Source organism: Pygocentrus nattereri, chromosome 26 (assembly GCF_015220715.1).
Source record: "Pygocentrus nattereri isolate fPygNat1 chromosome 26, fPygNat1.pri, whole genome shotgun sequence".
NCBI lineage: Eukaryota > Metazoa > Chordata > Actinopteri > Characiformes > Serrasalmidae > Pygocentrus > Pygocentrus nattereri.
This window is the reverse complement of record NC_051236.1, coordinates 14,290,735-14,361,042: the sequence shown is the minus strand read 5'-3', so window position 1 is coordinate 14,361,042 and position 70,308 is coordinate 14,290,735. Positions and strand designations below refer to the sequence as shown.

The window sequence follows — 70,308 nt, the reverse complement described above, 5'->3', positions numbered from 1 at the left end:
ACTCTGCCATTTCTTCAGGCTGTACTCCAATCTGTTCATCGTTCTGTTTCTCTCTTCCTTCACACAAATGTCCTCAAAGAAGGCACAGTTCGATACGATACAGTTCTCTAATCTCACACAAAACACCATTTCATCAACTGACCCAATTTAAGAACAATGAAGTATAAAACATTTTAAACTAATATGATATTGAAATAATGTCAGGCCTATCTCCCATCCATTCTGAAATCATGGTAAGACTGCTGTGCTATTATTCACAATTTTCTGAGGGCTTATTACTAGAAAAGTATTATACACATACACTGTCACTGTTTTGCAATCCTTTGTACTGTATTATAATTTCATGATGACCAACAGACAGTGTGCAAAATTACTTGGAAAAAAATGTGTTACAGTAATTTCCACTACGGGTTAAGAATGTTTTTGTTCTAACAGTGACAAAATGTTTTGGCCATGTAAACAAAGTCATTCAGCGTGATGAGACGTGAAATTGTGTCATCCACACAGAGAAACTTTTTTGGATTGGATTTCTTTACAGTGGTGGTGAAAGGAACCAGGGGTTGCATTGTCTACACGAATATAACAGTGTGTTCTGAGTTTTACGTAAAATGTTGATAATGGTAAAAAAAAAAAAGTGGTAAATCTGGAAAAAAATATCTCAGCATTTAATTTGTTTGCCTTATAACAGCCTGGAAGTACCTTTCCGCCCTGCCTGTATTTGAGGCTAGGATATTCTATGTAAACTATTGGAAAGGCATCGTGTAATGTATTTATGACTGTTTTTTTGTAATATCATCTGCTTTCAGAGACGCTGCTGATGTCTGGTTCCTATCACTGGTGCTGTAACCTAATCTGACTCGATTTGTCTAGAACATCAAACCACTCTGAATGGCTTCGTTTACATCTTATTGACTGAAATACCAGGAATTGTAAATTTCCCTTTAACAGAATCACGTATCGTCCTGTTAACTTTATACTTGAAATTTAAGGTGGCCAGATGACCTTTTTGTGTGTTTTCTAACATGTATGTACAGTAAATGATTTCCCTCATTTCTCTCATCACACTTCTCAACATCACTCCATGTGATGCTCTGCTGTTGGTGCTGGTTAATATGGCTGAGCTGCTGCTGCTGCTGCCCTGTCCGTGGTGCTGACAGCGCCGCACATGCGCTACACCTTCAGCCTCGCCCGGTTTTATACGGTCTGCAGGGGCCAAATACTACAACTTAACACCTAAAAGGCGATATATTTTCCAAAAACTCCGTGTTTGCTTGTATGCTGCCTTTGTAACCGGTCGCGACCAGCCTGAACTGAGTACCAATAGTCTGTACGTGCATCACGTACGAAGGCCGTTTCTCGTCTATCGTTAGCATGCAGAGACTGAAAATAACGATTTAAATGAACACCTACGAGCATTATTGTCGCACATGGTCCGCATCTGCACATCCATTAGTCCTTTAACAGGCTAATACGACAGACAGGGCGCTAATAAGTCGATAGTTGAGCTTGTGTTATGCGTGCTCACACAGCTAACCGAGGTTCTGCTGCTATCTGGAGAAAAGCCTCGGCTGCGCTACGGCGGTGAACACCGGCTCTTCTCCGGAGCCGGAGATGTTTTCATTACTTGCTTTTTTGGTATCGAAGAATACACACGTAGACGAGCTTAAACCCAGATATAACTCAATTATTTAAAAAGGAAAGAAGAGGCGCAGACGCTAAGACATCAGATCAGGTAGGTTAGGTAGCTTAGCGTGCAGAGGAGACTGACAATTATCAGCCTCCGTTCATTCATTCGGCGACATTGAGGAGCTAGCAGACTGGCTAAGTGCTGAAAAGCCCCATACACGGCCTGTGTGACTGTACAACCCCACATACGGTTCGAAAGAACGGTTTTCCCCTAGCATAACTTGTGTTTTCGATATTCAAAACGATCTGACGTGTTTTAACCGCTTTAGTACTGAAATATTCCACATTCTCTCTTACCTCTGAGGATGACACCAGCCGTTTTTCAGGTTCGGTGAGGTAGGAGGAAATCTCGCTATAGGCCTGCTAAGAATGCGGGGTTTCTCGCGAGAATTAAGCCCACTCAGCCAACGCCACCTCACCATTTTCCTTCCAGTCTTTACTATGCTGAACAGGTCTCTGGTGGACTATGGGAAGGACTCCCGTTTGAGTCAGCATTTAAGTTTTTTTGTCCTTAATGTATGAACCTCAGCATTTAGTTGAATTTATTTGAGGTTCTGCACACACCTGCATGTATGAGCACAGAGGCAGGTATTATGGCCTTTCAGCGTTTTAAGTGCCTTCTTAGACAGAGGAATATGTTCAAATAAAATCACAATAAAGTGGTCTGAGTAAATGCTAATGAATGAGATTGATCTTTTTTATGCATTTTGCACTCATTAATTTAACTTATGGCAATGTTTAACTAATGAAGAAGAACAAGGTGCAAGAACCTAACTTGCTCTTACAGCCAGTAGGGACAAGAGGGATTAACCTCAGAACAGAAGAGAAAGACGGACACAAAGGAGGGTAGGAGGAAAAACAGCACACAAAGGGTAAGTGAAACAATGACAAAGGCTTGTCCAGTATGTAAATATGGTGCCAGGACATGTGATTGGTGTAGGTGTGAGTTTTACTTAACAAGTTTGCGTTGACCAACCAAACACTCAAGTAAAGCAGACAAGTTACTGCATTTCACACAGTTCATGCAGCTTCAGCCTAAGAGTCAGGCACCTTCGGAATAAAGAAATTCATTTGTACTGTCACTGTTAACCCTGGTACACATTTATTATAGTATAATCTTGTTCTGCTGCAAAATAACTTGTGTTAAATGAGCAGAGTACCCCATAGGAATACTAATTCAGTGTTGCGCTGTCACAAAAAGACAAACTATTTACAATGATGATTGTTGTAACAGCCAGTGGACTTTATTAACAATGGTAAATCAAGAGTGTTTAACTCCTGTCCACTACAGTTTGGGGAGTTACCTGCTCCAACACGCCTGATTCAGCTAATCTGTTAATTGCCAGTGTTAATGGACATGTTTGTCATGCTGAAAAAACCCACAGAAACTATTTAGTGGCTTTGTTGGTTCCTGGTGGTTTTATAAAATATTTTTTTTAAAATGGTTGATATCACAATGTAGAGGGCCCTAATGGTTTAACAGGTGACCAACGGCTGTTTCTGAATGTATTAGATGGTTTCCTCATTGGATCTGAAGATATTCTATTAAGCCAATTCCCATTAGACAGCAAAACCATTAGGTTTTAATCCTAATAGATTCTAATTTCTAATTCTAATTCCTTTTTCAGCCAGGTGAGTAAGGGAATTACCAAACCATCCTGGCCCTCCAGGATGCCTTTAATTGCTATTAGAAATAAATAAACAGTACATTTTTAATTAAAGTTTTATGTAACCAAGCAGATCAAGAACAAACAAATGAATTGCAAACAAGTTCTTATTTACAGCAGTAGCCTGGCTGGTACCACAGACATTTGAATACCCCTGATTTAAACTATGTAACTGAGTGATAGTATGTTGGTGTACATTGTGAAATCTCTGTTTGCTGGTAGGCTACTGTGAGTAAAGTTTTTATAAATTCGTCTAATTCCAGAGAAATAGTTTTCTGCTTTTAAATCAGCCATTCTCTACGATCACATTCTAGAGTCATATGCCAAAGTTTCAGTATCCCTCGTCAAATGACATATTTTGTCAAATTTCTAAGTGAAAATAAGTTAACACATTCTCTACAGGGAAAATAAACATGCGATTTTTGAAAATGTTTCTATTTAACTACTGAGTTTAACATATTGGGAAAAAAACAAATATAAAATATTGCATAGATTTTGCACAGGTCACTTTTTTCCTTTCAATTTGTTAAATACGGCAAATAAACAGTTAATTGTGTATTAAAATGTGTCCACCCTTGTGTGGTGTTCATGTGTTTGTTATTCAGTGGTCTGGTGGACACATCACATTATTGTTTTTTGTAATCAATACAGCCATATAAATGTATGTTTAAAATATCACATGTGGCCAGTGTAGGGCTCCCCTTTAGCAGCTGTAGCCAGTCAGCAGCATGTCCACATTGTCATAGAGTTTGTAAATATGTTGGTGCTAAAGAACAGAGACAAACAAATGCTTGAAACACACAAGAAAGAAATTAGAAAATGGCTCTGCGAGATCCTGAAATGAGTTAAAAACATAGGGCGTGTCTGAAGTGGTGTGTTAAATGACTCAGTGGCTTAGAAGGCAGAGTTTTTTTTAAGAATGTAACACTAAAGGAATCTTGTTTGAGACAGACTGCCAAGGCAAATAAGTCATGATATTGTTGCAGCTGTCGTGAGCTTTAATTACTGTTGTGCAAATGGTTGTGTAATGCTACTGTTCTTCATGTGACAAGCTGTGTTAAAATGATATTTGGCAAGTACCTCACCCCTTTGGGATGGTACTAGTAAAATAACATACTCTTATACACAAATGGGTCTTTATCCACTTCATCACTGCAGTTGTGTCTCCTTATGAATCACAAAACAAAGTCAAGTGACCTGATGCAGACGTAAAGGGGACTAGAGTTACTGGAACACTGGGACATGCAACCCTTCTGGATTGTTTAATGTAAATAAAAAAACACATATAACCATAATGTTACACATTTGAGCTGTAATAAAGTTATATATGCCCCGCAACCCTGAGGGAGAAGCGGCTTAGAAAATGTGTGTTTGTGTGTGTGTGTGTGTGTGTGTGTGTGTATATCGCTGTTGTCGGAAGTAAACCTCATATCTCCATTTTTGACGTTTTTCAGTTTTTGCCATAAGGTGAAAATGCCTGTTACTCTTTACATTGTGTGTAAATTTTATGATAAAGATACAAGGTTTTCTTCTGACAGCAGTGATATATATACACAACCCCAATTCCAATGAAGTTGGGACGTTGTGTAAAACATAAATAAAGTCATCAAATTCAAAATGAGTGAATATTTACAAAAAACAATAAAGTTTATCTGTTTGAACATGAAATATCTTGTCTTTGTAGTGTATTCAATTGAATATAGGTTGAAAAGGATTTGCAGATCATCGTATTCTGTTTTTATTTATGTTTTACACAACGTCCCAACTTCATTGGAATTGGGGTTGTATATATACATACATACATATATATACATATATATATATATATATATATATATATATACATACATACATACATATATATACATATATATATATATATAATTGATTTTTCCTTATGCTGAATGACTATGAAAAAAAATTCTTAATGTAATTTGACTGGAAACTAAGTAAATAATATAATATATAATATACCTGCCTATTCAGTCCATACAGAAACTCAGCTCAACCTGTTAGTGTTATTAGAACAGAGGCCATTTACATATGTCACACATATTTACATATATTAATGGCATAGTAGGTAATAGAAATACAAAAACACAACGAGCGAGAAATCCGACCAGCTCTGCGTTAAAGCTGGGTTAGATTAGGAGTCACAACCCATGTTCAGAAGAGACATTTTGTCCTTTCAACAAAGTCAAACCACATTGGGATTTAATTTAATGTCCAGTATGTCTCAGTGTGTAAATGTCCTAGTATAAGCTAAAAATATAAAAGAAAATGCGGATTTACTTTGCTCTGCTTCAAGCTTTAGCTAGCTCAGCTATAGTTTCCACCCATCTCCGCCAGAAAACCTTTCCTCAAAACTAGAACAGTTTCTTGTAAAATGTCTCTCATCGTTCGGCTGAAGTCGCTTCTCATTCAAATTTTCCTGTTCCATCTTAAATTCTACACGAGGCGCTGAAAGTAAGCGCTGCACCATTTAGTTAAGGTGGAACGGGAAAATTCGAAAGAGAAGTGACTTCATCTTCGCAACTTTTAGAGAGAGACAGTTTCTTGTTGCAGAGTTAACTTACTAGGAAACCAACTGTGCTTATAAATGCGAATAAGTCCATTCGTCTCCAAATGTACGTCTTTTTGTTCGCTGCTGGCTAGGTGAGACTTCGCTGCTATGTGACCTGCAGTCTGCTTCTCCATCGCTGAGAACCAGGGCTTTCGCGATGTACTGCACAATTTGGAGCCGAGGTTCAGCGTCCAGTCTCGAAGATACTTTACTGACTCAGCGACCCCCCAACTCTCTACAATGAGACCAAAACCGAAGTTATAAAATCACTAAAGTAAATGGGTAGGACGGCTGTGACATGTGCTGCGTGGACACCCGTTGTCACTGGATCTTATTTCACCCTAACAGTGCATTTTATAGCAGATGAGTGGCAGCAGCATCTCAGTAAATAAGAGAATTAAGCAAATGAGAGTTCACTTGCCACATCACTTCCATTTGATTTATTAATAAAAGATATTTTAGATATTTAAAGCAAAGTGTTTGCAATGATTCATAATGTATTTATATACAAGTCCTCAGACATTAGGAAAATAGAAGTCCTGTATAGAAAAAAGATCGTGAGGTGTCTAAAGATTCCCACCCTTAATAGGTAACATGGCTACTCCCTCCTCACACAGCATGACCAGGGTTTGATTCTCTGGTCAGGCATGCTGCACAAATAATAGGAGTCCTTGGGCAAGACTCCTAACTCTGCATTCACCTACTTCTATAAACATGATTAAAACCGCAAGTCGCTCTGGGTAAAAGCATTTGCCTAATGCCATGAACGTAAAATAATAGATTGTTACACCCATTTTGTATCTCCATTTTTGTCATTTTTACTATATTCGGAAATACCATCTATCAAATTTTCATGACAATTGGACAAATAGAAATAGTTCGAAAGAGCTTCTTTGCTTAAAATCTTGATATGTTGACTTACATTGCAAGTTCTGTAAAGTCATGCTTTCAGAGAAGCAGGGTTCGTTATCATGATCAATTTTAACCCACTGTACAATATACTTTTTGAGCATATCATGGACATCGTCCGTACTGATGCTGCGTGTTTCATTATAAGAGAAGCGTTATTGCTTCTGTTTAATTCTTTAGCAGTTTTTAAATGTTGCACTGCGAGTACATTGCTCAGGCGTGTCAAAATATTATGACACATATCATGTATTGTGAAAATGTTAAAGTATTGTGGTGTCTCTGTTGTGCCGAATTCGGCACCCCTGCCTCGAGATGCACCCCTTCATGGGAGCGCGCGGGCAAAAGGCTTTTGTTCGAAAGCGGAGGTAATACGGTTTTACTTTAGACATATCGATTTGAACAACTTGCAAAAACATCACTTTCATTTTGATGAGGGGATGCATCACCAATTTAGCCAAAACTGAGAGTTTTTACAAGTAACTGCCTTTAGAGTGTAACATCTAAAGAACCTGATTCAGACTGGTGAGAAACATGACACGATAAGCAGGTGAAATTCATGTGTATATTTTGTTGACAAATAGCACCGTATAAGTTTTGCTGCATACAAGCTCAATGCAGAATCCTATGTCTTATGTAGACTACACTATACTTTTGTATAACTATTTACGACTCACTGTACCTTAGAAGAACATTTGGGGTGTTTCTGTTCTGTAAAACAGCGATTTATTGTGTTGTTGATCAAAATGAAAGTGATGTTTTGCAAGTTGTTCAAATCGATATATGTAAAGTAAAAGCGGATCACCTCCGCTTTCGAGCCAAAGCCTTTGCGCGCGCGCTCCCGTGAGGGGGTGCATCTCGCGACAGGGGTGCCGAATTCGGCAGAACACCGCCACTAGACTTCAGGTTTGGACCAGGGCAGGGAAGGGCATGTAGAAGACACGTTCAATCAGTATAACACGTTCTCAGTTAATCTGAAGAACCTTTACAGTGCAAAGAAGTCTATGTCAAAGGTTCTCTAAGTGTTGGGTTATGTATAGAACCACTCACTTTACTAAAGAACTCTTGAACCACCATCTTTTTTAAAGTGCAGTTTCCATCTTTGTCTGCTGTTTTAGTAAAGAGTGTTTTCCTGAAAAGAAAACAGCAGAGTTTGGGTGATTCAGCGTCGTGCCACAGTATTTCTTTGCCATATTGCGCACCCCTAACAACATATATCAGTCTTAAAGGCACAGTAAACAAAACAGCCTCTTTAAGGAATGGTGGCATTTTAATATGCCCTGTTTGTGAAACACAAACCAACACAGACGTCGTAATCAGACCTCATGAGCAAAAATTGGAGCCGGGGAGAAAATAAGCGCTGAGGTGAAATAATGAGACGCTGCTTTGCCACCGCCATCTAGTGTCAGGAGTCGGAAGTTCACTTGTCTGTCACACGGCGGCCTGCGGAGACTTGTGGGATGCTGGCGGAACGTCTGAGGCGGAGACTCCGAGGATCCAGGTGTCGGGACAGAAATCTCAGCTCGACCGGCCCGTTATCACCCTGCTAGAGTAACACATCAGCCTTAACTGGCGTCGAGCCGTTTAGTATTTAAGCTGAGAGGGTGACCTGTGCACTCTGTGCGGTCTAGCTGTCGCCTTTCATTCACTCTCCGTCCTCTTTACGGAAGTTAGGCAGCTTCAGTAGTTTGCTTTTGTGGATTTTTCTTTTTTTTTAAATTAATAGATACAAAAATGAAGTTTCGGAGTGGGATTCTTATAGTCTTGCTAGCTGCGCTGACATTCTCTGCAGCTGAGGAAAGCGAGGCGGAGAAAACTGTGGAGGAGTTGGTGGTGGAAACCCTGGTGAGTTCTGAAGTTTTTCCCCTTCACTGACTTCTGCTCTGCACAGCTTCTCCAAGAGGACACGTAGCTCCAGCTCCGAGTGCCATTCTTTCTCCTTATTTCACTTCTGTAGCTTCCTGCACCGACATACACGCCCGCACAGTCACAGAGAGTGCAGTGCTCACAAATCTGCACATTTAACCACTTAACTAATTTGACAGTGATTTACAATGAAACACGTTCATGTATTCAAATGGACCATTTGTGTTCACCCTTGTTTAGGCAAAGCCAGAAACGTGTACAGTAACGTCAGAGATGGGAGACACGCTTCGTATCCATTACACGGTAAGGATAGCACGTTCTCAGCTTCTTTTTTATAGAAAACATTTCTGTTGTAAAACCAGGCACCGCCCTGGCAGGGCTGAAGTTGAAGTCTTATTCGAATTTTCAGTTCCACCTTCCGTGGTGCAGCTGTTACGTTCAAGCGCCCGCACCACTTAAAGATGGAAAGGAAAATGCGGATAAGACGCTGGCGAAAAAGTAGCCTCCTTCAGTTTCGTTCAGTCGTGTGTGAGCGACCACGTTAGCCCGTTCAGACGGACGTGTAACGCTAATCTTGTGAAATCCAGATGTTGACGATGTCCCTTCCAGCCAAACCCCATTGTGTCCACTGATTATGCATTATTAGCGGCGAAGGTTGTGCGCCGTACGTTATGAATGAGAGAGAGAGTAGGAGGGCTAGCCTTAGCCACGCTTAGGACTGAAGGGTGACGTGTGATTTTAGAGTTCAGAGACAGATTCACTGAACAGCAGACAAATGGTGATGTGTCAGCAGTATGGCAACGTGACTTGGCCAAAAAGCTACGTGTTTTTAAAGAAAGAAAGAAAAAAACGGTGACGGATTGACAGGCTTTCTTCTTGACCGCGCTAGAAGAGGAGGAGGAGCAACACGTCAGCATTCTGCTCTGGGCGGGCCGGAGTCCAGGCACCTCCAGAAACTCAGAGAGGAAGCCAAACATGACTTAAAACCAGTGCTATTGATTATTTGACTTGATTTTTCCCTCAGGAAAAGGATCTATAGGGACACTGTAGGAAACGGTAACATTTCTGTAGTGCTGTGTAACAAATAGTCAGTCTAGACTCTGTAATAGTCAGTCTAGATGATTTAGACTAATCATCTAGACTATATAATATTATAATGTATATCTATATAATATATCAAGTAGAGTGACAATATATCTAATTGTATAGTAACAATACACTCTTTAAAAAGATGGTTCTTCAAGGCTTCTTTAGTCAAAGGGAATGATTCTACAAAGAACCATGTACACAACAATTTGCATGATGAAAGGGCTCTTAAGAATATGCTGGAGATGGTTCTATATGGAACCTTTTTTTAAAAGGGTTATATATAGCTCCTAAAAGGTACCTCTATTGTTATGATCTTAAGCTTGTAACAGTAGAGCAACCCTTTTGGGTACTATGTAGAACCATTTCTATGTAGAACCTTACATCTTATTATGATGTATCATACAACTGTATAATATATGAAGTAGATCTATAATATATCTACTTGTGTAGTAATAGTACACTCTTTAAAAAGCTGGTTCTTTAAGGGTTCCAGTCTATATAGAATCTTCAAAAAAGGTTCTATATCAAACCTAACATAACATTATAACATCTACAGCACATTCTTCAAGTCTTCACATTCACAAGTCTGAACAACCATCTTTTTTTAAGAGTGTACTGAATTGTTTCATGGTTAAATGGCTCTTTGCATGGCTTATATCCATCTAAAAGTGACTCTGTGAAACTGTAACGGTTACTGTAATGGTTACTGTGGTGTGTAGGGGCGACTACTGGATGGGAAGGTGATAGACTCCTCTCTGTCCCGTGAGCCTCTGGTTGTAGAGCTGGGGAAGAGGACAGTCATCTCAGGTATGTCCTGTTCCATTGGGTAGGTAAGCAAAAATATGGAACGCTTCCATTCTTTTCACCAAACATCCTGCTTTTAGTCATATCCTTACATTTAACTAAGACTTACAGTGGTATTGAGGCTCAGTTTTAATGCCCAATACTAGTAGTAGTAGTAGTGGTGTTCCCCACAGTATAATGTTCAGTGCTCAAATATGTACAATGACTATTTCATGTCAGCTTCTCAAACAGCATTAACATGTCTTATTTATCTGACAGGCCTTGAGCAAGCCTTGCTTGGTGTCTGTGAAGGGTAAGTGTCAAACTGTCTGATTTTAATACTCTCAGTTTTAAGGAAAAATAAGTAATTTATTGCAGAAGCCCCAAAGCTTTTGGCATGCACCCACAAAGTCGTATTAACCCTGATGTATTTAAGCTTCTGGTAGAAGAACACAGTTTCTGAAGCAAGAACTTCCAAAAAACCCAAAGTACTTAGCTGGCCAGCCTATGATCCAGAATTTGTCCCAGGATCTCTGGATCATAGATACAGGCACTGGGCTCGATGTGGTGTTACTGCCTTGTGCAAGATTTTAAACAATTGGGAATTGAACAGCTTCCGGTCTCTGTGTCAGGGGTCTGGATTGGGTAAACAGGATTTCTATAGGTATTTGCAGCTGCACCACTACTTCGAAAAAGTGGTTAAAAGTTCAAACATAGAAGAACCTTCACTGTTTATTCAAATATTTATATCTGCATATGACTCAGGAAGTAGTAAAGGCCTTATAGGACGACTGTATTCAGCCATAAGATCTCTGAATAACAATTCAACTGATTATATAAAACAAGGATGGGAGAAAGAACTAGGCATATCTCTATCAGAGGAGACATGGATAAATGCCTGGAAGACCCAATCCAGTTCTACTAATTCCCTCGTCTGGAGGGACTTCTGCTGGAAGAATCAAATTTGTTTTTTTATAACGCCCAAACAAAAGACCAAACAAAAGGGTTCCATTTGTGAATGTGGTGTGGGGCCAGCAGACCATGCCCACATTTTTTGGTTGTGCCCTTGTGTCCAACCTTACTGGAAGGGGGTAAGAGAGATAATTTCAGAAACATTAGATTTGGTACTTGACACCTCCTTTGTCATGTCGTACCTTGGTATTATTCCAAAATCTGTAAATAAGTGTGATGCTTACCTGCTAAAGGTACATTTAGCAGCTGGGAAAAAAGCGATTACAAAGTGCTGGCTGAAAAGAACCCCTCCCACTATGGACCTCTTCATAGAGACTGTCAATTATCTACACCGGATGGAAATTATGACATTCTCTCTGAGACTACAGAAAGAAAAAGGATCTAGGTACTGGCGGAAGTGGGCTAATTACATAGCCAAATTATCTACAAGTGAAGAACAATGAACAATCTGTTTGTTCCCATCCTTTTCCTCCTATGAGTATATAAATAATGGTGTACTTAGAGATGTATGGTATTCTTTTCCTTTGCTGCTGCCCTACTTAACCTCTGTTTATGTCTATGTTCACATTTATGTTGTATCGTTTGTGTTTTTGTATTGTTTAAGAAAACTAAATAAAAAATAAAGTTAAATAAAAAACCCAAAGTACTGATAATATCAGATATCGCATAGTGTTGCTTTTGTAAGAAAAGTGAGTTACGGTTTAAAGTTTTCTTATGACTGTGACTTTATGCAAACATTATGCAAAAGCTTGGGCAAATTGGGCCCCATGTGATCTAATGATGTAATGTTTAATTCACCCCTTGTATTATATTTAAGTCTGTCCTTTCTGTCTCCTTAGACAAAAAATCAAGGCCACCATTCCAGCACATCTAGCATATGGAAAGAGAGGATACCCTCCAACTATTCCAGGTACCATAGCAATGTTCTTACCCTGCTACTCAAGCCTAATAGAAATATGACCACCTAATAAATAAAAATGAGTGGCATTAAAGACAGACCTTGGAAATTAAGTTGTTGGCTTTATTAGTGCATGCTACAAAGTTGTAAACAGGCCGTTTTTTTTTTTACCTGTTCAGTTGGAATTACCACAGACTTAGGTGCACTTGCAGCACAGCACCTGCATAGTTGCCCAAATTGTCACATTTGTGTCCAATTAAAGTCATTATTATCTACAAAACAGATAGCAGCTATAGATTTTTGGCAGCAGGGATTGGAACACCTGCTTGATGGTCCATCAGCGGCCGATATGTTTACTGACATTAGACATTTCTCAAAGTGAAGGCTGTAGCCCCAATAGAAGACCTTTCAAGCACTGGCATACAAAGCCTTTTCTTCAGTGCTCGTTGATGTACATTAAAGACAGACTTTGTAAGCAATGCGCCATGTTTAATTCTTACATATAAAATTTATATTAAAATGCTGCAACTCTGTTTTTCCGCTCGCAGCTGTTTATATCAATTTTGGAATGGTTTTGCTCTGCTCATGAATGTTTGAGTGACTGAAGACTTAAAGGATATACCAGTTTAGTCCTCCAATTTTTTTTAGAAATAATGGGTGCATTTGTCTGCTGCATTTGAATGAACCTACAAAACAGCACAGCTTTCAGTGGTGCAAAGTCTAACTCATCTGTATTCTTGACTTGGAGACACAACTACAGTTCCAGGACACATCATTGTTTATCCAGTAACCCTTTGTTAAGGGCCATTCATAGGGAGTAATGTGCAGAGCTGAAACAATAGCCATAGTGACTGTGGTTGTTTTCATGTTAAGATTAAGTGACCCTTATTAGTCCTACAATGGGGAAATTTCACCTCCGCATTTAAACCATCCGTGCAGTGAAACACATGCACACTAGTGAGCACATGCGCTAGGGGGCAGTGAGCACACTTGCCCGGAGCGGTGGACAGCCCTATCCGCAGCATCCAGAGAGCAGTTGGGGCTTAGGTCAGAGAACTTGTAGAGAGGATAATTACTACTCTGCAATGTCTTCTTGTTTTCTCAGACGCTAGACGGTGCTCCCGAGTGAGTCCAAAATAAATGGGTTGATATGGAGCATTTGAGCGAAATCATAGTTTATAAATGCTTAAACATTTTTAATGTAAAAGAATGCGATTATTTCCTGAACCCTGGATATCATAAAGCATTTTAACATCGCTATTATATTTTTAAGACCTTTTAAACTCGAGTTATAGGAATTTAAAATGGCACCTTATGTATGTCCATGACGTCAGTGAGTGTGAACAGCCAATGAGCTGCTCCACTTACCAACCAATCCTCACGCTCTAGCAGTAATGCCCACCTTCTGCTGCCCAAAACCATTTGCTTTAGAAAAAGAGAAATATATATAGGTGAGTTTTCTTTGCTTTTTTAGTGAAATACATCCTTCTACTTTCTAAAATTAAAGAAACTTTCTGGGCAAGTGATTAGGAACTGTTTTAACTTTTTTGTTTTTAGCCACTGAGCCCCATTCGCTCCCATTCTCGGAGAACTCATTCGTGGGCACCCTCTGCTGTTGGGCAGTCCTGTTTTTGATATAACGGGGGGGAATAGGAAGTGGCCAGGCTCTTCATAAACCAGCTCTGGTTAGGTGCCTTGCTGAAGGGCACTTCAGTCACATACTTTCAGCCCAGGGGATCGAACTGGTCACAGGGCCGGTTCCCTAACCATCAGCCCATGACTGCCCCCAACTGTTTCTACAAGTTTCTAAAAGTAAGCAGCGTTAACTAATTTCTTTAGCCACAGTTGAGTTTTATCCCATCAAACCAATGAGTTGTATCAGGTGACTTAAAGATGGAAACAATAAAACTGCAGTATTGTAACTCACTGGATCTCTGACTGTATTAAAATAGCCATAATAAAGATAAGGGCTGCCAACTGAACATTCAAATGGTAAAGAGTGTAGAATTACACCACTATATTTCTTTTATCTGTGACATGCTTGGACAAAAAAAGTTCTGATTGCGAATAAAACTTGACAATTACCAGCATTAGTGTGATAAATTCTACATCTTTCTTTCTGTAGGTGATGCTGCTCTGGAGTTTGAGGTGGAGGTGGTCTCCCTTGTGCAGCAGACTCCCTGGCAGAAGCTGGTCAATGACGTATTTCCTCTTGTGTGCCTAGCACTAGTGCCCACTTTACTGGGACTGGTTGGTCTCTACCTCTACAAGAAGTCCACTGCACAGCCCCAAGGCAAGAAGAAGAACAAGGACAAGAAGAGCAAAAAAAAATGAGAAGAACGCCAAAGGAAAAATAAACTATTTAAATAAAAAAATGAGAAAAATGTGATAAAAAGGTGTCTGGAGGTCCTTGTGGAAGAATTGCCTTTGTGTTTATTTGTTATTTACCTCATTTGTTTGATATCACTGAGTGTGATTACAGTACAATAAGGGTATATGTTTACATCTTATAGCTGAATAAGTGTTTTGAACAAGGACAAAGATGCTGATTAATTCAGTATTTAGGGAATGTAATGAGAGAGTGTATAACATCAGAAGTGTGCAGTATAATACCTAAACATTTTTAACTGTGTGTGGTGCTCATACGTGTGTTCTTTGTGTTCTGTGTGTTCTGTGTGTAAAGTTTTACTAACTCATTTGTTCAAAATTGTCTGTTTAAATGTTCTGTATGATACACATCAGCCAGCATTGTCTTTGGAACAATATTGATTTTATATTTATTTTTTGGTGTATATTCTCTACATCGTGTGTTGCACCACATGAGCTGCCTCTATAACTTTGTGCCGCTTTTGAGTTTGTGCCTCAGAAGTGGGAGTGGCTTGTAGTGATTGGCGGGACACCATGAGCAGTGGATTCCGCTGGCATAGGACTTCATCACTGACAGAGATTCCGTCCAGATACTGCTTGAGAAGAACCCTTAACTGCTGGTTCTCCCGACCTAGAACCATCTTCTCACGCTCCAGGCACAAACGTTCCAATAGAACCTTGTTGTAACGTTGCCAGAACTTTTCCAGAACAGTATAGTCTAGCATTGCCTATAAGTAAAAGAGATGTGAAAGATCTTAAAAGAGGAACTGAACTAATTGGTCCATTCAAGCAGCCTCATGTAGTAACTGCTCTTTTATAAATTCTAGTCTGTAAAATAAAATTGGTCAGTCGTGCTTTGGGAGTCAGTAGGATATAAATGGTGCTGTATGCTTTGTGAGCTACAATGGTCCAACAGTTAAGATTATATTGTGGAAATATGTATTTCACCTGTGCTAGTTCTTCAGACGGTGGCTCCATGACACGTTCTCTCTCTTGATCCAGCTCCTCAGCATTTAACGATGATGTATAGAATGGAAGAACTTTCTCCTTCTCTGTCTCAAGCTTGCGACACATTTCAGCCAGACATAGCAACTTCTCCCCCTGAAGTAGAGCAACCAAGGAGGATGAGAGTATAGTTGGTCAGCCAAATTGGCAATGTGTTTTAAGCGCTTAAAATGCCAGGATTATTCATACTAAGGCTTATTATTTAGTAACTACAGACTTACAGAAATGTGCAAAACTTTGGGCCTATCGGTGGGCACTATCCATTTAAAGGGTTAACTTCCTTTGAAACTTACAAGAGAGTCTTTGAAATGGGATTGCTGTACTTATTGGCCAGCTGTGCCAGTGAGTGTCATGAGTGTGCGAGTGTGTAATAAATGGGTGTACCTTTGCAATAATGTCCTGGAGTTTCTTGGTGGTGTTATTGCTGTGCATTGTGAGATTAGCTAGCTGTTTTCTCTCAGCTGCCCGGGCCAGACTGAGCTTAGCTTTGAGCTGTTGGACCTTCTGGGTGACCTCCTCACGAGCTGCACGAAGCCCTCGTGCAGACATCTCGCTTTCCTTCTGACTGGAGCTCAGCCGAGAACGGAGAGCGTTGATGGAGTCCTGCACACACACAAGCATATATATATATATATATATATATATATATATATATATATATATATATATACATGCAGACAGTGGTCACTCAAACCTGTTAGAAATTCACTTTATTTCTGAATGCTCTGTAGTCTGAATATATTTAACAATAAACTTTAACTTTCTGTAAAGTCCCGATGGCAGATTCAGTGTTCCACTCCTTCCTCTCATAAATGCGTATCTTACATATTAGTTTCAAGGTACTTACTAAAAAATTCACTATGGTTATTTCATATCAACCCTGAGGGAGAAGCGGCTTGGAAAATGTGTGTGTGTGTATTTCATATCAGGGGTGCAACAATGCATGTTGATATTGTGATACTGCAGTGCAAAAATGTTACAATGCACATCATGAAGATGTGACAGTGCATCATGAAAAAAGAGTGATCTTTTAATTTTAGCATTGAATATAGCTGAATTGTTTGAGCACCATAATAATAAGCTATGCAAAAAATGGGATAGAGTCGCAATTTTTCTTTATGAGAATTTTGCTCAAAATATTGTGAAACTATCATACTGTCATAGGCCAAAAGTATTGTTACACCCAGTAGTTACATAATAATAAGTCTGGGGTTTAATTGGATTAAGATATGAGATGCTGCAATAAACACAGTGACTGCAACGTGTTTACAGAACATGAATTTTGCAGAGATATTCATTCTCTTACCTGCATCTTCTGCAAGCGTCTCATCTGCAGATCTATCTCCTTAGCACTGCGCTGGTCTTTAGCACGGAGCGATTCAAAAGTGATGTGCCGGTCCTCTGTGGCTTTGTTGTAATTTTGCAGTGCTTGCTGGAACTGCTGCCAAAGCTCCTCCACTGTGCCTTCCAGTTGGATACGGAGTGCATGCTTTTCCTCAATGTTCTACACAAATCACAAAAGAAAACCCCGTCGATCTCTCAAAAAAATAATTCACACTGAAACTACTGTGGCTCATTTTTTAAGATGGCAAAGGCTACTGTGGTTGCCAAAGACTATGCTGTCATTTCCCTGTTTCTAATGTGATACTGTTCAACAATTGTTTTTTGATTAATTATTGATGATTTTTAATTACAAATGTTCTAATTCATGTTTCTTTCTATAACACATGGAAAGACACGGAAAAATTACCCGGTTTTTGAGTTCATCACGGGTGCTCTGATAATCCTGCCTTGCCTCGCTGTCTATTTCAGCATAGTGCTGGTCCATTGCAAAGGTGACATCCTCCAGATAGGCACTATCCTGTTGGTGCTGCATCAGAATCTGTTCCCTGAAAATGCAAGGCAATCAAAGCACTGACTCAGGTGGCTGTTTCCACACATGCCAAAGTACAGACTGGCATACTGAACATACTATCAAAACAACAAAAAAGATAAAAATCAAGCAAAAGTGCAAGAGTGAATGTGAATGCGTGTATACCTCTCAGTGTTGTACTCAGAGCTAAGTTCCTCAAGGCTGTTGTTCCAATGTAACTTCAGTGCAGCCAGTCGACCTTTCTGTAGCTCCAGCAGACGATCTAAACACTGAAGGTAAGCCCGGAGAGCCAGGGCGGACTGCTGTTCTGCTTCACTCAGATCTGACACCAACGACTGCAACAGAAACATACATATGTTCAGAGAAGCTGAGATGGAACAATGCTTTCATATGGTCATATGCAAATGTTTGGGGACCCCTGGTAAAATTGCATGCTTTACTGAAGTGAAAATAGATTCACATTCTCTATAGAAAAACACACTTCTGTACATTTACTGTTTGTTTTCTGAATTTAACATATTGGGGAAAAAACTAAAAATATGATGTGCAAAAGTTAAGACACATCTTTGCAAAGTAGTTATGGTATATTTTACATTAAACTTAGCAAATAAACATGAATTTGCAATTAAAATGGCAAAAAATGTAATACTTAAGTTTGTTCCCTGTAGAGGATGCGATAACATCTTTTCACTTAAAAAATCAACAAAATATTTAAATCAAACTTATGCATAAGACTGTACATGTTCTCATAGTCGGGTCAAATCAGGATTTGACAGAAAATCATATTTATCGTCACCCCAAATGAAGTGGGTTATGCAAGACGTTTGGCATAAAGTAGCTTCCTTGTTCAGTTTGCATTAGAGCTACAAGGCTAATCAAGCAAACTATTTGAAGCTCTTACCCACCAAATTAACATCATGCAAACTGGATTCCTTAGTCATCATACGCTCACCATAAACATAAGCATGAGGTTATGAAGTCCCAAACAAACTTTGTTTTGTGTGAGGAGAAGGTTGTGTAATTTAGATTTTTCACCGAAATATCACTTTAATCTTTCAGGAAAACATGCTCACAGTCATTAGAGCCACAAGTATCAGCCTACAGCCCTCATGCCCTTTGAACTACAACATCTAAACATGGTACATACACATGTTGACTAAAACACTTATGTGGATGTTGTAACAATCATTGAAGCAGGCCTTTGCACCTTAATGACGCTGTCCTTGCGGTCAAGTACTCTCTCAAAGGTCTGGCTGAGAATGGCAATGTCGCTGCGGAGCTCTGCTGCTCTTGTCTGCCGCAGGACTGCACGCCACTGTTGTGTCAACTTGTGCATATTTATTGTGCTGTTACGCTCTTCTTTCTCCAGCTTATCCTGCAAAGACACATAAAATAATGCCAAGTCTGATAACCATCAAAACAACAGGTACAGATGATGGACAGAATTCTGGAATATGAGTTTACACTGTTACCGTTAACTGTTAACTAGAGTTTTAACAAACAAGTTGAATTCATATTTAAGTTTCAGTATTTTTTGTGAGTGAGGAGATTTCATTTAAAGTAGAATTACTTCAGCTTTTCTAAATGTCTGTATAAATGAATCAATAAGATGCAAATAAAGTGATTCAGATTGGTCTGATGTGGAATGCACCCATTCTAGAGAAACGTATTGATTCAGAAGGGGTAGTAACAGGAACCAGAAGTCTGATTTTTTTCAGCTACCCCATACAAAAGTGACATATACACTGCCTGATGCCTGAGGCATTGTTTTACTGTAGTTTTGTGACGCAGTTTTGGACTAAAATGCACTTTTTAATACATGCAAGGTGGAGAGGTATGTGCAGGGTGTCATAAAGCAAAAAATGTTTACCATTATTAACATTACATACTAAATTTTAGAAGGGTATTCACTAGTTATTTTAGATAGTGAATAAAAGGCTATTATTTTTATTATCGTAATCCCTGGTTCCCATCACCACCATTGCAGAGAAATTTGAGTAAGTACAATGAACCATTTCACATCAACCTACTCTGAGCTTGTTTACATTTAAATGGCTTAATAAATACACATTTTTAAAAATACAGACACATCTGCACAGTCTCACCTTAAGGAACTGAGTAAGCATGTCTTCTTTTCTTCTGGCCATTTCTTCCTCAGCCTGAGCCTTCTGCTGCATGTACACCAGTCTCTCCTCCTCCGTCACCGCGGCCTGCCTCCCTCCTGCTCCCTTCTTTCCTCCTTTCTTCGGCATGACTGCTTCACTTAAACTCTCTTTTCCAGAGCACAAACCAACATCCACTTTACACTTATAATGGCACTTAGGCTGACATTTTAAATAGAGATAAAACAAGAAAAGTGGGACAAATCAATTAAAAAGTTCTGCTCGCAATGAACTTGAGTTTGTTGTGAAACAGATCCCAGTAACGTTGACGCAGGAACTGCATACTAAATAAACTAAATAAACATACTGAAAACAGTGAATATCTCGGTATTAAACTTACCAGACACAGTATCGATATTATTCAGAAATATGGGCCTACACGTCTGAGAACTATAGAGCAGTTTATCGCTTCACGGAGCTTTAGCTAATTTCTCCGAGCACAGAAGCCGCTCACCTCAACGCTGCTGTTGACCGTTTCCAAGCAACAGGACTCCACTGAACAGTCTCCGGCAGGTCCTAATGTCCCGCGGCTTTGGCTCCTGACATCCGTTATCAGTTCAGAACTGAGGTCTGCGGGTTACATTCTTTATATCTATTAGGTGAAATTAAAGGAAGTGAATATTCAAATGAAAAAAATATTATTATATTCTAATGCAGTACAGTTCTGCACAGAACGCTCTATGCTAGAAGCAACCTATGTGGCCACTCCCCAGCTATATTCATTTTAGGCAGCAACGAAAAAGAAATAATTCTTAATTCACCGTGATCAGTAAAAATAATAAGGTAAACAAAATAATTAATGAAAACATTAAATAAGTATTCATGTAACTGTGAAATGCATATATAAATGCATACCACGTTTCTCAAATAAGCAAAATGAAAGTTTTGGTTTAGGCAAACTACAGGTGTTAAAATTTGCCTAGACAAATTAAGCGTTCCTGCTCATAGATTAAACCATCTCAGTCAAAACTTCTCTCCACACATATATATATATATATATACACACATTTCATATGCATTTCTCTAACAAATAATTTGGCCCGCAGATTAATGCAAACAAAAGATGACAACATTATGAACAGATTTGTTCCAATGTAGTAATCTACTTGGATTTTTTGTTTTCATCACATGACACATGATAATGTTATTGTGTACATTTTGAAATACTGTCAGTGTGAGTTTACATTTTTTTAGATATGCAGAGCAGCTCAAGGGGAAAACAAAAGACAGGATAGTTATTAAGCAAAAGGAAAAGAAAAATTTCCAACAGGATTCCAAATACAGAAGTCCCCAAAGTGTGTGACCACCAACACATTATTGCTGTTATAAATGACATTTAGAATGCTAGACATATGTACAGTGCCGTATACAAAAGTATTTACCCCTTCCCAATATCTTCTATTTTTGCATATTTGTCACACTTTAATGTTTCAGGTCAGACTACTTTTAATATTAGACAAAGATAATGCGAGTAAACACACAATGCTGATTTTAAATGATGATTACATTTATTGAAGGAAAACTGCCGAAAATGCCCTACCTTGCCCTGTGTGAAAAAGTAACTGCTCCCTTTGCCAACCAGTTAACCCAATTCAGTTGACTATCGGGTTCAGTTTCACTCTTCAAACCCTGGCATGATTACTGCCAGACCTGTAAACATCATTTAAATAGAACCTCTCTGGCAATGTGAAGCTAAAACATCTTAAAAAGCAGCACATGATGCCACGTTCTGAAAAGATTCAAAAACACATGCAAAACAAAAACACTGAAATCCACCAGTCTGGTAGGGTTCAAAGCCATTGCCAAGGTTCTCCAGCGAACAACACTATCCATTATCCACAAATGGAGAAAACTTGGAATAGAGGTGAGCCTTCCCAGGAATATCCATTACATCTAAATGACCCCAAGACTTTTGGGATAATATTCTGTGAACTGATGACCCAAAGGTGGAACTTTTTGGATAAAGGTAAAAGCTACATTTCAACATGAGAAAATCACACCAACAGTCAAACACTGTGGTGATATTGTGATGTTCTGGGGCTGTTTTGCATCTACAGGGCCTGGATGATGTGTCATAATTAATGTAACCATAATTTCTGCTGACCGTCATAAAATCCTTAAGGAGAATGTTTGCATAATAGTTTGTGATCTAAAGCTCAAGCATAGTTGGATTGTGCATCAGGACAACAGGAAGCAAGCAAGTCCATTCTGTATGACTGAATGACTAGAATTCCATTGAGATGCTTCTTCCCTAAACATTCAGTTCTTTCTTAATAACACTCTAATGCACTTAACTAATTCAGTGGCATCTCTGACTGGTACAACACATTACCTGATAAACACCAAACACTATACTGAAAGTCTAACACAGTGGTGTATTTCCTGGAACATCGGATGAATGAAATCTCAGAATGAGAAACTTTTTAAAAATATATTTATATTATTATAATTTCTAATATTATTTATAAGTTCATAAAATGCTATCGAACATGAAAACAAAACTGCTGAATGCAGGTAGACAGTGCTGTGTGTCCATAAACTCAGCCTGAAATCCATTCCACAAAATTCTGTAGCAGTGTTCCCTACATTCCTGGCCCAATGATCACTGGGTGTTTAGGTAACTACAGTTTATTAAATCCCTTCATTCACAATGTCCTGCACTGTCATTAAAGAAGCACACAATTAACTATTTAGTGACAATTAAACTAATTAGTGACAAACTCTTATTCACTACTTTCTTAAATGGCATCCCCCCTCTCTACGCCTACAGTAATAAACTAAAATGAAAACACAGACATTTTTATTATAAGAACTGTAAAAGTAATGCAAATCAATAGCCTAAATTATATTACATTTAGTAAATTTACAGTAAATTTCTGGCTACTGATTTTCTTTACTTTTACAAATTAAAAATTCTGTTATTTTTTTTCCAGACTTACAAATGCTTCAATAATGAATATAGTATTTAATAAAATAATGAATATAGTATTATTAAAGTGGAACATTTGTCTTATATAATATATAACATTGTGTTATTATTATTATTATTGTTGTTGTTGTTGTTGTTGTTGCTTGAGGCCTTTACATTGTGCTGTGATGTTCTTGCAGGTTTCATGAACTATGGGACGACACAGAACAATCCCTCCGCGATAAGCTTCTTTTTAGAAATTAAGAGCTGCTGTTCAAATTCCAAAAGAAAGCGCAAATCTCTACACAATACTAATATAAATATGTTTTCCTGGTTATAAAACTTTTCTCAGAGACTTTTTTCTCTTTTGCTTTTGGCGGAGGAAGAACGTTACTCCGGCCCTGCTCCGCCTCTTCCGGTCCTCTTTCCTGCCTCCTATTCAACATGGTGAGTGCCGAAACGTGTCGGCTATGAGCACGAATGTACTTTATTGTACTATATTTCGGTTTAAAGTGAAGCAAAGTATACGTCAATAAAGCATGTTGTTGTGGTAATGTGTTGCGCAGCCTCGTGCCAGGAGTAACGACTGATTTATTCGGTTACATAGAATGAAAAATTGAGTGGTTGGCTAACAACCATGCGGCTCCCCTCAGGCTAACAGCAGCAGGCCGCGGTCTGTCCACAACGTCCCGAGATTTACAAGAAAATTAATAAATGTTCTAGTAATTATGATCCAGGGCGGTTTTATTGTTAATGGTTTTGCACATAAACGTTTCATTTGTATATTTGCCTGCCGTTAAGGGGAGCGATACGGTACCTGTGGGCCAATCTGAGACGGAGAAGCTGGCGTTGTTAGCGTTAGCTCAGGCAGTAGTTCTTAGCGATTCTGTCTCATGAAGCAACGTGTCTGAGTTAACCACATAAATCAAACGCACAAAAGCCGACCCGTGAGCCCTCGCCTTTCGTCTAACTCAAAACAATTACTCCCTTGTCTTATTTAACTTAAGTGTATATCCGTTTGTCAGGCACTGACACTGCCTGCAGGGTACACGGTGTATGCGCAGTGTTATTAAGGCATTTGTCGATGTCCAGTTATTTTTCTAGGAATGTTTACAAGTTATTATGTATTATTAAAATACATAGGTTGTGTCATTGTAAATTCTCTCAATATGGACATTTGCCACCCTGGTATCGCAGAAGCGTGCAATATGCAGATGAGCACTCTAATTGTAGTAGTCAGTTTTAGATGAGTGTTTCTGGGAGTGTTCCATTGGAACAATGTTAATTCAAACTAGCGTTATATTGCTCAAAGAAATACAGGCCAACCTTTAACTGTAGCACATTTTAATTCACCAGGGTGCCAAGGTTTTAACTCAGCAAAAAGTGTTAAAAACAGATTTTGTTAATTGTTGGCCGCTGCTGTTTTGAAAATAACTTTTTTTTAACCTAAGTGGGACACTCTTTATAAAGAAAAGTAAAAGATACTGGTTCAAGTCCTGCAGACACACGTTTGATCTCTGCACATTAATCCAGAAGTCATTGCAATGTAACATTATGTCCTAAAGACTCGCATGTAACCTATATATTTAACGTTTGCCTTCTTGATCTACATTAAATTTGTATATATTTTTTTAATTTTAATTTTTACATTTTTTTATGCCAGACTAAGAAGAGAAGGAACAACGGACGTGCCAAGAAGGGCCGTGGACATGTCCAGCCCATCCGCTGCACCAACTGTGCTCGGTGTGTGCCGAAAGACAAGGCCATCAAAAAATTCGTCATTAGGAACATCGTTGAGGCTGCAGCTGTGAGGGACATCTCGGAGGCTAGTGTATTTGACTGTAAGTTAAAACGCTAAGATTTTGTATTTTCCATTGCTTTTTGCTTAAGTTATTAGTGGTAGACCAAATTGGGTAATATGTACATAAGTCTTATTTTGTTGATGAATATAGGACTAAATATTGAGTTTTCTCACTGAATCCACTAAGTTAAAGGACTTTGTTAAATACATCCTATTTTGCTGTGTCTGTCAGTAGATATTTGATGTCTAACTGCTTATTTACTTCTCACATTCCCTTACATAGCCTATGTGTTGCCCAAGCTCTATGTTAAGCTACATTATTGCGTGAGCTGTGCCATCCACAGTAAAGTGGTGAGGAACCGTTCTCGCGAGGCGCGCAAGGACCGCACACCACCTCCACGCTTCAGGCCCAGTGTAAGTGTGCATTACCTCAAGCCTTCATATGCTTTGTGTGGACATACACTTTAAACCTGCATTGGAATTTATCACACCAGCATAGTGTAGTTGTATCTGAAAGGAATGTAGTTAAAGAGAAGCATCAAAACAGCAGAACCTTAGCATTCTATGCTTGGCTTGACATTTATTTCAACACGCACTGAAAAATCTGACAGTAATGTGAAACTGCTTGTCTTTGTCTGATTTTTATTCTGGTCCATTCTTTTTTTCCTCCTTTTCTTTACTACAGGGTGCTGCTCCCAGAGCTCCTCCTAAGCCTATGTGAAGAATTGGTCATAAACTGTACATTTCTGTACAGACAAATAAAACCTCACTTTAAAAACCGTTGTACGTGTAGTGCTTTGTAAAGATACTTTCTGAGTAACAGTCGAAAAATGGTCATGGATGTAGTGGCACGAGTTTGCATAGTAATGTTTTCTGTATTTTTTTTCTCAGTTAATGTAAAGCACTTTTACACCATTGCTAAAACTCTTTGAAGGGAAGAGTATGTTTAAAACTATAGGTGTATAAAAAGGATGGTAATGTATAGTTTTAAGAAAATACATGGATTAGTTCAACTATTGAGAATTGGATCAGTTTTAGCCTCGGTTTCATTTTCTTGATTAAAACTTAAAGTAATGGGATGTCACTGCTTAACATCGCTGTGATAGGCTTCACAAAGCGTAGTGCATTATGTGCTCATCCAGAACCAGGAAATTTGATCTGTTTATGGCAACAGTGGGGGCTGAGGGCCAGAGACCAGCACAGCATAGTTCTAAACCTGTCACTTGACTGAGCAAATTTGGGTATGTTTGAGCAGGGAAAAAAAAGATGCAGAAATGTGGGCCTTAGACTGAAGTTGCCCATCCCTGGTTTGTGCTTATGGTTAGCTACAAAAGAAGATCAGATTCTAGAGCTATCCTGTATAGAAGAATTTCCAATGAGTACGAATTGATTAATGCAATAAATGACCTACACTATAGTTTAATGACTTGGAATTCTATTGTTTTTCTCAAGGCATGTGTTATGAGGCAGTCTGCATAGTTAAATCATTGAGATGTAAAGTCAGTGACATAAGGAATAGTGCATTGCACAGAGCCTATGTGAATACTTCTGGGAACATTACAACAATGCATGCAAATATAGATCTAAATGTAATTGAGCTTTAATGTTGATGGTGGTAAAATAGTGGTATTTTACTTTATTAGAGGCCAAAAAATGAAATACATGGAAAAACGGAACGAAATTTATCTCACAACTAAATTAAAACTCTGACATCAGGCAACATGTCTGCAAACATTTAATGTAGTAATCGCTTTCTGTGAGATATTTAAGAGTAATTAAATGCCTCAGATCTCTGGTTTTTATTACCACCTCTTTGAATCAATTCTGATTCTGTGAGCTCTTCTATGGTTGCACATTGTAAATCATACCACTCTGAATGACCGTTTACATCTTGACCCAATTAAGAATACTTAAATGCTTGTATAATTCCCTTAAAACACCTTGCTGTGGTGTACAGGGATGAGGGCAGTATGCGAGTTATTCTTATGAAAGGTCTCGTCAAACTTGACTGTTTTTCCATAAGGAATACTATGGAGCCCTGCTGGTGACATTCTGTATAAATAAAAACAATGTGTGGTCACTACTTAGTAAGGTGTGGGAATGATATGATTAAATCATGGCCACAACTTAGTAAAACATGGGAACGAGATCCTAATGTGTGACCATGACTTAGTAAGCCGTGATCTCGTTCTTACCAAGTCATGGCCACGACTTAATCATCTCATTCCCACCCTTTACTAAGTCGTGGCCACACATAATTTTTATTTATACAGGACGTCACCAGCGGGGTTCCATAGAATAGTGTTTATAGCTTAACACTCTTAAAATATGGTGGTTCAAGAGTCTTTAGTAAAGAAAATACGATTCTATATAGAACCATGAACACTCCAACCCTTTGCATCATTAAAGGGTTCCTCGGTTTGATGGAGAATTTGTTGTAGATGGTTCTAGAGCTCTTAGGGTTCTAATGTTACAAGCCCTTTTACTGAATGTAGGTTATAGGGGTTTCAGATTGAGGAATGAAGTCATACTGGGTGCAAATGTTCTTTATACATCCATGGGTAACTGTTTCGTACGTTTACTGACCTCAGATCAGCAGACCATTGCTGTCTATCAGAACAGCCATCTGTTACAACCCAACAACATACATAAAGGCCTTGAAAATGCTGAGTGTCACTAAGTCCCAGTGATCCTCTTTGAGATGTGTCGGTTCCTAATCGCCACTCTCAGACAGATGCTCATTCTGCGTAGACTGAACATCATGACCGAGTACAACCTGCAGTTTCTGTCCAGAGCCGGTTTCTGTGTTTATTCAAACAAGGTGCTCTTCGAGTGAAGAGTAGGGTTTAGGTGGAAGGAGAACAGCACAGAAAAGAGAAAAGTTCAGTGTTCTAACAGACACTTGTGGGCTATCAGGTGAGGAGGAGCAACAGGACAAAGAGCCAAAACAGAAATCCTCATTTTACGTGTTGACTTGCACCTGTAATAGCTGAAGCTATTGAAGCTGGTTTTGTAGAGCTGGTTAAGATGGCTGGTGCTGATGGAGCCGGAGAGGAAAGGGAGATGGAGGAAGCGCAGGAATTTAACAGTGAAGAGGAGGCGCTGCTGCATTTTGGTCAGTACAGCGAGGCCCGAGCTGCTCTGCCCTGGGAGCAGCGCACACTGAAGGAGAAGGTGATGCATCACCTCGATCGGATGTTCCTGGTGTTCCTCGCCGTTTTCCTCGTGGTCGTGCTCTCAGAGGCTGTCTACAAGTTTTGGTACATCACCAGCTTGAAGACGATTATGGAGTTTGTGCTGGACTCTGTGTCCTACTTGTTCACGCAAGACAAGGAGGAGGTGTTGCTTGAACTGTAGGCCTAATAACCGTTTGCACGCTGTATAAATTCGCTGTATAGTCTAATGAATAAGATATAGAAGCTGGAGTTTTGCAATACATATTTTTCAAATCTCTGGTTCATGATAAAATTGTGACAGAGACAATGTGAGTTTTGTTGTTATTGCCATAACTGAATAAACTGTTATCATTACTCCTGTGCCTATATGTCATGTTCGTCTTCCAGTTTTTATATTCTGTATATCTGGATGGCGCTGTGCGCTAGCGGGCAAAAAAAGTGCACAACTACGCCATCTGCTCGATGCGACCAAAACATTTCGAATAGCCATTAATTTCGCCATAAAGAAAATGTTGATAACGAATTAAAAATCACTTAATGCTGGACCTTTTTTTGAAACAGCCATTCTGCGATCATCCAAGCATAGTAGCAACGAACACAGTTTAGGAGATCATACTGCGGACCCATAATGACGCAAATAGAATTGAACTACAAAACCCATAGTTCAGTGGCGGCGCGGCGTTGTGGAATAGGGGATAGTGACGGCATCCACGTGACAGACTTGTAGACCATTTTTTACCATCGTTCAATCATCTGCTACACTGAAATATAATCAAATATATAGGTGGCACGGCAATGTGTAGCACTTCCACTTCATCGATAAAGGGGGACTCAACCAAACTTAAGCCCCCCCCAAAAAAAACAACAACAAAAAAAAACAACAACAACGAGAACAACAAAAAACAAAACAAACAAACAAAAAACAACACACACACACATTTTCTGAGCCGCTTCTCCCTCAGGGTCCGGGGGGGGTTGGGGTATGGTGCTGTAGCCTATCCTAGCAGTCATCGAGCGGAAAGCAGGATACACCCTGGACAGGTCGCCAATCCATCGCAGGGCAAAAGAACAAACTTGTTTTAAATAAAACCCACGACACACGTGGCGCTTCTCTCGCGCAGCTATATTTGTGCTGTAGACATCGTGACCTTTGGTCCCTATCCCCACCACTGTAAAAAACTGTTTTCCTACGATGAGCCACTTCAGAGGACTGAATTCATTCAGAACTTTCGAGAAACATGGGGAGTTCATCTTTACCCAGTTTTAACGCAAACTGCAGGGGGCGATCTCTGCCCTGTATTTAAAAGGCTCCCTATGCAGGTCATATGACTCTTTGCTGCCCCCTACAGGGTCCGAATAAGATCTGCATTTTTTACTGTTTTCTGACACTGTCCAATCACAGTGTGCGATTTTGACGCGGCACTCTGGGCACCCAATCAGATCCCTGAATACTGCGTCACACCGCGGCTAATTTCACTCGGCCTCTCTCTTCCGTCCGGAAATCGCAGCGTGTCCGACGTTTCGTGTCTTTCGTAGACTTAAAGTAAGTTATTTTCACAGTTCTGCCCCAGAGTTTGGTAAATCATAGTGTATTAATACTAGTTAGTACACATGACGGGTATGGACGTTTAAATCGACCAGGAACGTGGTAAACACACGTTGGCCTTGCTGACAGCTCGTAGCGTGGTCGCGATACCAGAGTAGAGCGCGCTCCATTTTGTTTGGTTCTCGGCTGAATACCGAGAACATTGACGCCGCTCTGTCCAAGTAAAAACGCTGCACCTGTCCTGAATAAGCGTGTGGGGTGGTAGTGCTGTATTTACTGTCTAGTTCAGACGAGCTGTGTCAATAAATGGGCTGAAATAAACAACACAGGCTTATATGCCAACACAGAACTGCGCAGAGAAAGCAAACCTCCAAGAAGAAACAAACATCCACATTATCAAACATTTCTCCGGTTTAGTTAACTTGGTTATTTTTTTAAAGGGACGATAAATGACTCATTTCAGAGTAAAGTTTTAATGCAGCTGATAACACAACTCTAAACAGGCGCAGTCGTAGTTGGACTTCAGCAGGAGGAGGGGTGGTGATCAGTGGGGGAAAAGACAGTGGTGCCTCATAAAGTGCACTACACCCTCCCAAGATTGGGGGAAGTTTACGTTCTAAGAATGAAACGTACAGTAATGCATACAGTAATATGCAAAAAGTGTCAAGGGCATCCAAGTAATTAATGTGAAGAGTCATTTATCTCAATAGTGTTAATCAGAAAAACAGACCAAACATTAGGATAAATACAAATAAGTGAATTAATAAATACATTAATGGTGATTTTTATGTGTTAGAGTAGTGTAGCCGTTTTCAAAGCACTCTTTAGCAAGCCCAGTGTTTACAGTTAGCATCTGGTACCTAGCTCAGTTAATCAGTACTTCATTAAATTAATCCAGGTAAGTCACTGATGTAATACATTTGTCAAATCAGTGTGATGCTTGAATTCCACTGAGAAGTCAGTGACCAAACCAGTGTTGATTTAAAAATAAATAAATAAATAAAAAAAGTGTATATATATATATAATATGTGTGTGTGTGTGCATGTGTATTTATTATTAATGTATTTATTCTAATGATGGTGATTTTAGAGGTGAAAATGCTTACTGCCAAGTTTTAAACTTGGCTAACTTTCCCACAGTACTGCATGTGCAAATTTTAATAGCAAAACTGATTGAGCTTTTTTTTATTTTTAAAAACGGTGTCCTGCATTTTTCCTTCCAGAATGCGTTACGTGGCCGCTTACCTTTTGGCTGTGCTGGGTGGAAACACCAGCCCCTCTGCCAAGGATATCAAGAACATCCTGGGGAGTGTAGGAATTGAGGCTGATGATGAACGTCTTAATAAGGTATCTGTTTAAAACATCCACATTTAAAGCACCCAAGCATCTTATAAATGTTATCTCTTTGTGGGCCTCTTACTAGTGCTATGCAGGGCTGGTGAGTAAATGTAATGTCTTGTGCATCTCCACAGGTCATCAGTGAATTGAATGGCAAAGACATCAATGAAGTCATGAATTCCGGTATGTTTATATTGAATTTTGCTTTTTTGGTTGCTTATTGAGTGGAATGTCTCTTTGAATAAGGTAATTATAAGGTATTTTCTCTGTAGGCCTCGCTAAGTTAGCCTCCGTGCCAGCGGGTGGTGCTGTGGCAGTCTCTGCTGCTGGTCCTGGTGGAGGTGGTGGTGGGGCTCCAGCAGCTGGGGAAGCACCTGCAGGTAAGTGACTGACCTTCTGTTTAAACGATCTAAACCTCATTGTACTGCCCGTTTTTTTTTCTTTTTTTCTTCAGTTTTTTTTTTATAAACACCTCTTATTGACTTCAGTGGTGTTCCGTAGGGTCTCATTAAAATTGACTAATGAGAACTGTTACCTTTTTCTTCTAGCGGAAGAGAAAAAGGAGGAGAAGAAAGAAGAATCTGAAGAGTCAGATGAAGACATGGGCTTTGGCCTCTTTGATTAATCTTTCTTCTTTTCAAAACAATAAAAACGAAAACGTATTTGTGTTTGCTTTGAGTTTCATTAATGGTCAGTTTGCATTTTGACTCAAAAGATTACTTTTGAGGCATAAATTAGCATTTATGGCAAGCTTCAAGTCTTATTCCTCTAATTTGGTGAATACTATTTGTGCAGTTATGTGTGCAGTAATAAAGCAGAGTGTAATTGCTCTGTATATGTTTAATAATAGTCATAATGTAAACATAAATTGGGGTATGAAAATGTACTGTTTCTCTAACAGTTGCTTGGCCTTCTATGGTCAACTTAGGTTTATTGCTATTAGACTATAACTGAGGATGTGCACTGAAAAGAAGAGGGGGGCATCTATTAAAAACAACATTCAAATGCGTATCAGAGCCTAAAGGAACAGCTTTGTGTAGCCCTCTGTGTTGGTCCACACGGTACTTCAACATGACTTACAAGTTGTAATTCAAAGATTTACTAATGACATCAGTTCAGATTCAAATGACTTCAGGCTGCTGGGGAAAGTATTTCATTTGTCAAAGGCACTACAGAAGCATTCATTCATTCATTAGAGATGGAGCAAATGCATGGGGACCACACTGGTTATAGTGCCTTGATCAGTGGTTGCTAGCATGACTCATAAGTGCTGTCACAGCTGTGCTGGTATAAGTACCTTAACCAAAAAAAAAAACTACTGGTAAGCCTTACCAGTGAACAAGTCATGGTAAAGACTGATCTACATGTTTGAGTTACTTTATATTTACCATTGTTTTTAGCACAGCATTCATTCATAAATGAGTAATGGATATTTATTTAAGTATCGTAAACAATCCAAAAGTAGGAACACAATCATTTCTGTGCCTCTGAAGGGTCTCTCATATTCTCTCACTATGATCATCGCTGAAATTTAGATTAAAAGCATGTAAATTAGGATAGTGAATGGATTAAATGTAAAATATCAATCAAGTATTAACCCATTTAATCTCTTCAGTTGTTTGAGTACATGAACTTCGCTCCTTGGACAGCCTCGACACAAGCTACATGCCTTTTCAGCAGATATTTTGGTAAAGTTAAAATTATTATTCATGCGTTTAATCAATAAGACCCAAATACACAAGAAATGAAAAAATGAATTAATTAACAATTGACCAGGTAAACATGGATTCACTGGATTGTCATGTTCTAGCATGTTTGAAACAGGGAAATTTGAGATATGTGAAAAAATCGTTACGATAACAGCAAATACGAGCCACTGTTGTTATCCCATTGGTCATGATTTTGATTGTTTATGTGTTTACATCTCCTGTGACATCTCCTAAATGTGGTGGTACAGTCAATAATAAACCTTAAAATAATTATGTGCACCAAATATGGTAGTTTTAGCTGTATTCTAACATTTTACTGAGTTTCTTTTGTGGCACGCTGAGGTAGACATTGTCTTTCTCAGATGCATGTCTGAAGTAAATGGCATTGGTCATGTGACCATTTACCCCAACTGTGTAAAAATATTAATATGAAATCAAAACAGCCTGTAATTTAAAACCATTTGCTATTCAGTAGAAAACATAACCGTTTTGAGCAATAAATAAATGAATAAATACATGAATAAATAAGTAAAAATAGTTGGTGGGATTAAATGGGTTAAAATCACAATCTAAACATATAATTCAGAGCTCAAAAGAGCAATGGTCATCTATATTAGAGCACTGGTTGGCATGCTGTGATATACAAAAATAGTTTGGCAGTTAATTGTCATTCCTGGCTGTACCAGAGCAATTTGAAGCTCTGTATTATATGGGGAACCAGCTCCTCTTTCTCTACTTCTCATTTTTTTTCAGAGAACAAAAAGCAAAGCTTACAGGCAAGTACTTGTTAGCTTCTATTCATTTGTGTGAGAATTCAGTTTGTGTTGGCTTTTACCAAAGTACCATACTTTTACCATAATAGTGTGGAACATCCAGCCTGTAAGTATTTAATCTGTTGCTTCTTTTGTTCTTGGCAACTCTGTAATGTTGCTATGTAATAAATGACACATTATTTATAAAACCCCAATTTCAATGAAGTTGGGACGTTGTGTAAAACATAAATAAAAACAGAATACGATGATTTGCAAATCCTTTTCAATCTATCTTGAACTGAATACACTACAAAGACAAGATATTTAATGTTCAAACAGATAAACTTTGTTGTTTTTTGCAAATATTCACTCATTTTGAATTTGCTGCCAGCACCCCCCCGCGACCCTGACGGAGAAGTGGCTTAGAGGATGGATGGATGGATGGATGCTCTGTGTAAGATATGGCACATTTTTACACATTGTTAATTTTTTTTGCTGACATATTAAACTGAATAAAAATGAAATTGCACTACAATTTGCAGAAATATATCACATTTAAGCTTGTTATTATTACTTTCCCATCAACAAAACATAATTGGACTAGGTGTTAAAACTTTGGAACTGTATGTATTCTCTTCTACTAAATGACTGCCACATAGGACAAATGTGATCATTTTCACTTGAACGCACTCATAGTCCTAAAAAAATCAATGAATTGTCATATGTAGTTGTGCATGAAATCACATCATTGAAAGTGACAGTTCAGCCAAAAATCTAATGTAAACAATTGTATCACTTACCCAAAATGTAGTTAATCAGCAAAAATAGTCTAAACTTTGCTTCTTTAGTTCACTTCTTCAAAATTAAGGTGAAATTTAAAGTGTGTGATTATTTGGGCATGTTGTTTGCATGATGCTAATTCCATGTTAGCTACATTTACCACTTATTTTAGCTGAAATTTACTTGTAAACACATGCAGTTTTTAGACACTTCACGTGAATTCTAAGTTACGTTTCTGTAAGTGTATGTAAATGGATTCTTTTTTGTGAAATCACTAAACAGTAAATTCAAAACTGGCTTGTTTTTACAGCTTATTTTCCAAATATGAACTGGCTAATGGTGACAAAGTATGTTTTGAAATGTTTATGTATGTCGTCCAAGTCTTTTATTTGAAGAAAATATTTGTTTTTCCCATGTCTAGCCTTGCTCCATAACCTGGCAGGCCAGTATGGCATCTGGACTTTCCACAACAACTTTGTCCTACTTGTTTCAGCCCTATAATTTACTTGCCACTTTGATTGTCTCGCTCTGCTACACCTTAGAATTCAAGACAAATATTCCATTACATAAACCTTTCCAATGTTCTATGAGAGAATGTCACATAGAATGTCACAAAAATGCCCTTTAGCAACAGAACATAGGCTTTAAATAATGCTTTTGTATGTGAGCACTAAATAGGTTGGTGCGCTGGGCGAGGCACACTCTTCAAAAGGCTGTGAGAGTGTTGACAGATATGATGTGGGCTATGGGACGGTTGCCTGTTTTTTTCATGCTTCACTTGAAAAGACACCTTTTGAGCAGGTAAGTCCTGTGACAGTACTGTAAATGTTGGTTTCAATCACAGTCTCTATATAAGTGTGCTTTTTCCACCTAAAGAGACAAAATTTCTGATTGTTTTTTTTTTAATATAATTGCACAGCTAATCTAAATCATAGCCTTAAGATGTTTTTTTTTCAGTCCTATCATTTTTCCTTAGATCTTATCCTTGCATTTTTCAGATTCCCACTTTTGCCTTTGCTGGTTTTGCTGTTTCCACCTATACTTTGCTCATTTGCATTGTGTGCGCCATCTTTACCCCCTGTCTCTGCTACATGCTTTCCTCATTTGCCTGCCCTCTTTTTAAACCCTCTTCATTCCCTCTGTCTTGGATTGCACTTTGTTCCATGGTGCAACCTGGCCTTCACTTCGAAGGAGCAATTACAGCCTGACAAGCAGACGCAGTTCCTTCACTCACAACAGTGCTCTGTCTGCCTCCAGCTGTCCACCACCAATTGCTCCTACATTAAAAGCCCCAAACCTGCATCCTTTGACTTCTTCCTAATCTTAGAACTAGAAGTTGACTGCTATTCTCAAGCAAATCTGCCATGTGAGAAAACCTTCCACAAGCTACTGAGCTCCAAGTAGGCCAGTATAGTAAGCTGCAGGCTGCTGAGTGGTAATGATGGTGTTAATTATGTAGAAATCCTGCTTCACCCATGTTACCTAATATACCTAAGGACAGCCCCAGCACTGGTTATGATTACCTTTCTAAAGGTGACCTGATACTCAGCTGGTATGAATCTTTAAGCAGTTTTTGACTGGTTCTGCAATTCTTTATACATTCATTATTGCAAAATGTAAAGTGCTTGACATTATCAGATGTAGAATCTGATTTCAAATGTGTCATAGAAAGAAACAAAATAAATATTCACAAAAATATGTTTATTAATAATCTTTCTTTATAGCTAAATCATGTGTACGCCGGCATACACACAGAGTACATAGGGTATATATAAAGAGCTTAAGTGCTAACATTAAACAGCATTAAATAATTTTGTTCTTTCAGTACAAGTATTATCAGATGCTTCCTGGGGAACTCCATCGATTTTTCGAAATATATGCATAATTAAATAAGATTAAGGATGTACACAAAGTCATTCAGAGTGGACTGATGTGAAATGCTCTATTCTAGAGAAACATGCTAGGATAGGAACCAGATATCTGAAGTGTTTAACGCCGCTAAAAACTACCTTACAGAAAGTCTTCCTGATGTTTGCCATGTTGATTGGGGATAAGGTTTTTGACCTAAAACATATTAAATTTTAAGTGCATTCATCATGGAGAGGTACATGCAAGGTATTTTAAGGAAAGGTGGTACCCAAAGAATACTTTTTTTCATAGTTACTTGTATTTTACCATGTCAACATTACATAAAACTCAGAAGATATGTAGGTTGCCTTGTCATTTTAAATCGTAAATGTCTATATTTGTGATGTGGACATCCTTTATTTTCTCTCACTGCCACTGTAAAGAAATTTGAGTCAGGAAGTTTCTTGACAGTGTCATTTTGCAGTCAGGCTGAATAATGCAGTGATTGAAAAAAGGTGGAATTCCCCTTTAAATGTTAGTGAGACCTTTGGCACATTCCAGTGAGTTAACCTATAAATAACCTATTAGGTATCTGCTGAAAAACTTGCATGACAGGTACAATTTGAAGTCATGGTATTGCTTTACAGTCAATTCCTTGGCTGTGAGGTAAAGCTTTTACTGCCTACTTTTACATAACACTGTTGTCGGAAGAAAACCTTGTATCTTCAAAATGGAAAAGGAAACAACATACTTTCCTTTAATGTACGTCAATGGAACCAGACTTTTTTCCAAGTAATTCTGGGCAACTTCTTTTGGTCCAGTCTTCATGAAATTTACTATTACCACACTTTATAAAGGGCAAAAGGCATTTTAAAATTATCCCAAAAACTGAAAAACGGCAAAAACTTAGATTTGAGATTTTCTTCTGACAGCAGTGATATGTTTTTGGTTGTGGCAAATGTAAAAGTATATACTTATATACAGCTACATACAATTATGTTGTTTTTCCTACTTCTTGGCTATTGCTCACGGAACAATGGACATTTTGTGTTGTGTCCTGCCTCTGATAGCAAAAACCCTTGCAATCATCACAACTCACAAAGTGGCACTGCATATCTCATAAAATAGTACACACTAAGTAGTATGTGATATGGTTAATATAGTAATATGACATCTGTAATTATTAAGCTTTACAGCTTTCTCTCACAGCCTTCATCTAGATAAATATTTCTATGAGGTTAAAGCTCAGATGACATCATGACGATTTTCCACCACCCCCTGGAGGCTTTCCAATCCTCTGATGAGGTCATGAAATGCAACCTGATGTCAGTTCTTCTTCACATTATGGCTTCTGAAAGAAAACAAAATCTTTAAGCCTTTAAACTGTCAGGGACTTGTGTGTGTGAGCCCACACATCAGTTTATCATTCTTATACCTACAGGACTTACATATTAACAGTAGTTACTGAATAATTAATTAATAGTGGTAACTGAACAATAGGTCTTACATATTTTACTGAATAAAACACTTAGGGGCAGTTTCCTAGATAGGGATTAAACCCAGTACTGAACTACATTTTATTTTTAATGGAGAATCTTCATTTAGAACGCTTTGTAGTCCAGAAACAGGCTTAATCCCAGTCCGGGAAATCAGCTTGTACGGTTCAAAAGATTAAACTGAACTGCTGCTGACATTATTACCACAGACTATGCTGACTACATCTTGTGAAGGTAGAAAAGAGCAAAAGTTTTGCTTTAGAAAACAACTCTGACTCACCATTCTCCTTTGTCAGAGCTCTTCTTCTCTTTCTCTGATATTATGTCAGTGATGTGAGGATGGCTCTCGCTTGTATGACTGAACCGATCCTTTAGGTACTGGTTCCCAAAACCAAGGATGTGCCCGGGAGCATGGCGAGAGAGCCCGGCCACTCGGGCTGTGAAGTCCAACGTAAACGCAAACTTCACCAGCTCTGGAGCTGCCACAGGAGGTTGCTTGGGGACCTCAGTACTCAGTACATACTGATCTGCCAATTGCTGGAAGGAGCCATAGGAGAGCTTCATGAAGTAGGAGCTAATGGCGGGATTTTCCTTCAGCTGTGGGGAAGAGTAAAGAGCTTCAGTTTTGTCTTCCAAATGTTCAACTCATGTAATATTGTTTTCAAAAGGACTCCTTGTGGGGTTTTTGGATGGAATTGCTCTAAGTCAGTGCTCACCAACCCTCCTCTGTAGATCTGCTTTCCTACAGAGTTTAGTTCTGACATAAATCTAACATGCTGTCCTCCGCTTACCTTACACTAACGCTTCTGATTTGGCCAGTCACACACTTCTGAGGAAGTTAGTTAACTGCCACAAGTGTAGAAGATTTTGGTTTGAATCAGATTCTGCAGGAAAGTAAATCTAAAGGACCAAGGTTGGTGACCACTGCTCTAAGTGACAGTACTGACATATAATGTGATGGAGTGTAAAGCCTTCTAAAGCTTATTGGAAAAACATTACCTTGGAATCTATGACATCCCCGTTTTGCTTTATCAACGTAATGATCCTCTCAATAACTTCCTCTTGAGTAACTGACAAGACAAAGAATATTACAGAATTATGAGGAACTATAAAAGCATGTCCTGTTTAAACTCTCCAGTATTGCATTATCAGTTACCAATCTAGCACTTTTCAATGCAAATACGTGTAAATGTACATACATACATTTTCAACATAGCTATGTCTTAAGCAGCAGACTTTATTCTCAGTCTAAGCCAATAAACAGTACTCACTGGGTAAGCCATTTATGTCCGTAGGTTGAACTGCATCAAGGATAGTTCTGTTGTCCTCTGATGGACTATTTTTCACCTCATGTACAATCTTCTGTAGCTCCTCTGACATTTTCTCATAATAAGCACTAGTAGGCTCAACCTCCTCGATTGCTGCAAAAATGATTGAAATTAACATGTGTCTTTAGCTTTCATTTAAAAAAATAATTTGCATCAGAAAAATAAATGTTATAAACATATCACAGGTGTTTTAAAGCAAACACATTATACATTATACTTGCTGAGAGTGTGTTAGTGATGCTTACATGCATAATATTAAATCATAACAGTAAAATATTAGCATTAACTGTGACAGCAGCATGTAATCGCTGTCAGAACAAAGCGTTGCATCTCCCTTTTGCAGTTTGCAGTAAATATAAAGATAACCGCTTTTGCCAAAAGCTGAAAGTGAGGAAAAATATATATAAGTAGCCAAGCTCCATATTTGATGTGTGACACCAAAATTCTGAAAATTATATACCAAGCTCCAAAGTGGTCTTATGATATCTTCTGAAATGCAATTTCTGTCTTATTAATTTAATGCTTTCCAAGTTATAACTGATTTATTCCTATCCATTAGAAAAGATGTACCAAGCAATAATGATCAGGTGATTAACTGAAAACTTCTGTAAGGAAGTAAAAGTGGGCCAAACATTAATCTCTCTTTCTTTTATGTAGCTTCTTTTAGATGATGGGTAAAGTGTTTTAGGCATGGAGTGAATGGAGTTTGCCCAACTGATGCTCGACTAGATTTCTCTTTTGGATGTATTAATCCAAAGTAATTAATGTATTTTTGGAAGTATTAATAAGTTATCTGAAATTATGCACTTTTGAGTGTGAATATGTAACTACATTTTACATGCAAGACATATAAGAACTGTTGCTTTACACAACAGTGTTATTATTCTACATTTCCTAAAATGTTTGAACATATACCTACATTTCACCATGGTATCAGAACATAGCTCTAGAGTTAATGGTCTCCCAGTGGCTTTATCTTGTCCCATGTCCCTGCTGTATCTCTTCAGTGATAACCTCCTCTGGGACCGCCTTCTTCTAAATGATCTACGACGCAAGCTGATGGCATCACCACTGCTGAGAACATCAGGTAAAGGTAGGCAGGAGGTTGAGGGACTTGAAGCCTCTGGAGGAGTGAGGGCTCCTTCAGGTCTCATGTCCTCTCCGTCTTGCTCCTCCTGTTTGTCACTATTCCCTCTAGAGAACCACCCCATTACACTCTTCCATACTGAGGATTTCTTACTCTTCTTGGTCTCTTTGGGTTTCTTTTCCTCTGTTGAGCTTTCCAGTTGGTCAGCTAGAGGTACCTGTGGTAAAGCTTCATCCTTGATCTCTTGTTTATAGGCTTTATTTGGTTGTTTACCATCTCGCTTGTCTTTATCAAAGTGTAAAAACCACTTCTTGGGCCTCCCATCAGATTTGTGAGATGCATTGGATCCATCATTTCTACTGAGAGTGCCTCTTTTCTTCCACGGTTTAGATTTGATCTCAGGGTTATCTCCTGTTGCCTGGAGCTTGCTCTTGGTTTCTGGCTCAGAGAATGCTTCGTTCTCCATTTTACTAAGGTCCACCACTGCATCGGAGGCATTAAGGTGAATGGAAGTGTCGCTAGAATGTTTATGATTCCTCTTATCTCTCTCAGCAAGAGTGACCCACTTGTGTGTCCGGCGCTCTCGGTAACGTGGAGACTGTGCTCCATCATTAAGGCTCAGGCTTCTCTTCACATACGTCTCCAGGAGCCGCTTGCTGTCCTTCTCACCCACTAAGAGCACCTGGGGACTGGGCTGTGCAATATGCTCAGTCAAAGTCATTCTGGTAACTGTGTGTAATCCTGGTAGAAAGTAAAAGAAGAAGAAATAAATAAATATTTAACTTCAGTTTTCATTAACTAGACACACAAATCACCTTTAAACACAACAGGCACAGTATATTTATGCATAATTAAATTGGTAAGAAAATGTTAAGTTAAATAACAAAGTCATTCAGATTCCAGAGAAGCTTGCAGAGTCTGAATTGTTCACAATGTTGATAGGAACCAGACGTCTAAGCTAGAAAACTATTTTATATCATGTCATGCCTGAGACATTGTTTTATGATATTTTTGAAATAAGATTTTTACCTAGAAGTTTAAGTTTCAAGTTTCAAGTTTATTTGTCATTTGCACAACATGTCAAGACATTTATGCATTGAAATGCTTGTGCTGGGGCTCAGGTAATCACTCTACATATATATATATATATATATATATATATATATATATATAAATAAAAGTAAAAATTTGAAATATATTAAATATACACAAAATATAGGGAAAATGTATGCAAAATATAGTGAAATATACACAAAATATAGAGACAATATACACAAGACATAGAGACCGTATACATTTTAAAGTGACTTGTCTGACTGTGTTATTGTTCTTTGAAGTGGCTTAGTGTTAAGGTGTTATTGTCCACAGCAGAAATGATATGATAATAATACTGATAGAGAGACTAAGTGAAATGATAGTTGGGGACGGACCCACAGCTTCACAGCTTGTTCAGAAGCCTGACAGCCTGTGCATAAAAACTGCAATCGCTGTCAGAACAAAGCTTTGCATCTCCGTTTTGCAGTTTGCAGTAAATATAAAGATAACCGCTTTTGCCAAAACCTGTAAATCTTGTAGAAAGTGAGGAAAAATATATATAAGTAGCCAAGCACCATATTGGTGATGCCTAATTTTGATGTTTGACACCAAAATTCTGAAAATTATATAAAAAGCTCCAAAGTGGTCTTATGATATCTTCTGAAATGCAATTTCTGTCTTATTAATTTAATGCTTTCCAAGTTATAACTGATTTGTTCCTATCCATTAGAAAAGCTGTACCAAGCAATAATGATCAGGTGATTAACTGAAAACCTCTGTAAGGAAGTAAAAGTGCGGCAAATATTAATGTCTCTTTCTTTTATGTAGCTTCTTTTAGATGATGGGTAAAGTGTCATAAAGGCATGGAGTGAATGGAGTTTATTAACAGGGTTGTTCTAGCCTGGATGCTGCGGAATCTCCTGCCTGATGGCAGGATGGTGAACAGGCCGTGTGCTGGGTGGTTTCTGAATGCCCTGCATGTAGAGAGGTGCGTGCAGGGCGTTCCAAGGCACCAAATATTTCCCCAAAAAACCTGGTCTGTTTCAGAGTTACCACCATTTTACCTTTATCAACACTACATATTAAAAGGCAAGAGACATGTGTAGGTTGACTGGTTGTTTTCAATACAAAATAAGATATATAAGATATATAAGTCTATATTTGCTCTGTAGTCATCATGTCAGCACTACTGTAAAGAAATTGGTTCTCTGCAATGAAAAATTTCACACCAAACCGCTCCGACTTTGTTTACATCTCAACTATGGAGTTATGCATCTATTATGAAAAATCAGAGGAATTCCCCTTTAAAACAGATAATGTGGCACAAAACGTGCTGTTAACACAATTTATATGGGGTGCATAAGTAACTTATATGATAACTGCATAACTTACTATATTGTAGGGTGAATAAAGTCCGTCACATTTACTAGACTGAGTTCTACATTTGTTACATTCATTTCTAGATTGTGTTAAAACGAAATATTGTTTCTTACCACAGTTTTTACGTATTATTGCATCTGTCCACTCTTAATATAACTAAATACCAACACTGTCATTTCTTATTTTTCTCATTTTACAATTGTCATTGGATGGCTTCCTGCAGACAAACAGATTAATAAAAACATGAACAAACATAACAAGAACAAGGCTGTTTAGGAGCTAATCTAGTGTCCAACTGCAAATAGGACCATTTTACATAAAGGGTTGCACAGCAATACATAATATAGACATCCATACATTTCACCTTTTTCATATCCTCTCAGTTACTTGTGCTAATGTTGTAGACACTTTCATTACCACGGTGTTCAACAAGTTGTGCTCCTGGTGACTCTGTTTACCTTAACACCGTGCCAACAGGCGAGCCAGCACAGCGCAACGTGTAGTATTTAACAGGTCTTATTTTTCCTTTAGAATAAGAGAAACCAAGTAAACTAAGTGTGACTGTTTGTTATAATGAAAAGAGATGAGGTCCTTACCTTTTTCTGAGATGTCTGGGTTTGCTAACCGTTCAGAATAAACGAAACTCGGCGACAAGCTGCTTCATGTCCACTTCTTGATGCCTATAGACGTAACTCTATTGTAGTCCCGCCCTCAACCAATCGCTGGCTGCAGTTGTCTAGCAACTCGATGTAATTCCAGCGCAGGTAAATGCCGGTGATAGGAGCTGTGGAGAGTCAGGTGCTGTGGGGGATTCAGACGCTGTTGTTTACCGTATCTGTTCACTGCTCTGTATGAGGAAGTGCGCTCACATTTAGAAGAAACTGCTCCATAGTCCAGGCAGGCTTTACAAGCCGCTAATGACGCTGTAAATAGGCTTTGAAAGTTTGACAGTACTTTCTGTCTGAATACCCCTGTAGCTCTCCGCTGCACTAGCTTTGTCAAAGCTAAGCTAAGGCAAATTGTGTTGGAATAAATCGTCCACGCGACAACATAATAAAGAAAAGTGGGATTTAGTTGTAATTTTGCTTTTGAACAAAATCTTTTAGTCGTTGCTTTCTTTTAATGTCTAGCCAGAAGAACCAAATAAGTAGGTCACACACCCAGCCATTATCCTGTAGGTTAAATGTCCAGGATTTGGATGCCTTTTAAGTTGAGTCGGAACTAAAGTGGGATTAAACTCTGTAATTCCATGGAACAAATGGTGCTTTGAATTGACATAATTAAAATGTGTCTCCCTTACATACTGTACTGTATACTGCACATATTTGAGAACTTAAAGTAGAGGCACTTCAGAGCACAACAGCACGTGCTATATTTTACTTACAGATTATTTGTCTGTTTCATGTATATCTTCAGTATATGTTTTTCTATGACACCGGCACACGAGAAATTCTTTGAACATAGAGGAATAAAGAGTCTGATCCTGATGAATAAAATGTATTTCACAAGCACATTTATTGCCAAAACAAGTGATCTTAAAGAAAGCGATCGTGTTCATAACATGTAGCTTATCGTCGTGTCCAAAGAAAAACATGTTTCTTAATTATTTCTGTTTTTTACTTTTCTCTATGATTTGAGCACAGCAGCAGTCCTTTATAGTGTCTGAAAATTTCATAATGAATGAGCCAGTGGAAATGCTCCAAAAATGTCATGTCCTTACATTAAAAGTAAAGAATGTTTTTGCTCCCTCCTGTAAAGAGATATTTGTGTTTTAGCTATGATATTGTCTTGGAGTGCAACCACTGTACACAATCAAATCACAAGTCATTTTGTCATTGTGTTCACTCTCACAACAGATGTGTCATAATTAGCACTTAGAGCCTTTCCTACACATTTGGAAAGGCTCTATGTTTAATAGCAGACAAAGATCAAGAATTGTAGTCTCTTTTGGTGTTGCTCCAAGCAGACAAACAGAATCATATGAAACTTTTTCAAAGCAAAATCAAATGAAACTGAAATTCAAACAAGGTTTCGGTAGCATAGCAAAACTGTTATTTATGGTCAAGTGACCATAAAGACTGTGCCTCTCCAGGTTGCCCTGTTTTCTGTTTGGGTCTTCAGGCTTCTTAAGGGCTCATTCATGATTGCTCATTCATGATATTCTCCATCCATCTTGTGGCTGATTGTCCTCATCTTGTTTTACCTTCAACTGTTTCATGCGTAATTATCTTTTCCCAAGAACTGAATTCTCTCTTTTGTCTGTGAGAATGGCTAATCTCCCTGACGATAATTACAAATTTTACAAAGACTTAAAAGTGGAGTTTTATTACATGATCTTCTCCTTGTGTTTTGATAAACCTCCCAATTGAGTGCTCATTAAAAAAGAGGTGATGCTTCAAGGGTTTTAGTAAAGAAAATGCTTCTATATAGAACCATAAACACCCAAAGAACCCTTTACATGCTTAAAGGGTTCTTAGCATCATGAAATGGTTCTATAGATTGATGGAATATGTACATGACTGTGCTATAGATGGTTCCACATAGCGCTGTAACAATAAAATAACCCTTTGGGTGCTTTATAGAACCCTGTTGAAAAAGGTTCTATATAGAACCATCTACAGCACATTCTCCATCAATCTGATGAGCCCTTTCATGATGCAAAGAACACTTTAATCACGCAGATGGTTCTTTGAGTGTACAAGGTTCTCTATAGAAACATTTTCTTACTAAAGAAACGTTGAAAGCATCATCTTTTTTAAAATTGTAGTATTAGCTTATTTTACCCCATGATCCATCTATTAACTCATCATTCTAGATTTCTGAACTGAGACAAATGCAACGGAACCTCATTCTCAGAGTGTTCTAGCATGGCCACCAGATGTCACTATAGTACGTTTAGAAGGGCGGAGGCTGATCTGAATTCTGAATAACATTGCAGTTATTTAACACAAATTCTGAGGGATGAGTTGTTGTTTTGTCCTTCTGGCTGACTGACTGATTTAACGGATCCTGTTGAGCCAAAAGTTTCTCGGTGACACCTGGGCACTTTCCCTCTGGACTCAGAAACTATATCAAAGGAAAAAGGAAAAGGGAAAGACCAGAATATCCTTCAGCACGTTCACCTGTCAGCAGGACTGTATACCTACATGTGATAAAGCTCTCTTATTGGAGTGAATGTTTGAATTATTTTAGAAAAAAGAAAACAATTTGTGATGTGCAGCCTTTTTCTCTTGTGATTATCCTGTTAATAATAGCAGGTGTGCTAATCATATAAAAAAGTAAAATTACTGTTTGTAGATTTTCTACAAAACTTAAATTTAATGTCAATGTAAATTTAATGAACTAATATTAACCTGCAAAACAAACTGCAGCATTGGCAAATATGTAGATCTGAATTTTAATTTTTTTTTTATCATTGACCTGAGGTCAAAATTGAGCAGATGCATATAAATCATGTGATAGAAACTGCTGTTGATGTAAATGGCCCATTTCTGGGAAACACACCTCCCTACAGGTGGAGCCTTGCATGAGGAAGTAAGACAAATGGACTGGGTTTTTTTTTACTGCAGAGCTTGTGATCATGGTAAAACACTGTAACGGGGGTTTTCACAAAACATATTTATCATGAGAATTCTGGGTAATTGTGTCTTACCCAAGGTGTCTACTTGAATAAATTGAAAAAGACCAGACTGATGAAAAATTATTAGTGAGCATTGAGTGTGACTGTATGTTCCAGTAAGCCTGGCCTTGGGTGAGGAATGATCAGCTGAGATTAAATGAAGCAAAGCAGGTGAAGAGTAGAGCATTTATCTCCCGAAGACAAGTGGAATTATGATTTAGTGGCATATGCTTTAAAGGTATGGAAACATGTAGGGGAAAAATCTAGCAGGGAAAAGTCCACAGCACAGCTGAGATCTGATCTGACTCACTAGACACACCTTGGCTTTTGTTGTCTGCAACATGTAGTTACCCTTGCTTACTGTAAGCTTTTCTGTTTGAACCGCTTTCAATGATATATTTAAACCATTTATTATCTGACATTTTACACATCCTTAATCTATAAGTGTTTGAATCTAAGTGTGCCTGAACACTTGAAGAAATAAGTCAATAAAATTTATATTTCATATTCATCTAGTCTTTAGTCACTTGGTACTTTTATTTGATTTGAATTTATATCAAAACCAAACCAAATTTGTTTGGGAATGAAAGTATGAAAATGACATGGGTGGAATGCATGGAATGTTGAATGTTATGTTATATATATTATATATATATATATATATATATATATATATATATATATATATATATATATGTATGTGTGTGTGTGTTTGTGTGTGTGTGTGTGTGTGTGTGTGTGTGTGTGTGTGTGTGTGTATGTATATACTGTATGTGTGTATTGGAGCATTCAACATTCCATTCTCCATAACTACAGACCAGTGTTGTCCTCTACCACCTCACTTACATTCATTATTACCCCACTTATCAGGCTGTTACTTCACTTATCCCTTTTTTTGCCACTGTACCTCCTTTAACTGCTGCTACACTCAGCACTTTAATATAAAATGTATACTTTGCACAATGCAAGGTTTACAGGTGTGACTGTGTGTGTGTGTGTGTGTGAGTGTGTGTGTGTGTGGTAAGAACTTTTAATATATTTTTTTACATTTTATTTACTACTGTAAAATGTAAGTAATGGTAATTCACATATTTTTTATTTGACCTTTATTTAAAATATGTATATAAGAACATGTATATTTTTTGGCTGTCCTAGATAAACATTTGAAATTTGTGAAAGACATTCCAAGTTTAATTTTAAGCTTATGACAGACATTAACATATATTGATCATATGCCAAATCTGATGTTTTTTTTGATGACCTTTTTTTTCATGAAATTTCTCCCATTCATTGAAGATGAAAATACCATTGGTTGATTTTCTGTTGTAATTTGTTTCCAAACTGAATTTGAAGTAAGTGTGTTGTAAGACTTGCGGAGCTGATCAACACAACAAGTGTCATAATTATATTAAATTAAAATGAACTAAAGATGACAGACTATTTTATTTCACAGAAGTCAGTAGGCCTTCTCTGAAGGCCTAGAGAGTCCGGAAAGTGTGGTCACCATGGTTTGCTGTTTCATTGTATTCAAAGTAATGAATTAATCAATTTTTTTGTATCTTTAACAAGATGAAATCATGGTGTTTCAGGTGCTTATTTTCCTTGTTGATTTTGGTTCATGTTTGGAAAAATGTGCAAGGCACGAGTCTCATGTTTGCTTGTAATATCACAAGGTGTACTGAGTAGTAATGGGGGACTAAGTCATGAGATCAGCCTGTGACCATTTGAATTATTGAGCAAGACCAAAACGCCAGCTAAATAATTAACAAAGTGGGTATAACAAAGGTAGGTGAGAGACAGAGAGCAAACGTGTGAGCGTGAAAGGGAGCAGAAAAAGGAATGAGATAGAGGCGGAAAATCGCCGAGTGAGGCAAAAGTGGAAAATCCTTCATGATATCAGAGCTTAATCTTCTTGTTGTTTCTTGTCTCTGTGCCTGAACTGCACTATGAGATAAGAACCTTTATGCATGAGTCAGGTAAAACGTACAACATACCGTGGATAATTTCACTTACTGGAAAGCAGTGCTTTTCCTGTAATATAAACTCTAAATGATTTGAAAGTTTCTAAGAATTGGGCACTGCTTTTTTGTTACTGAACTGCTATTTTGCTTTTGAATTTAACACAATTTGATGGTTAAAATGTAAACAAAGCCATTCAGTTGATTTGATGTGAAATGCAACATTCTGGAGAAAATGACCAACTGAAAATTATTTACAATAGTGGTGATAGGAACCAGACATTTAAAGCATTTATTGCCTCTTAAAACTCCTTCACAGACAATTATTACATGACTTTTTGTACAAATGCGCTGCTTGGTGACCAAGACATTGTCCTACAATAATGTTGAGATAAGCTTTAGGCATCTATTCTTGGTGGAAGGGTACCTGCCACGTGTTCTAGGTAAAATAGTACCCAAAGAAAACCTTTTCAGATTTTCCACTATTGTAACATCATCATCATTCCATATAAAAATTCACTGGCTGTTTTAGGAAGTAAATGAAATGTCTATATCACCACCATCTGTAAGTAATTCTTCACTGTAAGTTCACATCAACCTCTCTGAATGACTGAATGATGATAAGGGACAAGTTAGGGATGTTTAAAAGAAATCTACCAGGAAAAGACCTTGTAAGAACTGTAAAATATACCAAAGTTTCTAAATGCTTATACTCAGCTGAACAGAAAATATAATGCATTGAATTGACTCATTTCCACATGAATAAAATCTATTACATCAACATTTTTTGTCTTTCAGTTCCCATTGGCAGCAATTGTGTTGACATATTTTATTCATGTGGACAAAATGTTCACCTTCAAAACAAGTAGATTCAATGCATCACCTCCTTTTCAGTGTGATTGATTTGGTACACTACTATAACCTATGCAAATGTCCTTTGAAATAAGTGTGTTGTTACAGTGGTGTTGTGTGGCCCTGTACGTTCATGAATATTCATTTCATGCATAAATGTATTATGTATGCCTTACGTCCAGATGGTGTCTTTTTAATACAAGGCGAGGCTTGAAAATTCATCCATTTAGTCCCATTTAGCCTTAATTAGAGGTATATGAAGGGAAATATCTTTTTTATGTAGTATTTTTGTGGCCTTGTGTTATGAAGGACAGGTTTTTAAGGGAAAGCAGCTTGCTGTGTCACCAGCTATTAGTCTCTGAGATGGCCTGGCATAAACAAATGAACAGAGAGAGCTGGGGAGAGTCCACCTGTCACTCAGGAGATGTGTAGCAAACAGAACAGATGGAGGGCCCCCCTAACACACATATATACACACACATATACACAAACACACACACACACACACACACACACACACACACACACACACACACACACACACATATATATATATATATATATATATATAGTCTTCATGGAGGTATCACACGCACACACCTTTATTCTGCTGTATAATGTCATACAGGTAACTGACAACAGAATGACTTTGGAGGATGAAATTAACATTTATAAATGCCCATTTCACCCAATTATATCCTAAAACTAAATTTAATAAGGAATTATAAGGAAAAATGCTAAAGAACTTGTTCTGATTGGTCCAAAGCACTTTTGTTCCAGTCCCTGCTTTAGCAGACCCACTTTACCTTAGTAAGGAGCTGTTGAAGCTGTCTGATGAAGTTGAATCAGGTGTGTTGGGAGAAGTGGAACACTAATATGTGCAGAGCAGTGGGTATCCATGACCAGGGTCTGAAACACTGGTGATGAAATTTTGTTTATGAACATCTATTTAAATTTTAATTATTGCAGGTAATTTCATTATTTAAAATTCATATCTGGATCTGGATTTTTTTCGCTGAAAATCTGCAGTCCCCTGTCACCAAAAGACATCCGATTGGGTGATCTGATTGCAAACAGACAGCGTTTAGGTACAGGTGTAAATGGTGCACAATGCACCTCAAAGACACTTTGTGATCCAGTCACTCAGCCCACCTTCACATGTAACCACATAAGCAGGGGTAATTTGATGCACAGGGCTTACCAGCTGAAGCCCAGGGGCCCCTAGTAATTCAGGGCCTCTGATTGGTCTTTTTTAAAACATGAAATCAGAAAAATGAATCAGCCATGGCATTTTCAGAGTGACCCTATACCTTAGTTATATTTTATGTTACAATGAAACATTTCATTTCAAATTCAGTAATAATGTCTCCAAGACTTTATTAAGTGTTTCAGCACTGAACTTTAGCTAATTTTGAACAAAACTTAAGAACACTAGCCAGTACATGGTTAGAAAACATAGCTTCAAACAGTCATATACACATAAAATCATAATCTTTAAAAAAGTTTTAAAAAGTTTTATTAACTGCAGAAAATCTGTGTTTCAGGAATAGAATTTTTAATGTTACATACTGATTTTCAATCATTTTAAAATAATATTTTATTAAAATTTTTTTACTTATCAGAAATTATTAAAAATATTTCAGCATCACTCCAAAAGAGATCAAGAAGATAATAAAAGTATTTGAAACACCTTCAAAAATTAACTAACAAACATAAATACATTGCCCTGCGATGGACTGGTGACCTGTCCAGGGTGTATCCTGCCTTCCGCCCGAAGACTGCTGGGATAGGCTCCAGAACCCCCCCGCTACCCTGACGGAGAAGCGGCTTAGAAAATGGATGGATGGATGGATGGACATAAATACATGCAAACTGAGAATTTTTTGCCAGTGTGTTTAATTATTTCCAAATCTCTCCTTGAGAAAGTTAAATATTACATAGAGTACTAGAGTTAATCTGATCAGGCCTTCATTAAATGAAACCAGTGCAGCTGAGAGATGTCCTTGACTCGGCTAGATGGCAGTGAGAAGTCAGGACCCAAAGCTGTGTTCTTCTTACTGTATTCTTCTAACCAAGATATCAGTAACTTTAAAAAATGGCAAACAAATATTATTATATTTTGCTGTATTTGTGTTTATTCTTCTAGTGTTATGCAATGTTTCAATTTACTTACAATGGGTCTCAATAGATGCATAAATATGTTTTACATATGATCACCTTAAATATCGCCCGGTGAGCACACTCCAGTTACCTTAGTAATCAAGATTGTACGAAAGAGCAAATTGCACCATGTTAGGGTTATAAAGGTTAGTATCTGTCACTTTCTGCCTCTTGTAGATGTAATCAGTCTTTCTTCAGCCTTACTAGGAGAGTAAAGTGTTCCAACCACAGAACTAGACAGACCAGGCTACCCTAAACACTGCAAGACTAGAACAAAATGGCTGGTCATTAATTGTTGATATCCCCGTCCCGAGGCTGACCTCGTGGTGCACCTGGCCAGTTAAGTATATGAGAAGGAGGAGTGTGGAGGTAGCGTATTAAAGTGATTACGTGTGCTTGCGTGTTTTTTTCTTTTCTCCACTTTCCTAATTGGCCCTAACAGGGCCTATCAGCTCAGTGTCGGGTTCTAGAGATAAAGCTTAGCATGCCTAGCCAAGGCTACCACAGGTCACCATGTCCCCCATTCCCATACTCTCAGTTCAAACACTTTGTTATTGAGGCCATAATCAGTTAATAAATTTTTTGAGTGATTTAAATAGAGAAGGACACAGTGAAAAAACAGTTTTTCAACGGTCCTTGTTTTGAGGACATTTATACAATAATAGCAAATATATGAAACAGAAATTGCTGGGGAACTCCACCAAGGTTTCGGTGAGATGTAAACTCATTCAAAATGTTTCGCTGTGTTCATTGTAGAGACCCATGTGAAATTTTATTTACCGTCTGAAAAAGCCATCAAACTTATATGTTTTTTTCCCCAGCTGTGATGAAATGGTCTTAATAATGGTAAATCCAGAAAAGCATTTTATTTAAGGAATATTTTGTAGTATATTACTGCATGTATGTTAACAATACATTTTTAATACTGGAGTGGAGTTTCTCAGTGTATGGCCATTGGCCAGCCACACAAATGCTGCAACCCCCAGAACAAAGCACAATGATAACAACCAGAAACGTTATTTGGAGAGAGGCCATGTAGAGAGATGGAGAAAACCTCCAAAAAACGTAAGGGGGTTGCCTAATCTACTTGTGCACTTAGACTACCGATGTTGCAGTTTTTACAAGTCTAGCTGGGGAGGGGGGTTTGGGGCGTCACTGTGGCTGTAGTGGGCTGGTCTAGACAAAAATATGGCTCTCAGTCCAGCCCTACCTGAAGCTCTACTGTACTGCAAAAGTGATACCGCTCAAATGTCTTTCAGTCACTGACTGTCCACTCAAATGTCTGCCAGCATACCAACTGTCTTACATAACCATGAGATTCTAACAGCATTCTCTTACAGATCATAGAAATACTGGTCAATATTTCATTGCCTCTTCTGCACTTTCACTTCCAGACAGGGACATCCCTCATGAGTGAATGTCAAACTGACTCATACTGTATGTGCATGGTGACCTCTGAATATAACCTTTCAGCAACCCGCTGAAAGACAATGCTCTCATTCAATACGGCTGTATACTAAAAATTTTAAGTGCACTAAAAAATAGTGCACTGAATTTGCTTCATGTGTGTACACTGGTGCCACATGAATGAAATAGATCACGTCACCACAATTACTATTACCATATTTTATTTTGATTTATTTTGGCAGTACATTCAACACTGACTGGAAAAGGTACTGTTACAGGTAGATTTAGGACAAACAATGTAACTGAAACCCTGAAAAGGTTCAGCATGGTTTTAAAATATACTCTGCATTCACTTTCCCAGGGAAAAGCTGCATATTTGTGCCTTTTTATAGCTTAAAAGTGTAGTTTATTTTCTGTTGCGATGCTGTGAAGGTGGAGGAAGAAACTCTTCGGTGACACCCGTCTCTTGCATAAAAAAGAAGTTTATTTGCATTTAGAGATCGAAGTCAGGATCAAGCTTTCACAAACCAACTTGGAGAGAAACGTGCCAAATGTTCTCTGCCCAGTCTCTTCAGAAGCAGAAATTTATACCCCAGTTGTTGTTGTCTTTAACGTATAGTTCACATCTGGTTCCTATTATAATAGCTTCAGCTTATTCTAAAGCGTGGGGCCCATCTCTCTCCCTTGGGATCCTAGAGCCCCAAGCTTGGGCACTGTCGATGCACACAGAGCCTTCTCTTTTCAGCCAGGGCTCCGTTGAAACATATGGAGCCTTCTGATAGTACTTTCAGACAGCAAACAGCTACATGTATATTAGAGCCTAATATCATATCAATATCATTTTTAACATTTTATCAAGCCTGATACACTTCAAAGGAAAATGAAAAAGCATTTCAAAATGCCAGCTTCCCTTTGACCCCTTAACAAGCCAAAGTTTTATTACACACATCTATAACCTAAGTATAGCCCCATTAGTTTGTATTGTAGTCCCTGTAGTTAATGAATAATAAGACTTGAACCTGAATTGTTAAGAGGTTAACATTATGTAACATTACGTTACATTACATGATGGATGGATTAATAAAAAAAGGCCAAAATTACTTATAGTAGGATCTTATATTGCATTAATTTATATTAAAGTGATTTTAATGGCAGAATATTTGAAGGTTTTTATTCCAAAATGCATTACATTTATTTATTTATTTTTATCATGAATATCATGAAACTTTTTTTCATGATAAATATTGTTAGAAGTGGACTTTCACACACAAGAAATATCATTAATACCATCTTTACTAGAGAAATATATATATTTTTTCATTATAAATCAGCTGTTACCTTTTCAGAATTACACAATTTTCACAATTTTGGAATGAAACCCTTCATTTTTCTTTCTATTGAAAAGGTACTATTTTGGAGAAGTTTTGGATTTATACTTTGACCACCCTCAAGGCATGTAAACCCTGCTTATAATGTAATTTTGTTGAACTGCGGGTCAAGCAGACCGTCATAAATCTAACGTAAAACCCAGATCAAAATGTCCTGCCTCAGCACAGTCACATAGTCTCAGTCAATGGCCAAAGGCTATATGTAATGTAAAGCAAAGCACTGCACCCCAATCAAAACAGGGTTCAGGAAGAAAAAGCTGCAGCGTCAGCTGCTCAGTGAGTTCCGATGTGGGTTTTCTATTTCACTCGCACCAGGAAAATTTAAGACAGCTAGAGAGAAGACCGTCGAGAGCAATTTGCTGAACTCAATAAGAATGCCACTCAAAAATGAAGCAGCTATAAAGAGTTTGTATGGGTCAGGTGCTGCTTCTGTGAAAACATTGTTTTTTTTTCATTCATATTGATTTAGGAACTCTGTCCACAGAACTGCTTTGAAAACCTGCTGACCTTTATCAGCAGTGCTTCTCTCTGACAACGAGCTCTCTGGGATTATTTCAGACACGCAGAGATGCACAATGCGTAATAAAAGATTAATGCTCACTCATTGTGCAGCAAAGCTGTGTTTTGTCTCCTTCACTGATAAAATCCACACACCGTGCCAAAAAATCTTAATCACTGGCTCGCAGGCTCTCTCTCTCCCTCTCTCTCTCTCTCTCTCTCTCTCTCTCTCTCCCTCCCTCCCTCTCTCTCTCTCTCTCTCTCTCTCTCTCTCTCTCTCTCCCTCTCTCTCTCTCTCTCTCTCTCTCTCAGCAAGCAGAGGTGGCCAGCAACCACTTACATTTACTCAGTTACATGTACACCCTTATATGTAAAGGTTCTGTCCAGGTACATTTTTCATTCATCAAGGTACAAACAATGTAAATGTACCTCAAAGGTACAACAGTGGTTTTAAGGTCCAATTGTACACCTTAAATAGTTTTTCCAGGTGAAAAGTATGTATATATATTTTCATAACCTAATGTTTTAAAACAAAACAATAAAATAAAAAGCCCAGAGGTGAGATGGGGTGTGTGGAGTCAGTACAGCTTAGAAAATATAATTTCAGTAGATTATGGTACAATCCCTGACTAAAGGTACTGAGATATACCCTTGAGAGTACTACCCCAGTGACAATTTACAATCTTTACTTCTGAGAGTGTACTTACAATGCATAGGTCTTGACAAAGTAAAATTATGATGGGTTTGTATTTTAAAATAATAATACTTTTACTTATTGGTCAATATTTTTCAAAATACAGGCCCCAAAAAAGCAATGCCATATAAGAACCACTTTTGGTTCCATGTCAAGAATATTTTTTTGTAAATGAGAGTGTTTGCAGTTCAAAGAACTTCAACATAATGTAAAGGTTCTTTGACAATGAAAATGTTATTCTAGAAATGTATGTCCAAGCTAATAGCCATTAGGAACCAATATATGTAAGACTACAGTATATGAACCATATATGGTTCAAATGTAGTCTGTAACATTGTGTTCGTAATTCTTTTTATTGGGTTCAATATCATTCTGTTCCCCTGGTTAAGAACATGAACTGCTTTGCTGCTCTTCACACCTCTTACTGTTTAACTTTAGCTTTTTATTTTAGACCAAAAAGATCATGCACATGCCAAGAGATTTTGAATGCATGATGAATTCACAAGGTCTTTTGTAGTTCTAAAGGGAACCCTATAGATTTTTGACACAATACTTTTTTTTTGCTTCATCTCTAGTTTTGTTTTTGTAATTACTTTCGCTACATGGGAGTGAATATTCCCTAAAATAACCCTGCTTTAACTGGAGTATTGATTTTGGGTCTCATATGGGTTATGGGTCTACCCACCACTTTCACAATCCTGTTCCAACATTCAATTTGATCTATAAACATGCGTTTATAGTTTAATTACCGTCACATCATGCTGGAGGCTAGGGAAAGTGATGGGGTGGATGCCATATGCACATGTTTGTATTAACATATATATGATGCCCAAATGTATATATTGTTAAGTTGTCCTGTCTAGTATTTATCCTGTGCATTTATTGTCCTGTATATTTATTTTCTGATATGACCTGTTGAGTATCTGTACTCTATGTAGTCCTGTGATGTACTTCTGTCATGTGTTGCAAAATGTGGCCTGAAGAACAACATTTTGTTCCAATGTATACAAGATATATTTATTTATATAATAAAGACCACTTGACTTGTCTTGAACTTTTCAAACACCCCAACAATCACTTTCAGATGTTTAAAGAATAAGAAAAATAACTAATTTGACTTATAAACAATAAATAAATAGCTATAGATCACATAGAAAACACTAAAATACTTTTACTGTGCACCGAACAAACCAAACAAGAAGCTGTCTAAACAGGATAAATGTTTAATAAAAGGCACTCAGAATATCATGAATAAAATATAGTGCTTATATGATCAAATTTATACAGCCATTGCATACATTCATGAGACGCTAAATGCTATTATGACTTCAAAGCCCTGAACTATTTATTACATTGTGTCATATCTGTCATTGGACTCATAGACATACTGTCAAGACTCGCCAATTAAGGAATGATTTTTTTAAAATGTTGACACATTCTGACTCATGAAACACATGCACAAGTGTTTTGTCATGTAAAATTGTCAAAGGAAATATATTCTTCAGAAAGTTTTTTTTTCTCTAATCAGCTTGGAGACATTACAAACCTGTGGTTTGTCATGACTTTTTTTGATATTCCTGATGGTTTTTGTAAATTTATTCTTGCAATTGTAGAAGTTATATTCTGTATTTGTTGAATGTATTATTATCTGCTACTATAAATTACATTGGTGGAAAGCTCAAATTCTAGCTTCCCTTGAAAGTGCTTCATTAAATTGCCTTAGATAGCATCTATAGATATAAATTTTTGCATATCATTTAAAAGGTACTATTTACAAAAAAATGTGCAAGTCTGAGATATTAGATGTGAATAATCAAAAAGGACCGTAATCACAAAAAAGGAGTTTCTACTGCATAGTCAGAAAGTTGTTTAAAGGGAAAACTTTCACTGAACAGTGTGCCAATTCTGACCACAAATTGCTACCATGCATGGGAAATATGACAATTGTGACGAAGATGATGGGTCTGTAAGTGTTACTCTGTTTCTATAATGTTTCAGAACAAGTAGACCATGAATAGGGCTCTGTGTTGCAAACATTTGGAAGCAATAGCTTTGATTATATAAAAATGCAGTTCCTTTTCTATGTAATATTTACATTTTTCAAACTGCTTTTATCCTGTTCTTATTACGGTATGTCAGACCATGCGCAGTGCCTCCATGCTGTCAGGCATAAATAAGAATGTTTACTCAGATCAGCTAAACTATACTGATGCAAGGCAGTTAATAGATGCTACTTCTCTCTTCCATTTAAAAACTGCCTTAAGAAATGTTTCTAAGAGTATCTACTAATTGGAGGTAATTCTGTAAGTTTATCACTAATGGAGATCACCTCATGCAAGCTGTGCGCTATTCAGCCATGACTATCTTCTGTGTGCATATTGGGAGTCCAGTGAACTATCAACTAATATCTGTGTAGTGTATCGCTAGGGATCTATCATATATATCAAACCTACATTTGCTAAATTACATATAATTGAGTCTTTAGTGCTAATTACTGTATCTTTAAGTGGATGAATCAAACCAGCAATAAGAGAAGAGAGGCTATGGTGCTTTGTCCAGCTCAAGAAATACCTACATTAAATGGTTATCATGCACAATTCACCGATTCACACTAGGCACTGAAGATTACAGTCATATGCCAAAGTTTGAATTTCAAATGATGTTTTGTGTAAAAATGTCAACACATCCTCTACAGGGAACTGAAATATAAAATTTTTCGGGCTATGTAGTGCATTATTTCTATTTATTTGTTTTAACATATTGTAAAAAATATAAAACATGCCATAACTTTTGCACAGGCCATGTTTTCTGTTTTCCCAATATGTTAAAATCAACAAATAAACCATAATTGTGCATTAAAATGTGTATAAGTTCTCTCTGGAGGATGTCATTTCTAGACATCATTTGAGCAGGAGTGCCAAAACTTGCATACAACTGAATATGAACTCTTCACTGTAAAGTAAATTTGGGAACATTCTAGACTACAGGCTGCTCTCCACATTTTAAGCAAACGTTGATACGAATAGCAACACCTGTGTAAATGTGGGACAACTAGCAGATGCTGCCGTGACATAGTGGGCCATGTAAATATAGCACACTAACATTGGAAACAGTATGAAATAACAGGCCTGATTAGCTGTGACGATAACTAGCAGGGCAGACAATTTAGAGGGGACATTTAGTGACATTGAAAGATGGACAATTGCTTGATGTAAGCTCTTTCATCTCACAAGCAGCAATGTCAAAGGTGATGTCAGCATGAAACTCTAAAGAAACGATACGTTCAGCAAAGTGCAGTGGTGAGAGGAGGCTCAGAGTGCAGAATCATGACTCTTTAACATTCATTTGAGGGGCTCTGCAAAACAAGCACCTAATTTCTAATCAGTTAAAAGGTTCAGTCAACAGCACAAAATGTTGCATAAGTAATTTCTGACTGTTTTTGTTTTGGTTCAGTTCTTATTAGTCTTTTCTGCTGTTAAGCTGCATAGAAAGCATTAAAGGGAAACTCCGTGTCTTTAACCCTTTATGTGGCAGATCTACCTAAGAGGTTTTGAGGTGCAGCATCATTGTTTCTGAGGTGTTTCCAGCACCCTTTGGCCAGATCTGCATCATTTCTGAGGTTCTGTCATTGTATGCATAGCATTAAATACATCAAGGGAAATCTAAATAATACATTTGTCAATCCAAAACTAAGTGCATTGTTGCTCAGTCTTATTATTGCTACTCATGCTAAATTTAGCAGCACTACATTTCTCAAGGAATGCCATTTTTTTCCATCTGCCAATTCCCATTGCTCTTGTCTAGAGAGTAGGTGCTTTCATATTTCTCATCAGAATTTTTCTGGTTTGCGGCCGCCTCTGCAGCTGCATCCATGACATGCTTCTCTGCCTGCTCTGTTTCACGGTGGTAAAAATAGTTGAAGTTGGAAACAATAACAGGAACAGGAAGAGCAATGGTCAGCACTCCAGCGATGGCACAGAGGATGCCCACCATCTTACCCCCCAAAGTAACTGGACACATGTCACCATAGCCAACTGTCGTCATGGTGACCACAGCCCACCAGAAACCCTCTGGGATGCTCACAAATTGCGTTTCAGGTTCGTCAACCTCAGCAAAGTAAATGGCACTGGAAAAGAGGATGACTCCAATGAAAAGGAAGAAGATGAGCAAGCCAAGCTCTCTCATGCTGGCCTTCAGGGTCTGGCCCAGGATCTGAAGTCCTTTGGAGTGACGTGAGAGCTTAAAGATCCTGAAGACCCTCACCAATCTGATGACACGAAGCGTGGCAAAGGACATGTTCTGGTTAGCTGCTGCATCATCTCCGTGAGTGGCCATGAGCTCAGTGATCACAGTGATGAAGTAGGGCATGATGGAGACAATGTCAATCATGTTCATGATGTTGCTGAAAAATTCGCTTTTGCTGGGGCACACAACGAATCGCACTCCTGCTTCAAAGCAGAACCAGATTATACAGATGCTTTCTACTACAAAGAAGGGGTCTGTGAAAACTGATTCCCGGATTTTGGGCAGAGGGCTTGGGGACAGGAGGGTGCCATTAGCATCACGGGTCAAGTTAACAGTTTCATGCGTGAATTCACGATCATCACGGAACTCTGGGAGAGTCTCCAGGCAGAAGATGCAAATGGAAATAGTGATAACAAGCACAGACACTAATGCCACAGATCTGGCAGCACTAGAGCTCTCTGGGTACTCAAAGAGCAGCCAGAACTGACGGTGAAGCTCACTTGTCGGCAGCTGAGGCTCAGGTTCTTTGATGAAACCTTCATCCTCCCTGAACTGCTCCATCACTTCATGGCCCAGTCTGTAGAACACGATCTCATCCGCAAAAACATCCAACGGCACGTTTGCTGGTCTCCGTATCTTGCCCCCAGACTGATAGAAGTACAGGATTCCATCAAAACTGGGACGGTTGCGGTCAAAGAAATACTCATTTTTCATTGGGTCGAAATAGTCTATCCGCCTCTTAGGGTCTCCGAGCAGAGTGTCAGGGAACTGGTTAAGGGTTTTGAGTGTCGTCTCATACATCATTCCTGAGACATTGATGACTACCCTCTGGTCACCCTCCTCAAGTTTCTGCTTTTCACCAAACAAGTCCTCACAACAGTCTTTAGCCAGCTTTCCCAAGAGAGCATCACCCGGACTACCTTCACTGTTCATAAGTATCTTCCAGTTAGAGACGAGACTGTTGCAGCTTGATGTCCCTTTCTTTGTGAGTGTTGTGGGAGAGGCGGGTGTATTCCCATGCTGCCTATGCCTCTGCGGTGAATGTGTAGGTGAATTCATGCCAGGTGTCATCTGGTTTGCTTCCGGTGCTTCTGAAGTGGGTGAAGTGGGATATCCTGAATCACTAGGGTCTCCCAGGTTGATTCCAATGTCATCCAGGTTCTCAAAGTTGACCAGTGGGACCTCCATGTCCTCCTTCCCCTCCACGGGGTACAATTGAGCTGCCTAAGCCAGGATGAATGACCAAAGGGTAGCCACAAGCACAGATGAGCCTGTTCACTGTACAGTTCAGATCGAAGCAGGCTCAGGGAGGGATCCAGGCTTGTTCTGGCTTGTTTTGCAGCAGGGAGATGAATCCCAAGACACCGTCACCTGATCTGCAGACAGAGACAAAGAGAACAGAACAGCTGTGTCACTGCCCAGCTGGTATAGTTGGACTTACAAGTGGTGTTCAACTGGAGCATTAAACTAAGTCAATCCAAACCTTCTGCAAAGCCATGAATATTGAGGAGCAAAAATAAGAATTTGTCTACTGACTAATTTACATGAATAAAGTAATTCTTTCCAGCAGTTATGAATTATTGTTGATTATGGTGTTGCTGTATTCCTGTTAGACAAGCTCATTCTGTTTGTGCTCTCCTTGAAAACTCCTTGAATGTACCTTAACAATTAACAATAAATAAACTGCATGGGTATTTCTTTCTGCTGTATCCACTGATGAAGCATGCTTGCATACTAAAAATGCAACTGTGTATTTTATCCTAATTATCATACACAACTCAGTGCAAGTACTTGAGACAAGTATACCAACAAAGCATATTGTTGCTTTCTAAAAACCCAAGTATCTCTATTTTGTTTATTTTTGATTTTCAACACTATTAAAGCACAGCAGCTTCCCTTCATTGGAAGGAATTGCTTGGAAAATCTTTTTACATTAACTTGCACTAAAAGTAAAGAATGTGCTTGTTTTCTCTTGTAAAGTTGCCCTTTTGGACATATTTGACAGCTACAATATGTGACTAATGGGAGTCATCATGCAGCAGAAAGGACTCTTGATCAAAATAGACCAAGGCACAGATTTAATCTTAATTAAGTACAGTCACATCTAGGACACATGCACACAATGATCCACATATACTCATTATTCACTATTTCATTATATATAATAAAACATAGTATTAGCAGCTGCTTGGACTTTAATTCAGGATAAAGAATGAAAGAGAGGTCTGGTCACTTCTCTGATGCTTTCACATTTGGGGTCTACCCAAATGTGAGAGTGCAGACCAGAGGTCTGGTTCAGGTCCCTTATCTACAGCCATCTATTTTCCAGAGAGTTTAGTGCAGACAGGTAACCATAGCCTAAACAGTGGATTTAAACAGCTAGCCCGCTTAGCACTTGACACCGCAAAACCAGTAGCAACTAAAGAGAAAAGCCACTGGCTCCATGACAACTTGTGCAGAGACACTGCACAGCAATGCACCTGACACCTCTCACCTTCGCTCTGCCTGATATTCCACTGACCCTATTAGTATACAGCAAGGCCTGTCCTTTCCACTGTTGTTGTCAGATCGGTGAGTTACACTGATGCTGTGCTTTCACATGGCCACGTGTTTTTAAGTGTTGGCAAAATTTACCTTAGTTTATTTGTTGTTAGCAAAAAATGCACGTCCATTCACTGCTAGTATAAAATTTCACAGTATGTCCTGAGTTTGCTATTTTAGACAAAACACAACAGACTGAAACTGTATGTTACAATGGCATAAACAAATCGCACTGTTTCTCTGGCCTCTGGAAAATCAATTTATTGACTATTTACATTGCGGTCTGTTTAAACATCTTCATTCTCAAGGTATATTAGTTGTCAATGATCTTGTACTGCTGTTAGGAATAATGAGGAATATCGTTTAAATGTTTGATGGTTCTAAAAAGTCTCATTTTAACTCTCACGTAAAAGGCCTGTATAAGATGACAGACATTGTAGGAGACAAACAATATTGTGCTTCCTGTCTCCATAACTGTTGTAACGTATTTACTTGTGAATATCTAAATTGACATTAGAAGTTATTTTAGCAAATTCTAGTTAGAAATGATCTTATAATGTCTGTAGTCATGTTGCAATAATATTTTCCACAATGTATTTTAACTAAGAAGTACTATGTTTTTCTGGAGTAAGGAACATTTAAAGATAGAGTTTGTTTATATGAGAAAGCATACATTGCTGATAATTTTGACAATTATTATTTTTCCATCTCCATTTTTGCAAAGGGTATGTTAACCCCTTAAATGGCCCAAAGTTTCATTACACATTATAAACTAAGTGTAGCTCCACCAGTTTGCACCGATGTTCCTGTACTTACTCAATAATAAGCCCTGGTATGTAATAAGACTGGGGTTTTAAGGGGTTAAATTGAGCACAAGTTTGTCTAGTCAGGGAACAGAGGTTTCTGGCTGTGTGTTTAGTTTGGTTGCATTTTTGTGCTGGCAGTGAGACTGGATGCTATTTTAAAATCCATCTTTAAAACAAGATTTATTCATTAAAAATCTGATTACCAAAAATTATGTCAATACAAGAACTTACAAGTTACTCACTGTATATAAAGTCATATGAAAAAGTTTAGACCTCTGGTCAAAAAACTTTCTACAACTTTCTAAGTGAAAATAACTCTACAGATAACAGAGAACACACTTCTGGACATTTTAATGCACAGTTTTTTTTCCAATATGTTAAATAAAAAAAACCCCCCACTAAATTTGTATTTCTGTTAGAGAAATTTCAAGTATTTATTTTTACTTAGAAAACCTACTAAATATGGGATGCTGAATGTTCTGAAGTTCAAAACTGATGCCATCAGTGGGACACTGAGCTCTCACTAGATTTTCAGAAAAGGCTGTCCCACATATGCATTCAAGTGCAAGTTAAAGGCAATGTAAGTATCTACAAAACATGTACAGAGGAAATAAAGTGTTACAAAATATGCAAAACTACTAATAGATCGAATGATCTATGGTTTTCACATATTATGATAATATTATATATAATAATATTAGCCCTATGTACTGACATAGTAACATCTACACTAACAAATTCAACATTGTTGGGCAAATTTTCTAACATGTGCCGTTGCCAGGTAGACCTGCAAAACTGTGTATTTTAACAGTAGATGGCTTATCCAACTTCATCTCTTCTTTATCAAGTTTGGAGAAAACTTCAGGGCTCACTTGCTTAATTATGCGAGTGCCGTCTATACTAAGACAAAAGTCAAATGCAAAGTGTGTTTTCTAGAAATCTATTGATCATGAGTTCAGCAGGTTTTACATAGGAGGATGAGAAAGGTGACGGTAATATCTATCTTTATTCTGCGGCTCTTAGTCTGAGAAACTGCTGAAGATGTAAAAAGTGCATGGAGAGATGATATCTGCACCCCTTTGCAGGGAGTCTGTGTGTGCATATCAGAGAGCATCGATCATAAAAGGGTGGGAAAGTTTCCCTGGATACAGCACAAGGATGAAGCCATTGTTTTTATACTGGTCACATCTGGCATTATTTGCTGACTACACATTCGCCGCTGTACCGTAGAGGACAGTAAGTACTTTGCATGCTGTTACAACATTTGTCAAAAATTCCTTGTCATCAGGGAGATTCACACAGCTTTACAATTTGCTCAAAAGGTCTTTTAAGTAGACCAGCATAAAAACATTGCTGATTCTGGTTCTGATTTCTGTTTGCCTTTGTGTCCTATTTATGTACAATTACCATTTGAAGTTCCAGTTTTTCATGGAATTATTAAAGATAAGTTTTAATTTGATCACAAAAACTATAGTTTGACTGTGATTGTATTGAGACTTCATGAACTTCATAGATTCATAGACTTTCTACCACATAGAAGAAATAAGACTTTGCAAACTAGAGGAAAGGGTAACGCTTTTCATGACTCTCCTATATAACACTGACATGTACTATAACATGAACAAACTCTATGGCTTCTGTAATGGCAAATATTGGTAATGACAGCATGATACTGTTATAATATTGAGCAAAATCTGCCACAACAACTCATGACCGCATATGACATCTGTCATAAGACCAAGTTTATGACATGATCAAGTCAATGTTATATAGCAGGGTTTAAGTAAAGTGTCGCAGAGAAAAGTTAAACTTCAGTGCAAAACACTCCATTCTCTTGGAGCACTAAACATCCATAAAGGATGCACCATAGACAACTTTATGAAAAAACATATATAAATCAACTGACTTTTCAGTTATATGAGTCTCAGAAAATTGAGCTCTGAGCACGATGAGAACTGGCAAACATACTACTAAACAACCAGAACAGTTAATTTCTTAAAATAAGCTTTCCATGAACCTACATACCACATATGCAAACTATTTTAACCCTTTAAACTTCAGACTTCATAGACAGCCACACCCTAAGGCTTATTATTCAGGAACTATATATAAAACAAGGAGTTATTACTGAGTTTTAAGACTGAGGAATGGATGTCTGGACTGGTCGACAGGTCTGTAAATCCAACAACAATTAAAAAGTAGCTAATAATATCAATGAGTATATCAAGCCAACCAATTAAAAGTCTTGTAATCTCCAAAAAGCCATTACAATAACACTCCATCATTTTTTCACTGTCCAAAATAATCTCCAAAATGGTAAGTTTATAGGAAAGAAATATGTTCTTTACTTTTAAGTATTTTTGGAGTATTTCTATTGATCCATTCATCATAAAATTGTGACACAATGTAAACCGACATAGAAAAATAAAAGTAGAAAAAATGGAGATACATTTTTTGGTCAGCATCCATATACAAGCATGCACACTAACACTCTGCCAGGGTGGAGTATGAAGGATACTCACCGGGGCGTCCCCCTGGTCTGAGCGCTTCCGTATAGCTCCAGGTGGCCTGAGTCTCTCTCTCTCTCTCTCTCTCTCTCTCTCTCTCTCTCTCTCTCGCTTGCTCTCTCTCTCCTTTTCTCTCTCTCAGCCTGCCTAACAATCAGATCCCTGAAGCTCTGGGATTGGTTAAAGCTCTCCCTCAGTAATCTTATGCCTCCTGAGTAACCTGAGAGCCATGGCTTCCATCAGTCAGATACACACCCACACTCACACCCATCCACACACACACACACACACACACACACACACACACACACACACACACACACACACACACACACACACACACACATGCTTACCTGCATTATACTCAGTTTGAAAGTTGTTTTTTGTAGGGGTCACCCAGTGTCCCCCCCTCAGCCTCTTTGTGTCCCTGGGAAGAGCGCTGCTGGGGGGCTGAAGGAGAGACCCTCAGCGCTGGAACCAGTTCGCCTCTAAGGCTCCTCGGCAGGATGGAGAGGAAAGAAAGGACGGAGAGACCTGAGCTCCTGCAGAGTAAGCAAACAGTGTAACATCTCCAGGGTGCTCACACACATACACACTTACACACAGACACATTCATCTAACCCACCCCACCCCACCCCACATCAGCCCCCACCTCTTTTCCCAACCCAGGGGATCTGACTCGGCACCCAACATCCCTGTCAAACACACACACACACACACACACACGCTCACATCTGCAGCAGTGCTCAGCAGCTACTAAAACACAGCCAAAGGTTTTAAACTGCTTAGTCTGTGCTCTGCCATTCTGTTTCACTGAGTTAAGAAAGGAAAGTGCCATTCGTCAACGCTTCGCTCAGCGTCTTGCCAACACCCAGAAATCAGCACTCTTGTTAGCACTAGGCTTGTTATTCAGTCATTAATTTTAAGGCTTATTATCCATTATCCTTTTTCCAATTGGTTTGTTTTTAAGGTTTTAATTTAATCATAAAATGTAGTGATTTTGTTTATTTTATTTATGGTACTGAGTTATAATGGGGAATTCCATTGACCTTTTAAAATTTCATATTTTATCCATTGTGATATAAATAAAGTCATTAAGAGTGGTTTGATGTAATGCATTTGTACAGAAACTTCATAGCAATCAGGGGTCCCAATGTCTACAGTACAACTATAGCCACTTCATTTACTCTCCAAAATGACCTGCATTTGCCTTCTGAGTTTTTAAATGTACACTTGGTAGTGATAAAATAGTGGTAAATCTGAAAAAAATCTTTTTTTTCTTTCTTAGGGAACTATTTTCCCCTGTAATACCCTGCATGTACCTCTCCACCATTAATGTGTTTTAAAAATATGTTTTATGCTAAAACCTCATCAGAGAGCATTACGTGACCAAAAAATGCCTACCTTGTTAGGAAGAGACTCTTTGGTCAGTGTGCATAGTTACCAATAACAGCCCTCTGGTTTGTGACAACGTGTCAGAGAAAACATGACTGTTTAAACATCATGTATAAATCTTGCTCTGAAAGGTTTGTTTTCATCACAGTGTCCAGAGAAAGCAGGTGTTCATTAATACTGACTAGAATTTAACATGGTTAAACATTTCCCGTCTGAATGATACCAAATGCAGCACAGAGGTGACAGGCCAATAGCTAATCAGAATGTAACTGTTGACATCCTGATAGTGGCCAACTTTGTGTGCAAAAGATATAGATATGGAAACAGAGCATCTGCGGCTGAAAAAACTACCAAAACTTTTTGTGAGGGAGCTTTAAGAGGCATCAAACTCTTCAGCCATCTGGCTACTATCACCACCACTTCTTGGTTTCTCTAGAATAGAACATTTCACAACAAACCAATTTGCATTACTCTGATTACACTTTAAAATAAACAATGTAAAAGGTGTACCCTGTAGTTACTGAATAATAAGCCTTAGTCTGTGAGAAGCCTGGGACTTTAAGAGGTTAATGCAGAAACTTTGATAGTAGCTTCTCTGGAACTGTTGAAATGCTAGTTTCTGCTAGCCTGTCAATGAGGATTTCGATTTTATGTTAGCATTAAGTTATATTTGCCTTTTGCAGACATATAACATCTCTCTAGATTAATACTCTGAAGCCCAAAACAAACATTTAAGTCTGTTCTTTACTTGGATGTTACAGATTTTAAAGAGTGGATTCTGACTTGTTGACTCAAAGCTTGTCCGAATATTACTACAAACTGTTAGCTAAGCTATGTGTTCAACTCATGCTAGTGAGGACAGAAAATCCCATGAAGAGCTTGTTTACACAAATAAAAGATAATCTGATTAATCAGTCACAAACACAGAAATGTAATATTTGCAATATTTGAAATACCTGTCATACTTGTAGCATGACAGCACCGTTTTACACTGCCCTGTCCATTGTCTTGTTCCTATCATTACCACTTCTGAGTTTCTCTAGAATTGAATATCTCACAACAAACCAATCTGCATTACTTTGATGGCACTTTAATCATAAATAAACTGAAACTCAGTCAGAAAACCTGTCTTTGACAGACAGACCCTTGCCTTAACACAACAAAAACAAACAAAACACACTTTTATCTTCATGCTTTTTCAGTTCACCTTTTTTGGGGGGTGTGGCCACTATATTACAATGAAATGCATTAATCCCTTTAATGGTCAAGGTCTGCCAGTGGGCCCAACATTTTAATACACAATTCTGAAGCCTAAGAATAGCTCGAGCAGTTTGCTTTGAAATCCCTGTAGTTACTAAATATTTATACTTAGTATCTAATAAGCCTGGGATTTTAATAGGTTAAAGCAGAAATGTACTTTGATTTCTGCTAGCTTGGCAGCAGGGATTTCAATGTTTTTCAGACATTTGAAACTCATAATAAACATTCAAGAATCTTCTTTACTTGAATGTTACAGATGTTATAGATTGGATCCGAACTTGTTGACTAAAGATTTGAACTCAAAGCTTGTCCAAATTTTCCTGGAGCCTATTCGCTTAGCTTTGTGTCCAGTTTGTGCTACAGAGAGTGAATAATCCCATGAAGAGCTTGTTAACACAAATGAAAGATATTCTGATGAATCAATCACTAACACAGAAATTACATTTTATTTATATAAATATTTGAAATACCAGCATTATTTGTTATATGACAGAGCTGTTTTACACTATCCTGTCCATCAGATACTGCTGTATATGAAATGACAGGCACAAGGTAAATGTCTGAAGGCTGACTCAGTTAGTCTCATTATTTGGATGGGTCAGAACATAATACTTGATAAGAAGCAGCATTGAGCAGCAAATCCTAACAGCCTGCAGAATCATGTTTTCTGTAATAGGACAAAATGCCAATGTAAAGTAATGTATATAATGTGAAATGGTAAAGAAAAAGCATGTATTAAGTTATATTCCCATGTTGACAATGGCTCCGGAAATTTTTGCATATGAACAAGTGAACAGTTTCTCAAAATAAGATTTTCTTTAGCCAATGTATCACCTGTGCAAACTTAATCCCTTTACATTTCATTTACATCCAATGCTAACAAAAAAGCCAACAATTCAAATTCCAAGACAGTCTGCTATATACTTGCAATAAGACTAGAAGAAATACATCCATTATTTAACATCATCCAGAATAATATGAATTATTTGGTAACTACTACAAAACTGCTATGTAGTGTGTGTAGTCATGAGAGTGAGAAAAATCAATGTACGCACTTTGTCCAGATTCTTTAAATAAATGTGCTCTTTAAACACTCACTCTGTAAAGTTTTGACCAGGTCACTGAAATGCTGATCTGTGCATGGTGAATCTTTCATAAGATGAAGAGAACTTGAAAGTCACCCAAATATTGATTAGCGGTGGGAGGATGAGAGGGTGTGTTAAAAGTAGCAGTAAGGACTGAATAGATATCTGTTACTGATGCTCTTTGATGCATGTTTATATCTCTCACCTGCATTTTACCTCTGATCTAGGATCAGTCTGAACAGTCAAACTGTCTAAAACTAATCCAGGACAGCTTTTCTGACGTACAGTGAAACAAAAAGTGATGAAATGAATTGACTTTAAATGTGCAGCATTTCCACATAAATATATTATACTACCCAAGGGAGCTCAACAGGAAGTAAACTTGAGCCTCATTCTCAAGTTTGTATTAATTGTTTTCTTTAAAAAGGTCCTAAAAAAGATCTACGTCAGATTCATGACGTGTTCTTAAAGTGCAGAATTGTTTTCACCTTTTTGCTTTTGAGTGTGTGTAGATGCTGTTCTTGTCCAAGAACAAATCCCAAATAAGAAAATACAGGTAAATACTATAATCTTCATGAAAACTGTGTAACTGGGTTTTAGAATGGTTGGTGAATGAGGTTCATTGTTTTGATTCAACATATTTAAATGATTAAAAAAATGTACACATTATATTAATTAAATTTAAAGCATTGCTTTTTTGGTGTGAAGATTTCACTAAATTCCTCCTACAGATTACGAGCATCTTACCATCTCACTAAAGCTGTCTGGAACAGAATATCAATTAGAACATGTAGAATGTGTGGGCCTTAAAATAAGAATTCTGACTCTATTCCATTATTGAAAAAAATCACAATTCACTGCAGGGCCTGACTTTGACTTGCTGCACCTGCTGAGCAAACTCATGAGTCAATTTTTTATTGAGCTGATTCAACCAAGGTTGACAATTTTCTTGTGTCAAATACTATAGCTATAGGGTTTTTATTCAAGCCTGTTTATGCACATCAAGCTGAAATGCAAGGGAGAAGTGGGCAATTAATGCAGCATCATATTCCAGGACAAATCTCTCATTCTGAGGCCAAAATTCTCTGAACATAGGGTGCCTGACTGTATTTCAGTCCGGACACCCTTGCCAACTCAAGCAGAACTTGTGCCAGAAGGATAGGGTTTGTCAGATTAACAGAATGGCTTCCTCAGTCACGAATCCACATAGAGAGCCAGAGGGGGTGAGAGAGAGAGAGAGAGAGACAGAGAGAGAGACAGACAGAGAGAGAGAAAGCACTAAATCCATACTGCAGCATTGCTTGGCTCTCTATCTTGCTGAATTGTTACTGAAAGAAGATGTGGAGGTAAAAAATATCTACCAATCAGCCTGATTCTTCCCCCCGTTTTGTAAATGAATGAGACTTCCAGTGCCAAAGGGATGTGTTTCTAATGTGTTTCATGACACTGGTGACACAAAGCAGGAAAGCATCTTTTTTCACTTGCGATCTCAGTTAACATGACCATTTACTTTGCATGTCCAGCTACACAACATGAGCATAAAGTTGGGCGGAGCTGAGGAATGGCAATGAAGTCATGCTGACAGCTTATGTGAGCCTCTTCACTTGTGACATAACCTCGGTCCCCCCGAAGTTTTGAATTGACTGAGCTGGGCAAGAGATACAAGACCACATGAGATGATATATTGTCATATCAGCAGGTAGAGTAGGCCTATATCTTCATTCTGGAGCACTGCAGCTTCAATATACATAAGCTTCAGTTCAGGGCAATGTTACTGTCTCAAAATAGAGCTCACTGACAGTAAATAATGTTAGACTGTGTGCTTTTTTATGATTGTGCACATTCTATTTTAAAAATTAGTAAACAGTGAGC

The 70,308-nt window shown here is 38.1% G+C and overlaps 7 protein-coding genes across 12 annotated transcripts in view; 3 read left to right on the top strand and 4 right to left on the bottom strand.

Moving 5' to 3' along the window:
* The window catches only part of arf3b (ADP-ribosylation factor 3b), an 8,514-nt gene extending 6,403 nt beyond the window's left edge, over nucleotides 1-2,111 (bottom strand). For both annotated transcript variants that reach the window (XM_017697868.2, XM_037535066.1), the window contains exon 1: nucleotides 1,984-2,111. The gene's annotated coding sequence lies outside the window, so the exon portion shown is untranslated. The remainder of the gene's footprint in view (nucleotides 1-1,983) is intronic.
* A 6,131-nt stretch (nucleotides 2,112-8,242) lies between these two features.
* On the top strand, nucleotides 8,243-15,123 carry fkbp11 (FKBP prolyl isomerase 11). The gene is made up of 6 exons (XM_017697866.2): nucleotides 8,243-8,667; nucleotides 8,929-8,991; nucleotides 10,497-10,584; nucleotides 10,840-10,873; nucleotides 12,372-12,442; nucleotides 14,556-15,123. The coding sequence occupies exons 1-6, from the start codon at nucleotides 8,557-8,559 to the stop codon at nucleotides 14,762-14,764; spliced, it is 576 nt and encodes a 191-aa protein (XP_017553355.1). The 5' UTR covers nucleotides 8,243-8,556; the 3' UTR covers nucleotides 14,765-15,123.
* On the bottom strand, nucleotides 14,844-20,409 carry ccdc65 (coiled-coil domain containing 65). 2 transcript variants are annotated; one of them, XM_017697865.2, is made up of 9 exons: nucleotides 20,292-20,409; nucleotides 19,781-19,947; nucleotides 18,883-19,050; nucleotides 17,841-18,010; nucleotides 17,553-17,691; nucleotides 17,109-17,306; nucleotides 16,187-16,405; nucleotides 15,746-15,898; nucleotides 14,844-15,525 (listed from the first exon to the last, which is right to left on the bottom strand). In XM_017697865.2, the coding sequence occupies exons 2-9, from the start codon at nucleotides 19,925-19,927 to the stop codon at nucleotides 15,229-15,231; spliced, it is 1,491 nt and encodes a 496-aa protein (XP_017553354.1). In that variant the 5' UTR covers nucleotides 19,928-19,947; nucleotides 20,292-20,409; the 3' UTR covers nucleotides 14,844-15,228. The 2 variants fall into 2 exon arrangements, with proteins under 2 accessions (XP_017553354.1, XP_017553353.1); XM_017697864.2 differs by having other exon boundaries at nucleotides 20,178-20,292.
* Nucleotides 20,410-23,089: 2,680 nt separating this feature from the next.
* rps26l (ribosomal protein S26, like) lies at nucleotides 23,090-25,326 on the top strand. Its single transcript, XM_017697867.2, has 4 exons — nucleotides 23,090-23,192; nucleotides 24,409-24,586; nucleotides 24,830-24,960; nucleotides 25,232-25,326. The coding sequence occupies exons 1-4, from the start codon at nucleotides 23,190-23,192 to the stop codon at nucleotides 25,265-25,267; spliced, it is 348 nt and encodes a 115-aa protein (XP_017553356.1). The 5' UTR covers nucleotides 23,090-23,189; the 3' UTR covers nucleotides 25,268-25,326.
* Nucleotides 25,327-29,130: 3,804 nt separating this feature from the next.
* On the top strand, nucleotides 29,131-31,268 carry rplp2 (ribosomal protein, large P2). Its single transcript, XM_017697863.2, has 5 exons — nucleotides 29,131-29,265; nucleotides 30,492-30,615; nucleotides 30,741-30,789; nucleotides 30,879-30,986; nucleotides 31,155-31,268. The coding sequence occupies exons 2-5, from the start codon at nucleotides 30,493-30,495 to the stop codon at nucleotides 31,229-31,231; spliced, it is 357 nt and encodes a 118-aa protein (XP_017553352.1). The 5' UTR covers nucleotides 29,131-29,265; nucleotide 30,492; the 3' UTR covers nucleotides 31,232-31,268.
* A 4,290-nt stretch (nucleotides 31,269-35,558) lies between these two features.
* Nucleotides 35,559-42,838, bottom strand: LOC108427547. Of its 3 annotated transcripts, none has more exons than XM_037534840.1 (6): nucleotides 42,618-42,838; nucleotides 39,439-40,347; nucleotides 38,463-38,612; nucleotides 38,191-38,261; nucleotides 37,472-37,788; nucleotides 35,559-37,043 (listed from the first exon to the last, which is right to left on the bottom strand). In XM_037534840.1, exons 2-6 carry the CDS (start codon nucleotides 40,325-40,327, stop codon nucleotides 37,022-37,024), a joined length of 1,449 nt encoding a protein of 482 aa, XP_037390737.1. In that variant the 5' UTR covers nucleotides 40,328-40,347; nucleotides 42,618-42,838; the 3' UTR covers nucleotides 35,559-37,021. The 3 variants fall into 3 exon arrangements, with proteins under 3 accessions (XP_037390737.1, XP_017553260.2, XP_037390738.1); XM_017697771.2 differs by having other exon boundaries at nucleotides 35,559-37,046; nucleotides 42,618-42,837; XM_037534841.1 differs by having other exon boundaries at nucleotides 37,015-37,030.
* Nucleotides 42,839-54,461: 11,623 nt separating this feature from the next.
* Nucleotides 54,462-65,298, bottom strand: LOC108427546 (potassium voltage-gated channel subfamily A member 10). 2 transcript variants are annotated; one of them, XM_037534853.1, is made up of 2 exons: nucleotides 65,050-65,298; nucleotides 54,462-60,218 (listed from the first exon to the last, which is right to left on the bottom strand). In XM_037534853.1, the coding sequence occupies exon 2, from the start codon at nucleotides 60,028-60,030 to the stop codon at nucleotides 58,351-58,353; it is 1,680 nt and encodes a 559-aa protein (XP_037390750.1). In that variant the 5' UTR covers nucleotides 60,031-60,218; nucleotides 65,050-65,298; the 3' UTR covers nucleotides 54,462-58,350. The 2 variants fall into 2 exon arrangements, with proteins under 2 accessions (XP_037390750.1, XP_037390751.1); XM_037534854.1 differs by lacking the exon at nucleotides 65,050-65,298 and adding an exon at nucleotides 64,712-64,760.
* Between the last annotated feature and the right edge of the window lie 5,010 nt (nucleotides 65,299-70,308).

Bases quoted from the DNA above. Each gene is read 5' to 3' on its own strand.
- ccdc65 (XM_017697865.2), bottom strand. From the start codon at position 19,927: ATGCCGAAGAAAGGAGGAAAGAAGGGAGCAGGAGGGAGGCAGGCCGCG. The intron at 19,051-19,780 runs GTGAGACTGTGC...GTGTCTTTGCAG, and splicing joins TGCTTACTCAGTTCCTTAAG to GATAAGCTGGAGAAAGAAGA. The intron at 15,526-15,745 runs GTGAAATACATA...TTTTACTTATAG, and splicing joins CGTCTGAAGAACTAGCACAG to GCAATGCTAGACTATACTGT.
- fkbp11 (XM_017697866.2), top strand. From the start codon at position 8,557: ATGAAGTTTCGGAGTGGGATTCTTATAGTCTTGCTAGCTGCGCTGACA. The intron at 8,668-8,928 runs GTGAGTTCTGAA...ACCCTTGTTTAG, and splicing joins AGTTGGTGGTGGAAACCCTG to GCAAAGCCAGAAACGTGTAC. The intron at 10,585-10,839 runs GTATGTCCTGTT...TTTATCTGACAG, and splicing joins GAAGAGGACAGTCATCTCAG to GCCTTGAGCAAGCCTTGCTT.
- LOC108427546 (XM_037534853.1), bottom strand. From the start codon at position 60,030: ATGGAGGTCCCACTGGTCAACTTTGAGAACCTGGATGACATTGGAATC.
- rplp2 (XM_017697863.2), top strand. From the start codon at position 30,493: ATGCGTTACGTGGCCGCTTACCTTTTGGCTGTGCTGGGTGGAAACACC. The intron at 30,616-30,740 runs GTATCTGTTTAA...GCATCTCCACAG, and splicing joins ATGATGAACGTCTTAATAAG to GTCATCAGTGAATTGAATGG. The intron at 30,987-31,154 runs GTAAGTGACTGA...TTTTTCTTCTAG, and splicing joins AGCTGGGGAAGCACCTGCAG to CGGAAGAGAAAAAGGAGGAG.
- rps26l (XM_017697867.2), top strand. The intron at 24,587-24,829 runs GTAAGTTAAAAC...TCCCTTACATAG, and splicing joins GGAGGCTAGTGTATTTGACT to CCTATGTGTTGCCCAAGCTC. The intron at 24,961-25,231 runs GTAAGTGTGCAT...TCTTTACTACAG, and splicing joins CTCCACGCTTCAGGCCCAGT to GGTGCTGCTCCCAGAGCTCC.
- LOC108427547 (XM_037534840.1), bottom strand. From the start codon at position 40,327: ATGACTTTGACTGAGCATATTGCACAGCCCAGTCCCCAGGTGCTCTTA. The intron at 38,613-39,438 runs GTAGGTATATGT...TCATTTTTGCAG, and splicing joins TTCTGATACCATGGTGAAAT to CAATCGAGGAGGTTGAGCCT. The intron at 37,044-37,471 runs GTGAGTCAGAGT...TTCTTTCAGAAG, and splicing joins AGCTCTGACAAAGGAGAATG to CCATAATGTGAAGAAGAACT.